This window comes from Euprymna scolopes, chromosome 32 (assembly GCF_053919585.1).
Source record: "Euprymna scolopes isolate OS-2025 chromosome 32, ASM5391958v1, whole genome shotgun sequence".
NCBI classification, from domain to species: Eukaryota; Metazoa; Mollusca; class Cephalopoda; order Sepiida; family Sepiolidae; genus Euprymna; species Euprymna scolopes.
In genome coordinates this window covers 98,974,094-99,032,363 of record NC_136513.1, presented here as the reverse complement: position 1 = coordinate 99,032,363, position 58,270 = coordinate 98,974,094, and the positions used below count along the sequence as shown (strand labels likewise).

The following is a 58,270-nucleotide window of genomic DNA, read 5'->3' as shown; positions in this document are numbered from 1 at the left end:
AATTGTCGACAAGCATGTATTTCGCATTGTCCTGCTATATCTAACAGTATTATATAATGCTTAACTGCTATATCTAACATTATAATACACTTGCATGATTAACTTTAAAATGAACACTCAATACCACATGAATTTTAAAATACTATACTGCTATATCTAACAGTATTATACACTTTTATGATTAACTGAAGTTGTTCAAGACACTGTAAAATTAACAATTAATATTACATGAATTGTAAAATACTATACGGCTATAGCTGACAGTATTATACACTTGTATGCTTAACTGAAGTTGTCCAAGACACTGTAAAATGAACACTCAATATCACATGAATTATAAAATACGGGTGTGTACAGTAGTACACATAGATTCGAAAAAGTTGTCAAAAAAACAAATATATAACAAATGTCAAAAATTCGCTCAATATATGTTACCGTGACATAGCTTGACATATATTCGGTGTTTTTTAATAGTATTTTGTCTAGTTTATTATTTATAACACCTTTTCCCGAACTTACCATGTTAAAGAGAGAATCGGCCGCCATCTTGAATTTTCCAATACATCGGTAAACACTGTATGCTTTTCGAGCTGAATAAACATGTTAAATTGAATAAAAACACGAAAATTATATCCAGTTTGGTAGAAAAGTAATTTATCTTGCCTTTGATAACATTTATTTTTTATATATTTGTTTTTTGGCAACTTTTTCGAATCGATGTGTACATTAAAACAAACCCTAAAATACATTTTAAACTGCCGTTGCAATAAATGTAGCTGTAATCCAAATATAACTTGCTCAGTAAATAAGGAAAACTTTAAATAGCAAAAACATATTAATATGATAGTGATACTAAGTTGTTTCAAAGGCCTTTATAGCTCGATTAAAATGCTATTACGGAGGCGAAGTATTGTTTGGGTAGAGGTGAAATGGGACTCGCTCTCAAAAGATCCTATTTATGGTATCAACTGATTTTAATTTGTCATATTGCGGTTGATGATGCTTTTTTTAATTTGAACATTAGATCTGAAGACAACTTTCTTATAGTCTATAGAGAAATAATCTCAGTAATGCACTTCACAGATCGGGCAGGCTCTCAAAACACCCTATTCATGGAAATTGAGCTAGACGCTAGAATAAAAGGTATTTTCCATTGTCAAGATCTCTGATTATCACCATCGATAGTCACAAAGGAAGCTATTTCGTTTCCTGCTTGTTTTTTTCTAACGTTCCAAACATTGTTGTTTCCATTCAGCACATCTTAATTCAGTTCTTGTTTTGTCTAGATTTTCCAGATGTTGCGTACGGAAGCTGTTTTATTTATATTAGCATTGTATTCAAGTTGAGGATAGAGCATCCTACCGGATACCAGTCATTCACTTGCTAACTCAGATATTTCAACAAAAAAATTTTTTTAAGATAATGAACCTTACTTTAAGTAAAATTGTTTTAGTCTTTCTTGCACTTGGTTTACTGGGTATATTAGCCAGGTAGGTTTTTAAATCATTATTCATGACTTCCGTTGCTCCTACTATTACTCGAAAATGATTAGAGTAATGATGTTTAGAATACAATTTTGATAGGATTTATTTGCCAGGTAGTGAACAAGCATACATATATATATATATATATATATATATATATATATATATATATATATATATATATATATATACATATATATATATATATATATATATATATACTAGCAAAAGTGCCCGTCGTTGACTGAGTTCAAGAACAGCCTACAGAAAATGGACTCTGATTTATAAAAGTATGATAGATTATGAAAAGGAACGGTTGTAAAGAGATAGCTTCGAATTTGGGGGTATCAAAACCAAAGCAAAATATGATGAAAGTAAAAATAAAATAGATAAACCCCAAAATTTATTATATTATAACTGTTCACACTGAAACACATATCACAATTCTGTGGATCTATATTAAAGACCTTGTTAAACTTTGTGACATATTTTCATTTAATGGAGTCCAGGCGCGAACGAACACCCCACAATTTTATTATACCATATTTCTTCAAACTGAAACATAATTGTCAAAGTATACTTACTCAGATAGATATGAAAAGTCCTTATTAAAGTTTCTGCCTATTTCATTCTATGGAGGCCAGGCGCGAACGCAGACCCCAAAATTTTATTATACCATCCCTATTTAAGTTGAAACATACTTATCAAAGTATTGTTATGGACATCAATATCAAAAACCTTTGTAAATGTTTTTTTATTTTTTATTTTTTATTTCCATACTTTGTGGATCAGGCGCGAATGCAGACCACACAATTTTTATAGACCACCAGATCAAACATACCTATTCCTGTTTCTCGATACATCTTCTATCATTATATGTGATCAGTTTTCTATAATAGTCAACCATATAGGAGCCTATTCGTGACCAAACACACACACAGAGACGTTCAGCTTTATATTATATATATATATATATATATATATATATATATATATATATATTTATATTTAGTAATGTGATTGATAATTTTAAAATCAAATTATAATTAAATTAAAAATCCGTTTCATAAGAAGGAACAACATCAATTATTTGTACGATCGTTTCGGAAAACAGTGTTTTTTGTGGTAGACATCAAGTTACGGACAATAATTATTACATATAGTTTTTTAATAAACACGGCTTCCTCGTCAGCAAATATTGTGAAGGATTTTTATTAAATGTGAAAGACACCATAAATAAACCCAGCATTAAAAGTAAGGCTGATGTATCTGGAAAAATGAAAATAAAGGTATGGATTTAAACTTGATAAGAAGATTAATATGGGTTAGAGATGGAAATAAATAGAGTAAAATATAAATTTGGTTTTAAGTACTATATTATACATACATACATACACAAATATATACATGCATATATATGAAAAGTAGACACATATATGTATATACATAGAGATACAGATAAATACATAACACATAGGTACAAATATTTACCTTTTAATTTTTCGCCTTTTGAACTCAGGAACTATGGTTAAAGTACTCATATAGATGTTCGCTATAGCTTCTCAGCTTATGAAATGATAAATTTTAAGAAGAACGCCCGTCAATAATTTATTTCCGTTAGCATACTTTTGATTTAAAGACGCCACGATTTATAATTCGAAAGAAATTTTAGGTTAATGTTATTTGTATAATTGAATAATGCAAGGGTGATAATTAGTCATATTTTCTTTAATTAAAGGATGTAAGGGGGATAATTAGTCTAACTTAATTTATTACAGAATAATAAAAAAATCGTAATCTATTTTTACTAATAAGTAATTTTTAATGATTTAAGGTGGTTTATATTTATTAAAGTTAAACAAACGTTTATGACTGCATGTGAAGATTAGTTCCTGTCTTGAATTTAATAGGGTGGTTGCATTTTTTATATCTTCATATTTTAAAATTTTTAGGGTCTCTTTTGTACATAGTGCACAGAATTTATCTCCTGGTTTATATGGTTTGCAAGATTCAATTATTCGCCATTTACAGTTGAAAGAAATATTGCTATTTTTGAGTTGCCAAATATAGTTGGATAGAGTAGTTTGGTTTGACAGAGAGTTATTTTTAAAAGACTATTTTTGTGTTGAGATTCTATGTTTTATTAGGCCAGATGTGGAACCAAAATATATTGCCTCTTGCTTATTGTGATTATTTTCCGTTAGGTCTGGTGCTGGATTATTATATGGTGGGTTGGTTTGTAATTGATCGGTAGATTGGTTTAAGTTGGTGTCATTATTTAATCTGGTAGTTGAGTTATGGCTGTTAATAGATTCATGTAGATTTGGGTGTTTTGATACTGTGCAGCTATAGATTACATTTTTAATTTTACAGGAGCCTTGTAGGGGACATTTATTTTTTCTTCTACAGTTACAGTCTGATATATTTTGTATAGCTGTATTTTGTAGCTTATTAATTTTCTTACTATTAGATTACATTTAGGGTGGTTTGATTCATTGTGGACATATAGTAGAGATATGTTAGGTTTATGATAGGGTTCAAAGGTAGAATTCTGAAGATTTAAGGTTATGTCTAAGAAATTAACAATTTTTTTATTAGGGTCGATTTTTATACTAAGTCCATAATTTTTAAAAAAATTATGTACAGCTTTAATTGCTTTTTCGTAATTATTATTTGTAGAGTTAGTTACGAAAAGTGCATCATCATACTCTATTTATTTCTATCTCTAACCCATATTAATCTTCTTATTAAGTTTAAATCCATACCTTTATTTTAATTTTTTCGAGATACATCTGCCTTACTTTTAATTCTAGGTTTATTTATGGTGTCTTTCACATTTAATAAAAACCCTTCACAATATTTGCTGACGAGGTAGCCGTGTTTATTAAAAAACTATATGTAATATTTATTGTCCGTAACTTGATGTTTACCACGATAAAAACACTGTTTTCAGAAACGATCGTACAAATAATTGATTTTGTTGTTGTTCCTTCTTATGAAACGGATTTTTAATTAAATTATAATTTGATTTTTAAATTATCAATCACATTACTAAATATTAAATTAGCTCTAGGATATTTACCTATCGAGCTTAATATATATCTAAATTACAACGAACACTTTTTCTCCCTTGTATTTTAATTTAACTAGTAATTTCACTATTACATTAAAATACACTCTGCTCATTAGACTATTGTTCTAATCTCCTTAAAATTATATATATATATATATATGTGTGTGTGTGTGTGTGTGTGTGTGTGCGTGTGTGTATGTATATAACATATTTATATAATTTTACTTAGAATTAGTCATTGGATTCTACCGTGGTGTCTAAAGTATTTAGACAGGCAAAGGGTTTCATATCCATTAACTTATTTTCGGTGGTTGTCATTTCTTTATTAGGGTTGTTTATTATTATTTACTACATTATACACTCCCGTACATATATATATATATATATATATATATATATATATATATATACATATATACATATATATATGTGTATGTGCGTGTGTGTGTGTGAATAAAAATTCAATACAAAAAATATACAAATGTTTTTTTTTCTGTATTTATATACTAAGTGTTGAAGTGTAGGAATACAAAAAGTCTTTTGGAAAAAACAAGAACGTTTCTTTCAAAAGCACACATTTTCGACCGATCCTTTGATCTTCTTCAATGTAAATGATGGAAACATTAGTGTAGGGCGGGCGGGGCTAGCAGCACGAGGGACACAGATATAGTCAATAAAGTTAAGATTGATTTGAATATGACCCTTCCAACATTTTTGACCTGGAATGGTCAGCAACTTGTGTGGTCTCTATTCAAAACCAAATCTTTCATAAAACTTTGAATTGGACAACCACGTACCCCACGAACCTCCTCGCATACATGCATATACATCCGCACACTATCTCTCTCTCTCTCTCTCTCTCTCTCTCTATATATATATATATATATATATATATATATATATATATATATATATGTATATATATATATATATATAAATTATAGAAGAATATAAATTATTGAAGAATAGAAAGCCAATCAAATGAGGTATACTTTTTTTAAACAGTTACTTTAAATTTAGTTTTAATTCGCAGTTTTGGGATAAATTACAAATGCGGACTTTCTTTTTGTCGCCTGTATATATATATATTTATATATATATATATATATATATATATATATATATATATATTCGTGTGTGTGTGTGTGTGTAATGCAAACTTTGTTTCTGTCGATATATATAAGACCCATACGTAATTGTAATTTATAGCTCTGCCATAGTCGCAATTTCGCAATATGTGCATTAACAGTATTATTTTCTTACACTATTTTGGGTGTATAGCAAGAACAATAAGTTGTAATAAGCAGGCTCGAACCCGTACCGCGAAGGAGGAAAAGAACGTGAAAAAAGTATGTCTTTGCCGTTGCGTTCTTGGTTCGGAACACACCATAACAGATTGTAGAAATTACCTACAAAATAATTGCAAGAAATAGGTATTTGGGAAACCGACGGATAATGGAAAATACTCCGAAATTAGTGTTACAAGAAAAGAGTCATTTTCTTGTGAGTAAGAAGTTCGAACTTTGTAAGCAAGGTTCAGAAATAGATTCAGAAAGGCATTTGGCATTGTTCAATTTCACATAAAATAGTTTAGAGATGTTGTTGGAAAAGGAATTTTAATTGTTCAATCCTTTTTGTGGAAACTGAATTAAAATAAGGTCAGAGAAAGTAAAGAACAATGCAATTTAAATATGTTTAAAAATAGGTTAGGTCGAAAAATAGATTAGTGAGAATTCTTTGTCTGCAAAAATGGTTTGGAAACATGTCCGAACCACATATGTTTAAGCCACGTGAGTTTCCACCTGAGTGGGTCACCCTGAGAGCCATACATGACGTAATAGCAGACAAGCAGATTCTCAATATAGTTTGCTAGTTTTAGTGAGATTAGGGGGGAGAGAGGGAGACTGAGTCCAGAGTCGAGTCCGGATCGAATTAAAAGCGAACGGGAAAGTTTTAACATGCAGAAACAACTTGGAATTCCTGAATGTGATCACCATTTTGACCGGTCAAATAGAATAAAAGATCTCATTTTTTTTTTGTAACTGCCGTCTTCGTGTCGTCTTTCTATCAAATTAAAGGTTAATGTGAAATCATTGTTTTCACTCATCTTTATAATGAACTTTGTGTATAACTCATCGAAGTAATGTGTCCCTCTCTCTATCTAAGTAATGTGTCCCCCCTCTATTTAAGTAATGACTGTCCCCCTCGGCTTTTAAAAATAATCAACTTCTCTCCACTCTAATATATGTTAAGAGAAGGAACATCCACAGAACTATAAAAGGTATAAATGTCTTCTCTCTTCTCTCTCCCTCTGTAATATCTGTATAAATGTATCTTCTCTCTTCGTCTCTTTCTCTGTAATATGGTTTCCTATGCAACAGTAGTATTTTATCTCATTGTAGAAAATACGCTTGAACATTAATAAAATAAACAGACAAAAAATGCCATGAAATATTTTTCTCTTCCAAAAATTCTCCTTAAAAACTTGATAAAACTTGCGGAGGTGGATTGCCTCTTTTTGAATGCATTTCCTTTTTACATCATCACATTTTTATACGATAAATGTTTTCTATTATAATGTTTCCTTCTGACGTTTAAAAATTTCATTATTTCGGCGATGTTCCTAAGTTTCCGATGTATTCTGGCGTAATATTCACAAAAAAAAACAGGTCATAATCTGCATAAATACCAATCATTTTTACTATTGGATCAATAAAGTGCTGATACTGAAACTTGATTTGTGACTGACGAGATGTGAAAGAAATATGTTGGGATTATTAAAATCGATTAATGTTATGGACCAAGTCCGAGTTCTCATGCGGCGATTGATTTTTTAACATTATAACATTTTAACATATAAAAATAAGAAACAGAGAGAGTGAGAGAGAGAGGGGGGATTGGTAACGTATGTTCTGTGTGACGCTAGGAGCATGGAGGGAGAAAGGAGAAAATTATCGTTTTTACTGGAAATCCTTACGATGAGCAATACAATATTGGCGCACAGTTAGACACACTCGTTTGAAAATAATAGAATAGAGAGAGACTAGCGAATTATCACTTTTTTTACAAACGCGTCCCCAAATATCAAGGTCTGGAGGTCATTCGAGAATAAGGGTTAATTAGTGTACACAAGTCAATGGGAAAATGTAGTAATCGCTAATAATCGAAATTGGTAACTAGGATTACTTAAGGGGTGGTTCATTATGTACTTGTTTACTGTGGACTTGAAGCAAACCATATTGTCGTCAGTTGGAAAGTATGAAAACGGGACGGAGTTTCACGGGGTGCAGTTGTTCCAGGAATCTATGTTAAGGTTTATGCATAGAAAAATAGTGGGGAAAATTATTGCAAGTGGTTTAAACTAAACGAGTGTTTTTTTGTAAAAGTTAGGCCAAGTGGAAGCCATAGACTAAAGCTCAGACGAGCATTTGCCATGAAAATAACGATAAACCAGAGACAAGCTCGCAACGCCTCTTACCAATGCCTGTGGAAAAGAGTTTGCAGCGGATAGAAAAAGGCAATTGTTTTACAAGAATCAAGTTTTTTTTTTATTAGTTTGGCAACATCACGCACAGATATGTAGCATAGCGTGTTATCAGAAACAGGAGAAAATACGTTGATTTGCGGCCCTGATCGCACAGGGTAGAATTATCGTAAAAGTTTTTGTCAAAGAGTTTTTATTTGTCCGATAATGACGAGATTACCTCAGGTCATTGATAATGGTTGGGATAGAGCCAACACTTATATTCTTGCACCTATTTATTATTTTCCAAAACTGGTGGGGACCAAACCGCTGCTAAGCTACTTTGGTCTTCACAGACTGAGCCTACAACTCTATCGCGTTCTTTATTACGCTTTTGCAATGGTTGCTGGCAGTCTTAAAGGCAGCTTTAGTTACAGTACAACTATTTTGGGAAGAATGATATAGAGAAAATATGTTTTAATTCGTACGTAATTTGCTTTCGTTTTGTCAGCAAGAGTTGGGTCGAAGTTTTGAGTAATTCAAATTTTCTGCCTAGTATCACTGAGGGTTGAAACTCATCCTTCAGGAAATCGTCCCCTAGAATTGCGTATTATTCGGCCTTATGTCTGCTGTGAATATTATTCGGTCTTATGTCTGCTGTGAATAAAAATATAAGTGCAATCCCACTGTTTACATCAGGCAAAGTTGGAGGCTCAGTCACCGGCCTTAAATAGAATTAATTACAAACTAGGGAAAGTCTTTTGTAAAAAAGGGAATGAAGAAACAGAGATATAATTGTTTTTCGTAAATTTGTAATTTACATATTTCAGTTTGCGTTTCTAATTATCCATTTATTTGGTCGAATTTTTGTGTAAAAAGGAAAAGCATTTTTTTTAAATGTGTGCAGTGGAAGGTGAGATCTCGTGATATTCTACGAGACTACACCTTATATATTCATGGCTGCCATCTTTAATCTCTCTCTCTCTCTGATCCCATCTGAAGGTAAGTCGTAGAACCACATAATGCACATACATGCGCTGTACCGTTAAAACGAGCAACCTTTTGTATTCCAGAATTGATTTTTCTAAATAGTCGATACCATTCTCAGTGTCCTTCTAAAACACGTCCGTGGCAGAGGTTGCTTTCTTAGAGCCCCACCCCCGTCAATACCTGCAACAGAGATGAAAATTTGAAGTTATGAATGCATAAGTTCAGCCATCATAACAATACAATGTGCAATTCCCTCTGATCCATTTGAGCGGAATAAAAATAGGAGGCATTACTTTTGAAACGCTCTCATAATAACTGTTTAAGAATCTAAGTTCTGCAGAAGTATATGTAGCTATTGTGTTTATGCTTACTAGTTAGGAAGAAAGTTTTTTTTTTTTAAATTGTGTCCCAATAATATTGACTCTAGAAGTATTCGTTTCTTCCTCTTATTGTTTCTTGTTTGTGTTGACCACATAATGCACATACACGCGGGCGCTTTCTTCTTTGATTATTACATTCAACTCTACAAAAGTATTGAAAAATGCTAAACGACGTAAAAATAGAAGACAAGAGAAAACATACTATTTCAAAGTACGTGAGTTTTTGTAGAGGCTGATATCATAAAAATATAAATAAAGGACGAAAAAAATTAACGAACGAAGGCAGCATTTGTGTTTCGAATAATAAATAAGATTTATTTATGGAAACAACTTAAATCAGTAAAATTGTGACTTAATTCTAAATAATAAATCCGGGATGTTTTTTTTTCGTGTATTTACTTTCTGTTAGCCTAACTGCTATAAATGTTATAGTAAGTGCAACTGTTTCCGAAAATCACTGGCAAATAAATTTACCATCAATTCCATATTTCTCATTAAATAGTAGTCGTACTGCTCCAAGATTAACAAAATATGACGTTAAACAATATGAGTACAGGAGGAGGAATAAATAAGAATCGTTTAATTCATGTAGTCATATTCTGTACAAGCCGATTTTGTAAATCCCATTCACCTTGACATTTAATATACGGTATAGGTCCGAGCCAAGTACACTTTCCAGAAAGCATATGCATATGAGCATATCTCCATTTGCAAAAGAGTTCATGGCTATATTGGCCGATTTGGTCCTGCAAAACAAGAAAAAAATTATTATTGAAAAATATTTTAAAACTTTCAATATAACTCATAATTTGAGAAAACAATGAGAAGTAACTTAATATTGAATTAAATAATTAACATTAAATACATGAGGAATAATTATTATATTGTATTTACTACTGTTTTATATAAGTAATAATTAGTTAATTATAGTAGTTGAGTTAATAAAAAGTGTTGCTGAGAAATGCAGTATTTACTAATGATAATACAAATTATTACATAGTTTCTAATAATGATTTTTAAGACGTGTACATGTTTATGTATATATATATCTATATATATGCATATATCTATATTTATCCACCTATCTCTCTCTTTCTCTCTCTCTCTCTCTCTCTCTCTATATATATATATATATATATATATATATATATATATATATATATATATATATATATAAACTAGCAGACCGTTTTGCGTTTCCGATCGTAAAAAAAGCTTAAATATTATATTTTAATTCACATAGACTTCGTATTTATTATTATAGAGATAATTTTCGACTGATTATTATATTGTACTAAATATATAGTAGTGATTCCAAAGATAAATTTGGTGCCATTTATCTGCAGTAGTACAAAAACGAAATTCGGCACTTGCCATTTTTTAAACCGCAAATTTAAGCTAAATTGAATGTAATTGTTTAAACAACCTATACTTTATTTGGTCTGCCTTTTATTTTTCTATAATTTGTCATGTTCATATTTGACTTTTAATTGAAGTATCTTAGTGCTCATATCAATTTAAATGAATAAATTCAAATAGAGAAGGCAAACAGAATCTCTGCAGCAACAAATGAGCTTTAACTCAGATTTAAATATGCACCTTTAAGGAACCAAAGCATCTCTAGCCGTAATTGTTGTTATTTCAGGTTATACAGCATGTAAGCTTGTTAAAAGTTCTCTCTTTCTGCAGTTAAACACAGATTAAAGAACTTAAATTTCCGAGGCAAGACGCAAGTCAATAGTTTCCGTAAAGAGAAAGCACCGTCTCGTTTTCGTCAGATGCACTGAAGATCATGACTCTTCATATTGTTCGAAACAACTTTTAGCGACAAAAGCAAGTTGTATAAGCTAAGCAGTGATAGTAATCAGTACGTCTATCGAAAAAAGTACGAAGAATTTAATCAAGTCTCAAAGGTGATGGGGGTTAACTTTTGGTTTGTAATTTTATTAGTGTCAATAATCCCGGGCCTGTCGTTTGTTTTTAAGGTCGGACGGAATTAGGATGATTATCCGATCTACATGCAAGATAATTCTCACATTCACATAGCTGGCAATGCAAAAAGATTCCTTGAAGAGCATGATTTTCCCTGATAGACCTGAAGAGGATGGGGAGGTTATATCGACCGGAACGTTGTGAAACTCGCACTCAAGAGGAGAACAGTAGTCTGAAGAATCCACATACTACTAATAAACAATCCTCATCTAAAAACACCAGAAACGTCATATCATATTGAATCGTATTTTACAATCGGGTAAAACCAACAAGCCTCGTAGTATGTCTAGTAACGCAATATTTCTGTTGCGCTTAGCAAAAATGAACAGTAATTTTATGAGAAAAAGTAAATTATGGAAGTATTTCCTTTAATATTGTTTTTATAATGTTTTAATTAAATGTATTACAAAAGAGAATAAACCAGAGCCTATAGGGAGATTGGATTCTTTATTTAAATCACTATCTTATTTTTTTATATCATTTTCTTGTTGATAAATTGAATGTTTATTTTGATTTATTGAAATGGAATGATGTTTTCTTTATTAATTTTATTTTTTTATTTCGGTCTATTATTCTCATCTTTATTAGTTGTTGTTTTCATCTTTATTGGTTATTGTTTTTTTTCACAGCGTTACAGCCAACTAAGATGAGCATTATATATATTAATTTTATTTTTTTATTTCGGAATATTATTAAACCTCAAAAATGAATTCCAATTAAGGAATAATATATATACCAATCGGTACGGAACTGGCTATGGAAGATCAGATAATGAATAAACGTGGATTTTTAAGATCAAAAGAATCCAACCTTGATCGCCCGTTCGGGGCCCCTGGCGCAGTTGATAGAGACGTTCCAGATGGAAATTGTCTGAAGATAGCGGTTTCAATCCCACCCAAAGCGTGCCAGAGGTTTACTTGGCCAAAACATGGTAAGACGACAACAACTACGGATGGCAGTGATTGTTGAAGATGCAGTTAGGAAATTTGAAGTTCCTATCAGTCGCGGTTACCACCTGAGGAAGGCGAGATGAATAGTTGGCCGAAACGTCGTGAAAAAAACAACAACAAATAAAGATGAAAACAAGAACTAATAAAGATGAGAATAATAGTCCGAAAATTAAATTAATATATATAATGCTCATCTCAAAAATGAATTCCAGATGTTTTCTTTTGTCAAAAATATTCAAATTCCGGCGTTTCTGAAAATGGCTTTATTTAAAAAAAAATGTCATTCATTTTAGATTTAAAACAAAAATTGATGTGTGTTATTAGTATATAGTTCACTGCCTCATTTTGTCTGTCTGTCTGTCTGTCTGTCTCTCTCTCTCTCTCTCTCTCTCTCTCTCTCTATATATATATATATATATATATATATATATATAGTGAATGAATAAATACGATAGTTGAGCTCAATATTTATGCGTACGGTAAGGCAAAAATGTAATTTTCTTAGTTAATTCAAAATAGATACTTATTTCATATAATTTAAATAGATGAAATTAATCGTGATTTTCTATCGTTATTCGAATTGAAATTGGTTAATTGTTGCTTGATATTTAACAACTTGTCATCTATTTTTGACTTGAACATACAACACAACGAACATGTGTGTATTCATCAGTATGTATGCAATTTTTACAAAAGAATTCCATATTAAATACTTACAAGACAATGACAACCACGTTCGTAATATTCTGAGAGACTAGTTCTCTGGACATCATTCACGACAGAGTACGGCAATATTCCGTTACACGACTCAGTATATAGCGTTCCATTTTTACTGTCGCCTGTAAAATATTGAGATTTTGTTAGTACATACATATTTGATACAGACTTGTAAGTGCGTACCTTTCAATGGTGTCTTTGTTATTATTACATCAAAAATCTTATCACATAAGATAGTAATATATTTGTTAGTCTCTTTTTTTGTTAGTGAAATTAATTAATATATATGCTGTATATTTTTTTTTTAATAATGAATAGAAACTACGCATTTGTTAATTTATAGCTCGGAAATTGGTTAGTGTATTAATTTATTAGTGTATAGCTTTCAAAGTGTTGATTAAATGAATCACTTTAAAATATTTTATTGTATAGCTTTGTTAGTGTAAACTTTTCTTCATCACTTGAATTATTTAGAAAGTAATTTGCTTACTGCCTTAAAAATACTTACAAATATTGACATGGAAAATGTACGACTCGATTTTGTGTCTATCCATCACAAATTATGAGATCAATAAACGAATCCAGATGAATCTTAAACCAAATAGTTTTATTGTTACTAACAAAATATTTTGGCATTTGTGAGTGCATCCATTTGTGAGTGCATCCATTTGTTAGTGCATGAATTTTTCAGTTCATTATATTAAAGTTAGTAAGTACATAATATTTGAATTTGTTAATATAAGCGCAGCTGGATAATAGATCTGAGTCGCTTTTTACAGTAAGTGTCAATTTATAAGTCGAAGTGATTATTCTAAACTCCTAGTAGGTCCCAAGGGTTTGAACTCCTCCCAGCTAAATATCATATCGTTATACAAGTTTATATATATATATATATATATATATATATATATATATATATATATACATATATATATATATGTATATGTATATATATATGTGTGTGTGTGTTTGTGTGTGTGTGTATATATATATATATATATATATATATATATATATATATAGTTATTTCCAACTATAACGTTATTTGGGTTTTCGATATCTTGATTTTCTGTGTTCTTCTCTTCAAGATATATTCCTCATTTCGTACTTGAGGATCCATTCCAAGTGTAACCACCATCGTATCTTTTAAGCAATTAAAACAATCTGGCGGTCATTTCAAGTAAGGAAACACCTTTCGACGACACAATTTTCTTCCGCTAAATATGACTTAGTCATTGTTGACTTGCTGGAAGACAACAAAATGTCGGCAAATGTCAAAAGAAAGTCAGATGTACGAGTATTCTTGAATACGGGTAAAAGTAAGAAGTGTATTATTTTGTTGGAATTATTTCAAGATGTGTAATTCGTATATCTTTACCTTCACGCTTCCACTACTATTTAGAAATGATTATTAGTTAATGATTATCTATTTTGCTACATGTCTGCGCAGAAAATTATCGTATTAAAATTTTTGATAGCTTAAAGATATTATTTTTGTCAATAATTTGAAAACGATTAAACAGTACGATGTTCAACAATAAGATAATCCATTCTGAATTATTTAGGATTAAGATTAAGAAAAGCCAAAACTAACTGAAATAAAGAAATCCTTACAAAAGGTATTTTATTTTATCTTTATATTATACGAAATACTTCTACGTTGTCAAAAATGCGATTTTACCAGTCAGGAAATGTATATATGTTTCACTTATGTTATTCCAAAAATTATTTATTTGAAAATCGAACCAATAAATAAATTATATGTTTTAAATTACTCAAAAACGTTTTATATGCAATATTTAATTTATTTGCCGAATATTTCCCCGTTTTAATATAGTTGTTGTTCCACGACGTTTACGCAAACTATTGCCCTCGCCTTCGTCAAAGAGTTTACGTTGGTGTTCGTGGCGCAAGAGATAGATACATTAAATATCTACAATTACAGTTAAGCAAGGTTTTAATCCTACCCAAAGTTGGCAAGAGGATTAGTTAGCCCAACAGGTGATGAGACGACGACAACTATGGAATGCAGTAATTACTGAAGATACACTGAAGGGACTCTCATCCGGAAGCGGTTAATAGTTGGCTAAAACGTCGTAAAACAGCAAGTATAAAGATAAGGAAAATTGTTGTGGTGGCAACCACTTATTTGCATATGCGAATAACATAACACTATAAATGGCAAGCCTAGGTTGGCCTTGGTGTGTCTTACTCAAATGCCACCAGAAGTGACGCCGAAGAGCGTACATGTCCTCCCACCAAGACTCTCTGACTCGACACCGTCATTTGTACATATTGTAAATATACATTTTCTTTAATACACTTATTATTGCGTTATCTTGTTGTTTGCGTCTTCATTGTATTTCCTTACTAATTATTGTTCAACCTTGCAACCACAACAGTTGGCGACGAAATATGAAGCGTCAAATATAACAGTTTGACGAAGAACTATTTAAAAAAAAAAGTACAACGCAAAGGTTGACCATTTTTTTAAGGAATGCAAAGTGTTGACGAGCAAACGGATTTTACGCTTAAGAGAAGTTTCAACTCAAGTGAAAAAAAAACTCTAACGTGGCAAAAGCGACAATTTACGCCTTTTTCTGGGAATCCGACTTGCAAACGAATGTAAAAGTGAATTTTTGTTTGTCGCTACACGACAAATCTTACTAAAGGACCAACTTGCAAACGAAAAGCGAACTTTGTTCTGTCGCAAAAACGACAGGTCAGACCCGTATTACGAAAAGCAAGGAAGTAACCTACGAAAAAAGTTCACCAGTTAATTCTAATTACTGTATTACTGTTCTCCGTAAACAAAACAACAACTAAAGGACTTTTTAATTAATGTTTTGGTTGACGTCGGTACTAAAAGGAAATACCACAGCTAAAACTAAAATTCAAGGAAAGGATTTCTTTTCTTGAAGTTGTCACTGAATAACGGATAATACAGTAAAACGTCACGGGAAAAAAAGGGTAATCTCAATTTAAGAGGTATTTTAATTACTAAAATACTAGAGAAAAAAACGCAAAGAACTAAATGTACTGCATACATTTATTCAATTGTGACTCGATTAAAAAACAAAACAAAAAAAAAACAAATTTTTTTTTTGTGGGGAAAGAGTTACTTATTAGTAAGTGGCTAAAAACGGAAAGTCAATTCCATTTCGTGATTCCAGATAAACCTGTTTTATTTTTTTTTTGCAGCGTGACTCCCAAAAAGAATATATTATTGCAAGCAGCGATATTATTATTGAAAACAGGAGCTTACAGCAATTTGCTTTTTTGTTGTAACCCAAACCGGTGTATATTGTACATGGTACAATATTTTTTTTTAACTACACACTAAAAAAAAACAAAAAAAAACATGGAAGACTTATCAAAAATGTTCATGCAATTTTTACAAGCACAGGCTGAGCGGGATGAACGCAGACAAGCTACACAAAACGAGTTTTTGCAAGCACAAATACAGGCACAGGCTGACCGCGAGGAAAAGAGAGAGTGATAGATTATTGAAATGGCAGCAGGAACAAGAAGAAAAGCAGAAAATGTCACAATTAAAGCAGAAAAAACTGCAATTGGAACAGGAAGAAAGGCATAAGAAACTGCAATTGGAACAGGAAGAAAGGCATAAGAAACTACAATTGGAATATGAAGAAAGACAAGATGAACGTTTTGCTAAAACACTGGAACTACTAAAGAGTAATCGAGAAAATGTCGACAGTGTTAATTTCTCCCATACAACTATTTTTAATAGAATGGACACATTTCATTATGTGCCTGAGGAAGAGAAGAATTTTGAAGCATACTATACAAGATACGAGGATGTTTTTCAACTGGACTGATAAAATTGGCCAAATAGTCAGAAAGTGAGCCTCTTACTCAGAAAATTGGGTACATCAGAACACAGCAAATTCGTAGATTACATATTACCTAAAAAAAAACTGCGGAATTAGAGTTCATGGAAGCTGTAAAATTACTAAAAGAATTATTTAATCCAAATATATCTCTTTTTCATAAAAGATGGCTGTGCATGAATCTAAGAAAGATGGACAACCAAGATTATTTGACATACGCATCAGTTGTCAATAAAAACTGCGATAATTTTAAGCTTGCAGAACTAACGGTAGAAGATTTTAAATGTCTAATCTTCGCTCAAGGGTTAGTTTCCACGAAAAATGCAGAAATACGCAGACGAGTGTTGTCTAAGCTGGAATCTGAGCAAGATTTAACCCTCCAGAAACTAGCAGAGGACTGTGAAAGGGCCATTACACTAAAAAAAGAATTAAAAAAATATAGAAGAATCCGGAGTGGCATATGTAAGAAAAGTTAGAAAACCATACGCACCAACCAAGAACTTTACAAAGAAAAGCAATGGAACGGGATATTCCAAAGATAATAACCATAAATATAGTACAGAATATAACAAGCCTCTTCCTAGATATAACTGTAAGAGATGTGCAGAAAAGCATTGGGAATCAGATTGTCCTTATAAGAAGAAAAAATGCTACATTTGTAAGAAGGTGGGACACAAAAGCGATTGCTGCAGATATAAAGATTACACCAGAAAGAGAGTACAGCAAACAAAATCAAATACAAAATTAGACAAAGATCGGCGAAAATACGTAAAAGTGGAAATATTTAAAACATCAATAAAGTTACAACTCGACTCCGGCTCCGATGTTTCTATAATAAACCTGAATACGTGGAAAAAGTTGGGAAAACCGGCCATGATGAAAACTAGTAAAGCAGCCCGGACGGTAACTGGTGGTGGTATAAAATTTGAAGGAGAAGTTGTCCTCCCGATAAAATTGAAAGGGATTTCGAAGAAAGTAAAAATATTCGTACTAAAAAATAGTGAAAATCTGTTTGGAATAGATTTAATTGAGAAATTCGGACTATGGGATAAGCCAATCAATACATTCTGTAAAAAATTAGAATGTTCTTCTCCAACAACAGTAAATATAAAAGACGATTTAAAAGAATTATTTCCTGAGGCATTCACGACTAACTTAGGTCGCTACAATAAATTCAAGGCCTCGTTTGAACTTAAAGAAAATGCCAGCCCAATTTTTAGAAAAAAGCGAAATGTTCCGTTCGCTGGGTCGGAAAAGATTGATAAAGAATTAAATAGATTGGAACAGACGGGAATTCAATCAAAAATAGAACACAGTGAGTGGGCAGCCCCACCGTATACGTAAAGAAAAAGAATGACGAAGTTAGAGTGTGCGCAGACTTTTCGACCGGGGTCAACTCCCTATTATAAGATCACCATTACCCCCTACCAAGCCCAGAGGAAATATTCACGAAGTTGAATGGGGGTAATATCTTCTCCAAGATAGACTTGAGCGACGCGTATTTACAAATACCGGTCGAGGAGAATTGCTCAAAAATACTATGCATCAATACGCATAAGGGATTATACAAATACAACCGATTGCCTTTTGGCATCAAAGTAGCGCCTGCCATCTTTCAGCAAGCGATGGACACCATGCTAAGTGGTATTGAGTGCGCATGTGCATACTTGGACGACATTGTTGTCAGGAGCAAATCCCTAGAAGAACATAAGGAACATTTGAAACAAGTATTTACTCGAATACAAGAATTCGGCTTTAAAGTAAAAGAAAGTAAATGTGACTTTTGTATGGGCGAAATTAAGTATCTTGGACACATAATAAACAAACATGGATGACGTCCAGACCCAGACAGATCTGCGGCAATAAAAAATATGCCAGCACCCGATAATGTAACAACCTTGCAGAGTTTCTTAGGACTCGCAAATTATTACCAATCTTTTATTGAAGGAATGCATAACTTGCGAGCCCCCTTAAATAATCTGCTTAAAAAGGATACACCGTGGAACTGGACGCAAGAATGTCAAACCGCTTTTGACAAAATAAAAGGCACCTAAATCAGATAAAAAAACGTCATATCCAAGATGATGATGATACGACAACAGTCGAAGAGGAGGATACCATAGATATCATATACGAATCTTTTAATTTTGAACCGCCTCAAAATGTACCTGAACCCCGAAGATCAGGTAGGAAAAGAAAAGTGAATGAACCATTAATGGTAAACCCAAAAAGAAAAAGATATTGAAATCTGTGTGACTTCAAATCTTGGGAGGGGGGTGTTGTGGTGGCAACCACTTATTTGCATATGCGAATAACATAACACTATAAATGGCAAGCCTAGGTTGGCCTTGGTGTGTCTTACTCAAATGCCACCAGAAGTGACGCCGAAGAGCGTACATGTCCTCCCACCAAGACTCTCTGACTCGACACCGTCATTTGTACATATTGTAAATATACCTTTTCTTTAATACACTTATTATTGCGTTATCTTGTTGTTTGCGTCTTCATTGTATTTCCTTACTAATTATTGTTCAACCTTGCAACCACAACAAAAATAATCAACAAATAAATAAATAAAATATGCAAAATACTCATCTACATAAAGTTTTAATAATGAAATAATATATACCTTTTATACGGCGAAAATATAACTAAAACAAACAATGAACCTCTTGCAATTTACATTTGATTTAACCAATCAAAAATGGTTTATATGGCTTCGATAAATGGTGTGTAATATTAATGATATGTAACCCCCCCCCACAAAAATTAATTCAGATGTAACAATCTTTTCTGATAAGAAAAAACCCCAACAGAAATATCAATCAGGACGAGATTCACTTCAATATCCAGTTATTTTTTATATGTTATTTGTTATTTACCGAAAATGACGTATTTTTATATGTTAGTTGTTATTTACCAAAAATGACGTATTCTTGTGTGTTATTTAAGTGTGCATTGTCAGCGTCCAGTATTACGAGATCATCTGCCAGTTTATTCAACTTCTTAATATTTCCCTGAAAAAAAAAAAGAAACCGTTCTAACAGGGGGCAAAAACGTGTGTTCTATGTTTAAAACGCTAATGTCTATTAAGATACGGATTTTCCTAGGTTGTACATTTTTATGTTCATAGATAAACTGGTCCATAATATTCGGATTTTCCTAGGTTGTACATTTTTATGTTCATAGATAAGCTGCTCCATAATATTCAAACGCTTGTCTAAGTTGCATGAGAAATATATCTATATATATTCAAGCAGTGAGCAAAAAAACGACCATAATATTAGTGCCTTTCTCAGTGTTAGATAGCGTTTGGGCTTGAGGTCTAACTAGCGAGGGTTCCTGGCGTTGCTCGGGTGTGAAGAGGATTTATGGTAAGGATATTGATAAACGGAGCCCTGAAAAATCATTCTAAACCCCATATGAAATGAGAATCGCAGCGAACACCCGTGCAAGCGCAAATAAAATAAATAAAAATTGATCAATGGAGCCCTAAAAAGAAAAACAATTGACCAACCCCCGTAACAAAAATGAAAATAGCTGCAAGTACCCGTATGAGCGCAAAAACGTATTAGGAAGGCAGGCTCGAACCTGTAACGCTTAGAGGAAAAAGAGGGTTTTAAAGAATGTAATGGCTTAGTCACTTAGACCACGCGAATTGTTACGTAACAAGTGCTCGAAATAACATGTTTTTGCGTACGTCGATGTCGCGCGGAGTAAATAACTTTGCACAAATGTCGACGAAAACGGTTCACTTGATCGTGAACAAATGAATATTTTTGGCCAATTTTTGGATATTTGTCGTCCAGATTACTACGCTTTGAAATGACATATATTTAGCCAGAGTGAGTCGCGTGTGTTAAAAGTTTAAGCGAGACATACAAACATGCATACATACATACACAAAAACTAATAGACAGGTGAGATTTATATCATAGATATCGTAAGCAGTAAATCTTTATGTCCATAAATAAATTGGGTGGTTGAATCATTTACAACACGCAAATAAAAAATACTGAACTTTAAAACTAAACTGCTAAATATCAAATGAAACGCACATTAAAGTGCAATCCTAAGAGGATGAATTTAAATTTTAAAATTGTTTACATAAATTCGAAGTTTCTCTATCAGAAGCATTTATGTACAACTAGCGGGGTTATCTGGTGTTGCGCGGTGTTTGGAGGTGTGTATGTAGGAGAGGGTGACCCTGTTTTAATATTATTAAAAAACACGATGTTAAAAATTGGAAAAACCAAAACAAAGTAAGGCAGCGAACAAACGTTAAAAAAGAGGGGAAATGTGTAAACGAGGAAAAAAAAAGTTTAGGTGGAAAGACAGGCTCGAACACGAAGCATCGAGGCTTAGGCGGAAAAAATGCCCTCCACGTTACCCCTACGCCAAAGAGACATACACTTAAACCGGATAAAATTAAACCTTTAAAAAACCTTGCAGGTGGTTGAAACTAACGTGAACGTTTTCTAGGTCAAAATTGGCGTCATTGTCGTAGTAGCAGGATGAGAGATAATGAAGGAACGATTTTTTCGGTACCCTTTGTCGGACGAAGGTTGGATCTTTAAAATGATACATATCTGGCGAAAATTCGTGGCCCGTGTCGAAAGGTGTTGCGATACATACAAACACAAATACAAACATTTTCGCTTTCAGATATATACTAGCGGGGGTACTCGGCGTTGCCCGGGTGTTTGGAGGTGTGTGTGTAAGGAGGGGGGTAAAATAAAAAAGTTTTGATAGGTAAGTATGAGGATCGAACCCGAACCCTTGAGGCAAAGTTCAAAATTAAAGTGTGAAAAAAAAACGTGCGATGTTAACCAGTGGACCACAGCGAAATGCTAACAGAAAGACGTTTGAATTTATTTACTTATTTAGAATTGGTAGGTGCACGTTTTAATGAGGTCAACTTTGACTCCAGGGTAGTATTTATTTACTGCAGGAACGCTTTGTTTAATTTGATTTTCCTGAAATGTTGTGGGGGAAACCAGCTCCCGCTATAAAGGGGTTTATCCAAATTGAATAGCAATTGTCTGATATAAGGCAAATATTTCAACATTAACCAAAGCTGATTGCTTTCGGACATTTCCGGCGATAAAAATACCACCAGAATTAGTGTCGCTTTTATCATATGAAAAAGCATAATCCACATGCGGCGAGCGAAAAGTGTTGAATATTTATCTTTTCGAAGTCGAGCAAATTCAATAAACAGGCCACCTCCGTTGTTAACTCGTAAATATTATGATTTACATGTGATACAAAAAGTTTTTTAAAGTTGTAAGCCGACCGACCGCTTCTCGGAAAAAAAACTTTTACAGACATACACAAAAAGCGCACATACATACACCCATTTTCGCTTTTATATATATCGATAGATTATGTATAAATGAGAAATGTTACTATTTGCTAAAATGCGTGATTTGAATATGCCGTTGGGTTTATTAGATCATGTATAGCTCCTGTGTTTATAATTATAGATATCTTAATTGAAAAGGAACAAACAACGCTACTTCATAAATGAAATATATAATGGACATCGTAGTTACGTTTTACGAAGTACTAATATTATAAAGTTACGATTTTGTATTGGGGATTGCTTAAAAATACAGCATAGAAATGTAAGAGCTTACATTGTTAATCGTCCCAAAACAAACAAAATTCCTATTTGCACTTAATCAACAACAAAACAAAAATAACAATTTTTACACTTTATCAGAAACAGCGTTGATGGAATATTCGAACAAAAGTACAAAGTTTGTAGGATTTGAAAGTTAAGAAACTTACCTTATATATTTTATGAATTTCAATATAGTATGCTTTTCTTACCCTTTTGTGGATATTAGCACGTAAAACTGTAAAAATAAATTAGAAGAATTTTAATGATAAAAATGTTTGTTCGTCTCTTTTTTCTTTAAATCATCAATATAATAAGACACTTAGGCAATTTTATCAGCCGGGGGGTTTCGGGCAGAAAGATTAAGGTAGCTATATATATATATATATATATATATATATATATATATATATATATATATATATATATACTACAAATACCTGTTAACCGGTCCGGCTTACCCTCTGGAAGCATGGCAGAGATTCATAAGAAAATCGTTAAAAAAAAACTCGAAAACAAATGAAACAACGGTTGGAGTTGATGGCCAATTCCGTTCCTGTAAAATAGCGGACACTGGCCCCGGTAACCTTAATTTAATAATTGGGATTCTACTCTCGAGCATGGTATTCCAGTCAAAGCTAGTGGATACAACTGTCCGTTATGTCAGAAGTGTTGGTTACCGGTTTGGGTTGATAGCCTGCAGGTACTGCCAGGTTTTAAAACAAGTATTTTTACAAGGTCGCCACATCTTATCAAGGCCCAGAAGCCACTCGGAGATAAGGGTTATTGCGTGTACAGTACGTTTGCATTGGAGATTTGATAAAGTGTCTTACTTAATGGGCGTGTTCATCAGGGAGTTTTTTATGTTGGACTTGTAGAAATCCAGGTTTTAATCAGGTGAGAAACAGGCAAATGGCACAGTGTTCCACAGGCGTGCACTTCTTAGAAAGAAGATTTTTTCATGAGATCTACCTTTTGGTTTTGGCACAGACAAATAGTGGGGAAAAGTTTTGACAGTGGTTTTAGCTAGACGCGTGTTTATCGTGAAAGATTGGCGAGGGGGGACTACAGATTGGAGCCCAGACGAGCACTTTCCATGGAAGTAACGATGAAACAAAGGTTCGCAACATATCTCATTGTGAGAGAGGTTGCAGGGAACAGAAAAGGGCATCTCCCACAAAGCACGGAAGCCTATTTCGTATTCTGTCAAGGTAGAATAGGCTGTTTTAGCAGCTCCTGCCCATATGTAGCAGAAGTACTCTATCCTTGGACGTACTTAGTTTTTATATAGATAGAGAATTTCATCAGCGGCGAGATATCTTCTGGAGCAGTAGAAGGATCCTATCATTTTCCCAGCGACCTTGGCCACAGACTTTATGTATGTGTTCCATTTCAGGTCATGAGTAAAGGTCGAGCCCAGAAGCTTATTAAAACATGGAGCTTTACCTATACGAGAGCTATCCATTTTAATTGATGCCAGATGAGGTTAAGCGTTGATGATGTAAAGATAGGAGCTTGGTTTTAGATGCATTAAAAGTAACCAGCCACCTATTCCTCCACTGTACCACGCGCTCGAGATCACAAGAGAGATAATCGGAGAGAACTTTGGCATAGATGGTCGTGTCATCAGCATAGATGTCAACGAATGATTTAAGTATATATACTGGGAGATCATTGCTGTAGATCAGGAGGAGAGGTGGGCCCAGTATGGACCCCTCAGGGAATCCAGCATTAATACTGCGGTCTTCTGATTTCTGCCCATTAACCACTACTCTGATGAGCCTCTCAGAGAGAAATGATTTAATAATTGAGAAAACATTTTCAGTAATACTGTAGCTGAAAATATTGTGAAGTGAAGGCCCTTGTGCCATACCTTATCGAAGGCCTTTGATATGTCAAGAGCAATTGCCCTAGAAATGAAGCCTTCATCAAGAGATTCTATAATTCTATGAGATATAAGCGTTAGCACATCTGCTGTAGAATTGGCTTAACGAAAATCATATTGCATGCAACTAAGAATGTTATTTCTACTAAGGTGGTTGTCTACTTTTCTATTTAATATGCGTCCCAGCAACTTACTCATGACACACAGGAGACTTATTTGTCTGTACTGAATGGGAGATGACTTATTACCTGAATTCTTAAATACAGGACATACTGATGAGGATTGTCAGGGTCTTGAGAAGCACTTCTCCTTAAGTCAATGCTTAAAGAGTTTTGTAAGTATTGGGGCAAGTTCGTATTGAAGCTTTTTCAGCACTATAATTGAAATGTCGTCAGGCCAGCTGTTTTACTCGAATCAAGGTTCTTGATTAGATTGGAGACCTAACGCACATATATTTGTATGTTGCATAGCGTGTTGTCTGTTATAGGAGAAAATACGGGGGCGGGGATGATGGCCTTCGTCACATAGGGTAGAATTAGCTGCAACGTTTTTGGCAAATAGTTTGGCCTTGTATGATGCTGACGAGATGACCTCAGGTCCATTGATGAGGGTTTCGTCTGTTCAGGAACCTGCTTGCTATTTGCCAAAACTGATGGAAACAAAAGCTCTGCTCAGCTACTTTGGAGTAAACGGACTGAGCATATAGCTATCTTGCATTTTTTATTACTCTTTTACAGTGGTTGCTAACATTCCTGAAAGCAGCTTTAGTCTCAGTGCATTCATTACGTTGGTAGCTATGACAAAAGTGATTTCTGTGCGCGAGGGCAGCAGGATATTATGCAGAGAATCATGACTGGCTGGCAGGTTTTTGTTGGAAATTTCTGGATGTTATTAATCGGTCTATAATTAACCAATGGAGGACACATCCTTTTTAAACATGGAATGCAGCGGTGGATTAATGTAAGGAAGCTATCCCAGTAAGCCGTAGAGTATCTATATACAGTGCGGTGGAGATGTACGTCTGAAGACTTATTGCATTTCGTTTTTATCTTAACTGATACAACCAAGTGGTCGAAAGATCCCAGAAGAGACAGAACGGAACATGAACATAGCTCATGGGAAGTTATGATAAAGAAGTCTATAATGCTAGCTTACTGACCGGAAGTATTGGACACACGGGTGGGTTCATGAACAATTTAGGTGAGGTCATAGGCAATGGCGATATTATGACAGAACCTCCCCTCATCATCTGTCTTGTTCGAGTGTGTCAGCCATTCCACATTGTGGACATTGAAGTCACCACAAATGTGGATGTAAGCCGATGGATTAGCAGATACGATGTGGTCTATTTTCTCAGATATGCTATTAAAGATAGTAACTCCGCTGTTTTGGGGGCGATAGAAGGTAAATATAAATGCAGTGGTGTAAGCAAGTGCAACCCGGAAGCACATATAAATTAAATTAGGGTCTTCACTGGAGATATCCCTACCAAACGGAAAGACATCTTTAATGTAGGCACATATTCCATGCTTATGGCGATCTTGGGGGTCAAATTTAGATGTTAAGTTAGAGTATCCTTTAATTATGAACACGCCTAGGGAAGTGGTCGGCCTATGCCAGTTTCACTTAAGAGAAATATGTCCGGTTTTGTCTCCTGTAATTGTGTTTCAACCTCTGGAAGGTTGGACCGTAGACTCCTGATGTTGGAAAAGGAGACATGGTAGTAGGGGTCTACGTTGGAGGATGGGGTCTATGTTTATTCTTGTTTTTTTCCGGAGATATTTCATGTTGAGGATTTGGGATTTGTGGAACAGGTCGACAGACTTGGTTAGAGCAGGACAGAGAGGGAAAGCAGGAGAGAAAAACATAGGATTTTTTTGTAGCGCATGATAAGGTAAGGCCGTAACAATTACCCACTAGTATGGCATCGAGAGGCCCCATCAGAAACTACTGCATGGTCCAAAATCCATTCACCAGATGGCAATACAGCAGCCCCGGTACTTTGCACCTGCTGATAGGACAGCCTTCTTAGTGGTTAATCCAAGGTGCTAGTCCTTGATTATCAGGCGAATATCATCAGCCCAAATGAAACGTTTACCTCCAACACGGCCACAAGGATAGACATAGAAACGTTTACCTCCAGCATGGTAACAAGGATAGACATAGAAACAGAAGATTTCCGACAACTCAGGCTACTGTTCACGAAGTACTGCCGTCCTGGAAAGCAGTTTTTCTTCACCCTTAGTCAGAAAAATTCACTCATTGGAAATGGGGACTGAGGGACAAATAAGGAGAAGCGAGAGTAACGAGAGCTGCAGATAACGAACCCACAATGCGTTGTCTACTCTCCATGAAAAAAAAGGTTCAAAGGACTTATTAATATTTACTTAGTATAAATCTGTAGATCTAATTTGAAATTAAAGATAATTGAAGATAAATTCCCCTCCCATATATACGAATGAAATGAAAATGGAATATATTACCGTAATTCCCATTTAAAGGTATTAAACTTTTTTCTTCTTATCTAATAGACACCTCCAACATAAGAGCAATTTAGCACTAAAATAATTAAAAAATATATGTGGGGTGGTATCATGTGTGGAGATATTCATGAAACTTATTTATTCTTATCTAGGAGACACCTCCAGGGTATTTGAATGCTTTCCATTCATTGGTTTTTGCTTTCGGGGTTCGGTGCCTCTGGCATACAGGGTGTGAAAGTGTCGCGGTGGGAGGGATTATTTCGTTTATATTTATAGAGAAAGTAAGCAGTAATCCTAAAAAAATAATCTTGGGGGTATATTCCAGGTAATTTAGCATTTAACGGCTGACTGAAATAAGTGTATCAGACAAAATAAAGTAAACTAAAGAAATTATAATAAGGACAATTTAGCACCAAAATAATTTTTAAATACCGGTGAGGAGTTATCACGTGTTAATGTAAAGATAGAAGCTTGGTTTTAGATGCATTAAAGTAACCAGCTATTCTTTTCCCCATTGTACCACGTGCTCCAGATCAGAGGAGAGAGAATCGGAGAGAACTTAGTCGTTTACGGTCTTAGATGTGCTACCATACATGGTAGAACCATCAGCATAAATGGCTACAAATGATGTAAGGATGTGATTTGGAAGATCATTAATGTAAATCAGGAAGAGAGTTGGGCCCCGGATGGAACCCTGAGGGACTCTAGCATTAGTACTGTGAGCTTCTAAATTTCTGCCCATCAACTACTACTCTCATGAACCTATCAGAGAGAAATGATTTTATAATTGAGAAGACATTTCCCACTATACCATAGCTGGAGATCTTGTGAAGTAAACTTTTATGCCATACCCTCTCAAAGGCTTTTGATATGTTAAGAGTAATCGTCCTAGAAAAGTTGCCTCCGTCGAGAGATTCGCTAATCCTATGAGATGGTGCTAAATTGTCCTTATTATAATTTCTTTATTTTACTTTATTTTCTCCGATATATTTATGAGATATAACTGTAAGCGCATCTCCTGTAGAGCTAGCAGAACGGAAACCATATTGTGTGTCGTTAGGAAGGTTATTTTTTCTGAGGTGGGTGATTACTTCTCTATTTAACACTGATGAGATTTTCCAGGGTGACGGGAAACAATTCTCCTTAAGACAACGTTTAAACAGTTCTGTAAGTATGACCGCTAGTCCTGGTTGAAGTTTTTTGAGTACTATAAGGAAATCCCCCCTCGCCAATCTTTCACGAAAACACCCGTCTAGCTGAATCCACTGTGAAAAATTTCCCCCACTCTATATCTGTGCCTAAATCAAAACGCGGATTCCATGAACAAAGCTTCTTTCTTAGAACTGCACGCCTGTGGAACTCTGTTCCGTCTGCCTGCTTCCCTCCGGACTACAACTTGGATGTCTTCAAGTCCAATGTAAACAAATTCCTAATGAACCGCCCCCTTAAGTAAACACTTCAGCAAATCTCCTCACTAACTTAATGTACTTGCAATAACCCTTATCCCTGAGTGGCTTCCGGGCCTTGATAAGTGGTGATCACTGTGTAAAAAAAAATTTAAAAAAAAAACAAATAACAACATATGCCTGTTTACACTTCATGGTAGTTCCGTATGCGCAAGGAAAGAATGAGCAATGTGTGATTTAATAATTCTCAAATCTTTTGTTAGTTAAAGATTATGGGGTCCACTCGTTAATATAATAATTTGGAGCGATTACGAAGACTTTACGATTCGATATATGTTTTTAGCAGAATTACATCATGTTATGAAGTTGATTTAATTTTTATATGTTTATGCTATTATCAAATTGAAAAAGACGTTATGTATATTTTTACAGCCTCAGTTATTAATTTGTTAGGTGAAAGTATGCAATAGTTGCATCCCAACCACACATTATTAATGGGCTTCTTAATTATCAAATGATAATTTCAGTGCGCTTCAGTAAATACATAAGACCAAAATTTATAATTAAAAACAAATACGTGAACATTAATTATCAAACCGCGGCATGTATATTTCATGGAACTGTTGTCGATCAGAATGATAAAAATTAGTTAATGAGCAAAATTAAAATTAAAATAGGCAAAAATTAATCATTAAGTCAGCTACTTGTATGTTGTTTATTTTTAGGGCAACATCCATAAATAAGAAGGAAAGATGGATGTGGTAGTAAATGTATGTTTGTGAATATTTAAATCTTAACATAAAAGCTAACCATCATTTAAAAAAGCGATGGACGACTCGTCTGTTGTTTTAATATGTTTAAGATTAATCGTCTATACACCGAATACCTATTTGTCTTAGCGAAGCCATATTGTAATATTGTGTAGTATTCGTATAGAATGATCTAAATCCGAAATCAACTTTCTCTAAGGAGGACTTTATTAATTTTTAATTCGACTACAGGGAAGATAATGTGTATATATGAGCCAGTGTTGAGACTGTGGAACGTGTAGACTTCCTCCTGGTGTTGTTTGGTGGCTGTAGTAAATGCATATATTTAGAAGGAAAAATACGTTCCTCTTTCTTTCATCATGTTGCGAGTTTGATGGTGTTGCTTCTAGAGTGTAATGTAGTATTTATTATCATGAGTGCATGTGTCTTCAATAGTGTTCGAAGCTACATATGATAGCTCTAATTTTATCCTTTTAAGTGCTACGCATGTTGTTTTCTGTGTATTATATTTTATTTTAATAGAATATTTATAATCCATATCCATGTTCGAGTCTGCTTTAGTGACTTTCCAGGGCCACAATCGATACATATGAATTTATATGGATGAGGTCATACATTAATTGGCCTTAGATTAAAATCAATATAAAATAAAAATATACAAATATAAAAATAAAATATAAATAAAACAGGGCCAAAATTAATTAAGAACAAATAGGAAAATGAGCAATAAATACGTATTTCCATGACGATATTTCATGACATTGATTGATTATATGAGGAACGTAGACAAAAAAATGTATGACCATTTCGAAACTGAACAGAACTGATGGAATTCGACGTTCTCTATAGAGCAATGTATAATTAAAAGGATTCAAGAGTATTCTAATGATTTACAAATATTTACAAAGATTTTACTAGAACTTGATTCTTCACACATTTTTTACTTTATTTATTTTACTTGAACTTATAATTTAGTTTTAATTTTTTAATCTTTTTTAAACATTGATATTTCTTATTTTCTTTACTTTCTTATTTCTGTATTTGCATTTCTCTTTTCATATCTGATTCTTCACACATTTTTTACTTTAATCTTTTATTTATTTTACTTGACCTTATTATTTATTTTTGATTTTTTAATTATTTTAAAAATTGATATGTCTTATTTTCTTTACTTTCTTATTAATCATGAATTTCTGTATTTGCATTTCTCTTTTCATATCTTTTTTCTAATGTATCTATTACATGTACTTATCTATTTTTTTCTCAACTCTATTCTCATATTCCTATACACTTAATCTTACTTCTATCCTCCTAGCGATATTTTTTTTTTCATTTTTGAATAGTTTTATTCTTGTAATTTATAATCATATTTAATATATTTTAATACATATTCCCTTCACTTATTTCTTATATAAATTCCATTAGTTTTTATCGATATTTATGGTTTTGTAGAAAGGATGATAACAAAATTTCTGATAATTGTTTCAATTTTTATATGTTTAAATTTGCAAAAAATCACCAAGTGTCTTTAATTTTTGTCCAACTACTATATATATATATATATATATATATATATATATATATATATATATATATATATACTAAATGTACCCTGCCACGCGTTGCTATTGTTCAAATTGGCGCAATGGAAAAAATTCCAAAATGAGAAAAAGCATGTTTCTTATAGGTTTAATTTTCCATTTCGTATGGGTACACAGTTTTTCTTGTTCCAATTTCTTAGCTGATATAGAGATTTTCTGGTTTGTTGACTCTTGAATACGCAACATAAGTTGTCCATGTGAAAAAAACAGTCAGTGTGTAACTGTAAGCCCCGCAATTGTAAAGATTGTTCCCTGTTTTTTGTTGATGGTTATTGCAAGCTACAATAAAATTGGAAACTGCAATTTCCTAATTTACTGACTGTGAGAATAGAAGTAATTTGGAAATTACTGCTACCTTAAACAGCACCAGAAGTAACTGGTAAAACCTTTCTAATTAAATTGATTTTGACAGCCATTCGGTAACAAAATGACATAGCCTTAGCCCTTGCTAATTATTTATTCTACTTTGAAACATTCAATTTTCAAACATCTCATGTTCGACATCTCCAAAACATTCAATATGGGGAATATATTGCAGAAATGTAATGATGCATCCGGTGGAATGATAGGAATACATGGAATGAAGATATATTCATCTGTGAAAGGTCCTGTTAAGATTGTTGTTTCTATGATATTGTTTGTTAATTTTTTTTACTGCAAACAATGTGCCATTGCAAAGCTTCGATTAGTTTATAGTTCACAACATGATAATTAGTACGCCAAATTTCAGTTGCAATACCTGCGGTGGCATCGCTGGCAAATGTAGCTGTTAGATAATTAACCACTTTATCTGATTTTTCAACAGTGTATATGGATTTGTATTTAACTACCTCATTTGGAATTTTACATTGAATAATATCGTTAAGTTCATGGACGTCTTTTTATTGAACTGCAAGAATAGCTAGTTCACTCAGTCAAGTGTAATTCTTATAATTTGAATATCTGAAAAACCTTTTAAACTAACTCTTCTTTTGATGTAATAAAATTACAGATGTTAAAAGTCAAAGAATTTTGCCCTTATAACTGATCAGCTGGCACTTTTCCGTACACAATTTCCCACAAGTGATACAAAGATTTCTGTGCGGACCGAACAGTCTGCAACTGGACATGCATATTTTGAGTTAAGTTTAATGTCTTCTCATGGCAAAAAAGTAAAGTATTTGAGGCAAGCATTTATTTCATCTGCTGGTGTTGATTGAAGAATAACAGGTAACATTTTTGTGAAATCTCCTGCAAGCAATATTACTGCATTCCCAAATGGTCTGTCATTGCCACGCAAATCTTGAAAGGATCGACCAAGAGACTCGCGTAATTTTTTAAATACCATTGTGCATTTATCTTAAACAATAAGTTTGCATTTCTGCAATATTTTTCCCCATATTGAATGTTTTGGAGATGTCGAACATGAGATTTTTTAAAAATTGAATGTTTCAAAGTAGAATAAATAATTCTTCTACTTGACAGCAAGGTCGCAGGTATTCCTCATGCAGCAAGGGCTAAGGCTATGTCATTTTGTTACCGAATGGCTGCCAAAATCAATTTTATTATAAATGTTTTACCAGTTACTTCTTGTGATGTTCAAGGTAGCAGTAATTTCCAAATTACTTCTATTCTCACAGTCAGTAAATTAGGTGACTAAAATAGGATTTATCCATGTTTTTACAATGCTTTATTCACTGTAATTAATAAAGGAGTCTAAAATAGGATGAGGGATTAAAGATGGACAAATAGAGAGGAAGATATATAGATAGAAAAGAGAAAGTGAGAAGAAAATAGAGAAAGAGAAGGAGATAGAGGGAGATAAAAGGATTGATAGATAGACAGAGAGAGGGGGAGAGTTAGAAACAGAGAGGGGTGAGATAGAGGAGATATAGAGGGAGTTAGAGAGAGAAATGGACTCAAAGAGAGATGGAGAGGGTGATATAGAGAGAAAGATAGATTGAAAGAGGGAAAGGAAGAGATGGATAGAGAGAGATATTAAGAGAGGAAGAGATAGGGGAGAGAAACAGAAGGTGACCTACACTTCACCGTTTTTTCCTCGTAAAGTAGAGAAAAAATCTTTCAAGACTGAGGCAATTTTAATTGTTTGTTACTATCCAGAGTACACTTTTTTTCGGGAGCTAGATTTTCCACACATTAGAAACCGACCGGGTTATCTGTACTTTCACCTAACAAATTAATAAAAGAAAAAGATATTGCAAAATTTGAATTTAACGTGAAAATACTATTTTTAAAAATAGCACGATAACATAAGTGCATAAGTTCCTCTTTAGGTACTCCTTCGGCGTTGAGTTCCATGGCGACCAGCATAATCATTTAATGGTCGCTCCCTTAGCCCCCCCCCTTGTGAAGGCTAATGCATGCGCACGTAACTTTTTTATTTACTGACGTTGGCTTAGTAACTAAACGATTTATTGATAATTTCGTAACCCTTAAACGCATGCCGGAAGATTTAAATTGGTTCATTATTGTTGTAAAGAAAAAAAAACGTTTCATCCAACACAAAACCAAAAACACATATTAATGATAAATGATGTATTATTCTATTCATTGAAATTTACTAATTTTTAAATAAAAAAAGTAAAAAAGTTAATAAAAAAACAGTTGCTTATGTGCGCATTCAAAAATATTTGTAAAAGTGAGAAATTATTTTAATCATTTAAAAAACTTGGTATATTTTTAGATTAGGTCCATCTTTTAATCACCCCCAACCTCCTAATCTTAAGAACAGTTTCCGGAATAAACACCATTTTTGGATGGTGTGTGTGAAAAACTATTTGCAAAATTTAACTGATATTTGTTGTCAGCATACCCACCCCAAAATTATTTTTTTAAAAAAGAAGGGGTTCATGCCCGTTGCAGAGAAGTAGATTTATTTATCAATAAAAGTTGTAGAGAAGTAGATTTATTTATCAATAAAAGTCGTCATTTAAAAAAGAAAATCGTGGAGGTGGACCTAAATGTAAATATTTACCCAAAAAAGTATCCACTCATGTAAATTAAAAATGCCTTTAAAAGTGAAAAATTATCAATATATGGTTTAGTTATTTTTTTAATATTCATGAAAAGAGTTAAGCAAACGTAAGTAAATACATGAATTACAAATGTTTGTAAAAGTGAGAAATTATCAATAAATGTTTAGTAACTTTTTCTTTTAATATTCATAAAGAGTAAAACTTTTTTTCCAATATTCATGAAAAGAGTTAAGCCAACGTAAATAAATAAATGTTTGTAAAAGTGACAAATGCAGGTTTAGTTACTTTTTTATCCAAGAAAAGAGTTAAGCCAACGTAAATAAAAGTGCGAAAGGCAACGTAAGTAAATAAAGTATGTTACGTGCGCATGCGTTAGCTTTGTCTAAGGGGAGCTAAGGGATCGACCACTAAATAGTTCTGCTGGTCGCCATGGAACTCAACGCCCAATGAGTATCCCGCTTTATTTTAAATATTTTATTTATCAAAACTGTTTGAATAAATCAACAATGAGTAACATTTTTGTAGAAAATGTAATATTTTTGTCAAATAAATAAATTTCAAGCTATTTTTGCAATTAATGATAAATAGCAACTTCATTAATTTTACGACTCGCCCCAGCATATTATAAACACCCTAACCTCCACATGTTAAAACGGCTTTCGGAATGAACACCCCCAACCTCCACATGTCAAGAACGGCTTTCGAGGTTTGTGGAAGGGCGTGTGTAATTTGAAAGCCGTTTTTAACATGGGGAGGTTAGAGTGTTTATAACACGCTGAGGCATATTTTAAAAATGAAACAGTTTAGAAAAAGTTTAAACGGCCTTTTTTATATAAACAATGCCGTGAAAGAAACTAAACAATTAAAACGTAATGTTTCATGAGTGAAAAGCCTTTAGATAAATAAAGGAATTTAAAATTAAAAAATTGGTAAGACACGTAAATGAATTTAAAGTTAAAAATATGGGATTTTTGTGCTAATGCAGAGAGTGATCCGCGCTATTTTTTAAATCGTATTTCCACGTTTAAATAAAGTTTTATTATATGGTTTCTATTCACTTGTAAGATTAAAGTACAGAATATGTACAAAACACCCTCCCTTCCCCATGTTAAGAATGACTTTTTAAATAATAACGTTATTATTTCAGCACGGATCACTCTCTGTATGAGTACCTTTTTTTTACTTATCTTGTAATTCGAGAGTAGTTGAAACGGTAGTTACCGGTAATAAAACCGGACAGTTTCGTAGAAACCACTTACGAAAAATATTTTTATTTTAATTAATATTTTTATAATTCGCAATGTTTAATTATTTTAATTACATGCAAACATTCCATTACTTTACAGATAGATTTTCTGAAAATTTCAATTAAATTCGTAATGTAGAAATATGGTTGTATCGATTTTGAACGAAAACAAAAATTACATTTTAATATATAGATATATTTCTCAGCGTTGCGGGAGGAGCATTATGACACTAAAAATTATCAGATGTGTATTCAATCCTCTAATTTCATATTATATGTGTGAATTCTTTGTTGTTATTTTTAGCTGCACATATTCCTTTATATCAGAAATAAAATTAATTACATACACATATATGTATATATATATGCATATATATATGCATATATATATATATATATATATATATACATATATATATTTCAAATATAAAGATTGGGTTAGCATTTTGAAAAATTGCTAAAAATTCAGTCATTATTCTCTTAACAATATAGAACTTTTTTCTTGCATTGTCTTTTTTCATTGATTTAAACACGTTTTGTGTCCCAATAATTACATGGTGTCTCAAAAAAAGCTGACAGATTTTAAATTGATTAACTTTTTCAATATTTTTGTTATGCTTATCAATTTTGTACATGTTGGTAGATGATCCAGTACGTGATGTTTTTAGATATAGGTGCAAATCATAATCTACTTATTCTAATTTTATTTACACAACTTAATCTAGGTTATGTTTTTCACAAGGTCTAATTTTAGTTATGAAAAATTATGTTATTCAAATGCCCATCATTTTCATTTTCACACTCTTGTGCTCTCTGCAGGGCATTGTCCAGCACATCACTTAATGTTTCAGGGCTTAATGCCATAATTCCTCTTCTATATTGTTTTTAAAGGAATTTAATGTGGCGGGTTTGTTTACATATACCCGCTCTTTGATGTAACCTCGAAGGAAGAAATCTGCACATATGAGATCTAGCAAGCGGAGCAGCGAATTTATCTCACAGCCACGAGAAATGATTCGGTTGCGCAATATGTCCTGCTGCAGATTTAATGTTTCTCGTGTATGCGTATGCGCCGTTGCACCGTCCTGCTGGAACAACATTGATCGAGAAACCCCAATTTGGCTTGATCTCATTTCTACTGATTTGGATGGATTCTCGGCCACACTTGTTGCTAATCTCTGACGATTCTCATCATTTCTTGTCGTACGGGCTCTACCAGATTTAGGGAGGTCACGTACAGACCCTTGCTAATGAAATCGAGCCACCATAGTTTTTATTGCATTGAGATAAGGGGAATTGCTTATGTTGAAGTTTCGTCGAAATTCTCTGTAAGTTTTTGATATTGACCAATTTAATCGAAAATACGACTCTACGATAAATATCCGCTCCTCGGTAGTGTAACGACTCAGGGTGACCTTGAAAAGGTGACTTTAGAGGATCTGAAAAAATAAAAGAAAAATATGAAAAATTAATAAAGTAAAGCATTTTTTTAACCATTAGCTTCTTTTGAAACAGCCTGTATTTAAAGTACGCGTGATTCTCTGTTTTCAGCGTCAATGTATCTGCACACACGACAAACATGAATATGAAATATACAGGAGCATAAATATAAGTATCATAAAATAGTAATATTTATATATAATATTAGTAATATTATTTATAGGAGAATAGTAATAATATAGGCTATATTTTACTTATGCATTATATAAATGTGTAATAGAGAGCAATAATGTTTCTATTGAATTATAGCCGTGATAATCATATTAGTATATTATTTGCCATGCAAGTACATTACCTTCAATTCATTTAATTTACTAGCATTTATTCACGTATGCGCATTCCTGAAACATTTTATAAACAGCTAAAAATCCGATGACTTCCCCCCAGGTACCAATTGTTAAAAGTTTAACTTTTAACAGCCTTTTCACGGTAGGACAAATATTTTTTCTATAGGACAACTATTCAAACCTTTCCACACATCTGAATACTCTATTTCAAATCTGTAGATCAATAATTCATTAATATATGAAATAGCGTCCTCCCACATATGCTTACTTTTAATCAGGATCTTAAGCAAGGATATCCAAATGGAATTTGGAATAGAAACGTGCGCACTACTAGCTAAAAGAAAGGGAAAACTGAAAACGACAGAAGGCATGGAACTACCCAAGCAAATGGAGATGAGGGCAATAGGTGAACAAATAAATAAATACTTGAGGATTCTGGAATACAACACAATCAAAGCAACAGAAACTAAATAGAAGATTGGAAGGGATACCTCAGGAGAACAAGAAAATTCATGGAAACGAAATTATAAAAGATATAAATACATGGGCAATTTCATTAGTATAATAGTTTGGACCATGTATAGCCTGGACAAAAGAAAAACTGAGACAGCTCGATCAGAAGACCCGGAAACACATGACCATGCATTATGCACTCCACCCAAAGGACGATATTGGCAGACTATGTGAAAAGAAGAGAGGGGGGATGACTGATCGTCATAGAAGACTGTGTAAATGACACAAAAATGAACTAAAAAAATACTGCAAAATACTGAAAGGATAATTGTGTTCGTTATAACTCTACTTTCAATCGAGTCGTGGTTTGTTTCGTTCACCACACTCTTTTCTTTTACCTCTTCTTTTACACACGTCCATTCGCTTTAGTGACTAAAGATCGTCTGTCCTCCCGCTTTCCTTTCCTCGTTATTTCTGGAACCAGGGTACGAGATTCTCCGAAATTCCCCGAGATTCCACGAGACTGTTTTCCACATAAACGCATGCGGGCGCCATCTTTATTCTCAATTTGTGCTTTGCATGCACAAACGCGCAACCGCTTTAACGGTAAGCCACTTCTTTCTCCACACTGCCCCCGATCTCATGATCACAGAGACGGCAGGGGGTGGCGATCGCCGCCGTCGGGTGCTTCTGCGAAGGGGGACGTTCGCTCTCATCCACCGCCTGATGGTCGGGGAAGGCTTCATCTCCGTTGATGCTACTGCTATCAGAGTCACTGCTTGATAGCGATGGTGGAAACCAAAGCGATGGCCCACTCGTCTCAGAGTCAGAGTCACTCTCATCGTCCACTGGAGGTGGTACATGTGTCGCCGGCTGTAGGTCCCTAACGTGACGGGGTACGCTATCAACCTGGACACACTGCTGACTCACCACATCGGTCACTGTGCCCCGTTTATATTTGTCACTACATCGGTTTCCTGGCGGCTTCACCCAGACAGCATCCCCTTTGGCATATCGATTCCGTTCTAGCTCAGTGGCCACAGTTGTATCGGGGTGGATTCCTTTTTCTCGGACACGGTACTGATAGATTGCGTTTGCAGGCGCCGTTCCTGGAGAGACGCCATCCTTTGGCATGAGATTATACCAGCTTCTGCGATGGTGCACTGCTTCCTGGCTACAATTGTTTTGATGCTGCGATGGCTTCTCTCAGCTATACCATTGCCAGAAGGCACATAAGCGCATCTAAGCCGCAACCACACACCTCATTCTTGTAAGAACTGCCTCATCTTATGGCTGCAAAAGGCTGGGTCGTTGTCCGTCAGCACTTCATCGGGCGCACCTCTTTCACAGAACACGGATGAACGCTGGCGAATAATGTTGCAAGAGTCCTGGCGCCCGAGGAGTCTCCAGACTGCGAAACGTGTAGGTCCACAATCGATGAGGTTAAGTAAGTGGTTGCCACCGTAGTGTGTGATGTCCATGCCTACTCTCTGCCACTTACCACTCACTCCCAACTCCCCTTTCTTCCATCGTGCTTGGGCTGGGTCGATGGATTGGTAGGCCTCGCAACTTTCAACCACTCTTTTCGGATATCTTTTTTTTCTACTCCTGGATCAATCATCTTGACAGAGTACAGTGTCCGCTTGATGCCAGGATGTCCACACTGTCGATGAATGTCCATGATGCGCGCTGTATCCACATTACACACAACTGCTGCACATGTGTTTTGCAGATCATCAGAATCTCTCCGAGCACCAGCCAGAAGCCATCGTTGAGGGACTCTTGTCAGAGCATCTACTCTGTTGAGCGCAGACCTGATCAACACTACGTCCACAGTCAGGTCGTACTCTGTGATGGTGTCGACCAAGGTTGCAAGCCGTCTTCGAATTAACATCTCACTCGATGCTCGTGTCGTCAGCCGGTCTCTTCCACTTAATGCATCGGTTATCCACCGATGAATGCATGCCGAGTCAGTCATGATATCTAGAACCTTGGCTTGCCATTGAAGCGCCAAGTTAACGTCCTTAAATGTGGAATCAAGTTCGGCCAGGTTTATGTGCCTCGAATCATTCTCTGGCCGAAGCCAACAGGCATCTTCAATAATGGAATCATTAACTGCCAGGGCAACTCCATGGGCCAGTGAACTAGCATCCACCCAGACCGTGAACTCATTCCCGCTGACGAACCACTTTCCCTGGACACAGTCTCTGTCTGCATGCTCCTTATGGTGACATCGTGTACTGCATCGTCCCATCCCGACGACACGGCTGTTGCACGTCTTTTTATGGCTGCCACGGCAACCCTGAGCCAACCGCACACCAAGCCTTTGTCTGACATTCCTCCAAAAAGGACCGATAGCTTTTTTAGCTCAACCAGATACACATAACCCGTTTCCCCGGGATGTAATTTTCGGGCCATGAATTCCTTCCATACAGTAACTGGATCTAACGCAAATGCTGTAAAAAGGGCGCGCTTGATGCAGGCAAAATATGTTTTCTTCTCATCAGCCAACTGCTGGTATACTGCATATGCTCCCCCAGTGAGGCCCATTGGGACCACGCATTCCATACGCTTCACCCCACTGAGCTGACATATTTATTCTGCTTTTTCCACCCATTCCTGCACTGAGTGATCAGTGCTACTGCCATCAAACAGGGGAATTAGCTTGGGGTCAAATCCTGACGTCGTGCCGAAATAGCTTGTGTTCGTTACAACTCTACTTTCAACCAAGTCGTTGTTTGTTTCGTTCACCACACTCTTTTCTTCTACCTCTTTTTTTACACACGTCCGTTCGCTTTAGTGACTAAAAATCGTCTGTCCTCCCGCTTTCTTTCCTTCGTTATTTATGGAATCAGGGTACGAGATTCTCCGAGATTCCCCGAGATTCCACGAGACTGTTTTCCACATAAACGCATGCAGGCGCCATCTTTATTCTCAATTTGTGCTTTGCATGCACAAACGCACAGCCGCTTTAACGGTAAGCCACTTCTTTCTCCACAATAATTATGGCCGCAAGAGACATGGGAAAAATCAACAAAACAGAAAACAAAGGCAAAGGAGAAAACGAGAAAACAAAAATGGAATGAGAAACATCTACATGGAAGATTCATAAGAATGAAAACACTTTCACCTAGATGCAAACCGGGAAACTGAATCGTTAATAGCTGCAGCACAAGATAACTCGATAAGACCCAACCATATCAAAGCAAAGATCGATAAAACACAAGGAAACAGCAAATGCAGATTCTTTGGACAAAGAGACGAAATGATAAACTGTATAGTAAGTGAATGTAGCAAACTGGCCCAAAAGGAATACAAAAACAGACACGGCCAAGAGGGCAATATACCGGGAATTATGCAAACAACTGCGTTTTGAACGCACAGACAAAAGGTACTTGAAAACGAGAACTACACAATTCTATTGGACATTGAGATACATACAGATAAACCAATCTAGGCATGAAGACCGTATGTCGCAAGGATTAAGAAGAAAAGAAAATCCTGTCAAATCGTATGCTTTGATGTCCCAGCTGACCACAGGGTTGGTATGAAGTAAAAGGAGAACGAAGTAAATACAGAGACTTGCCAGAAAGTTGGAAGTGATTTGGATTATGAAAAAAATCAAAATAATACCGATTATAGTAGGAGCACTAGGAACAATCCCGGAAAACTTTGAAAACAGAATGGGAGAAATTAGAATCAGAAGAATTCTGCTAAGATCCAACGACTAACGATAATGAAAACAGCTGAAACATTAAGGAACGCGGAGATTAATACACATAAACTACATGCGTGAGCCAGACAAATGTTGCAGAGGCGTGAAGCTGCATCTCTACACGTTATACATCCTTATCACCATCCCCTCCCATCTCTCTACCACCGCCCCCTAAAAAAGCGTGATACTATATAGCCAAGAAGGATCAGGGAGGATGGAAAGCCGGAGGAGAGAGCGATGACTAGACCTCTGCTGAACAAGCCTGAAGAAAACTGGGACATTGAGGAGGCTTAATGCTACTCAAATTCCAGTGTAGACCAGAGAAAAATCAATGGGAAAATGGTTATGAAATTTGGAATGAAATCAAACTGGCATAATAGTAGTTTTTTTGTGACCCAACATATCAAGAGTACATCTCGTCTTATTTGAAACTTCAGCTTGGTAGACGTATAAGTTATTTTCTGATGAGTGTCAAAATCCGAAAGTTATCTTCTTTTTTGTTTTTATATGGAGGTTACCACTTATCAAGGCCCAGAAGTCACGCGGGGATAAGGGTTATTGTGTGTACAGTAATCAATGGGATAGTATCGTCGTAATAGTTAGTATTGGAGATTTGATAAGATGTCATTACTTAAGGGGGCGGTTCATCAGGAATTTGTTTGTGTTGGACTTGAAGACATCCAAGTAGAAATCGGGAGGAAACAGGCAAGCGGCAGAGAGTTCCACAGCTTTTTTCATGGAATCTACGTTTTGATTTAGGCACAGATAAAGAGTGGAGAAAATTATTGACAGTGGTTTCGGCTAGTCGAGTGTTTTTCGTGAAAGATTGGCGAGGGGTGACCAGAGAATGGAGCTCAGACGAGTACTTTCCATGGAAATAACGATAAAACCAAGATAGGCTCGCAACGTCTCTTTTGTGGGAGAGACGTCGCAGGGAAGAGAAAAGGAACGACTTTCTAATTCTATTATTAAAAAAAAATCTAATGAAAGATCGGCGGGGTTGTCTCTCAGCTTTACCCCAATCCTAAGTCCAGGTAGCAATAAATAAAGATATATTTACTTACCAAAGTTGTTCAGGCAATATTGCTTCTGTATATTTTCGTAGAAACAGTAAAAACTATAAGCTCCCATTATGAATGTCTCAAGTATGAAGAAACGTAAAAAAATGCCAGTAAACATTATTTCGTCAAGATGGAGGAGCAATAAATTTTAACGAATGACAAGAAAATGAATGAGAAATGCAAGACTGAAGAAAGTCTTATGTTCTGCTTCTAATTTACGTATACATAAGCAAAACATCCATTGCTTATGACAAAATGACGAATAGATCTGCTTTCTCTTAATTCTGCTTCAAATTCAGAGAAGTGGGTGGGGAGGATACATCGGTCATCAAATTGGTTGAAATTCATTGCGATAATTGATTTATATGAATGAATGTCACGATTCTTATTTGACGTTTTTTGGTTGATAAATTAGTACGAATTATAAACGTCTAAAATATAAATTAGTACAAATTATAAACGTCTAAAATATAAATTAGTACGAATTATAAACGTCTAAAATCGAAATGTTTACGTATATGGTATACTAGCAGAGAGACCCGATGCTGCCAGGTATCGAAAGATGATCAACGAAGTTTTAACAATCCTATATTTTTATTGTCATCGATATCGGAAAAAGCGCTAATTTTTCAATCAGCTGGATCGATTGTTGGGACTGCTCGGTGTGCAGCATCAGAAATCTTTCATGACTAAGGGCACAATACACTGTAGAAATCCTACTTTCGATTAAATAAAACCATGTTTATAAACTTGAAGTAATGTTTAAAATACAAAAGTCAAGAATCATGGTTCAATTATGCTCTCTAAATAAAATTCATTGAGAACTCACCTCTGCAATATAAAAGTACCTTTTGTTGATTTAATATGACATGTCTTTCTGCTTGTGCGATAACACAATTTGAATCCAAGTGTAAAATGAAAAGTCAAGTATCATATCTAAGTTATGCATTGAACAGAAGCACCCATCTCCAACGCCTCCCTGTCACAGCAAATAATCTACCTTTCAAATGCACCGTGGATGTTAGCCCGTGTAAAGTGTTTACTTCAGCGTAAATCACCTGTTCCTTTTTTCATCAGACTATTTCAATTATCGATTACCGATAGTTATCAAAGACATTCTGATAGAAAACATATCTAAGAAGATTACTAGGTACATACAGTACATTTGTTTGAAATTTAAAAAAATCGGTCCAGCCGTTTTTCTATCAGTAAGGAACTAACACACACACAGAAACAAATTTCTTTATATAATAGTAGAGAGGCAATATTGAAGAGATGGTCGTTATCTTGTGTAAATAACAAATACTAATGCAATTCCGAATTGTTGATATGTGTCATGTTAATTGATCGGACTATTATTCTCATCTTGGGTGTTTTAGCACAACGTTTCGGTCGGTGCAACCTGCGGCCTTATTCGGGTGTTAAACATGCTTCTTTTTCTCCAATACGGAAGAGAGGATTGGCTCTGTTTTACAAGAATTCGAACTATCGGTTTGAGGGTGGTCCGGTAGATCATAAAGAAGGTGCAATCTTCAAGGGTAACTGAGATATTTTTAAAGGCTTTTCTAGGACTCAAACCCACGGTTCGATTTCTTGTAATGCAGAGCCCTCTTTTCCTAAGCAGAGAAAAAAACATGTTTTCAACACCTGAAGGATGTCGCTTGTGTTATGCTGTTTAATCAGACTATTATTCTTCTCTCGGGTGTTATTAGCACAACGTTTCGATCGCTGCAACCTGCGACATCCTTTGATTGATTGACAACTATCGACATCAGCGTTGGGGTTCGCAGTTGTACCATCACGCGGAATAGGTTGGATGATTCGCCATTACTGCTATTCACCAACTGGTTCGTATTAAGGGCAGGTCGGATATCCTTCACATGGCGTGTGGTACCATCGACAAACACGGCTTGCTCACTGATGATGCCAGTGATTCGCCCTCTTTCAAAGCTGTTGTTGCATCTATTATTGGGAGGCTTCACCCAGACAGTGTCCCCTAACTCATACGGCCCTTGGGTTTCCTGCCGATCAGGCAGTCGTGCGTCAATATCCTTGATGCGCACTCGATAGCAATGGATCGCGTTCGTGGCTGCGCTTGCAACAGTCATGCCATCCCTTGGAGTTTCATTATATCTATATATATGCAGAATTCCCGGTCATTGTCTGTGAGGATCTCTTCCGGTGGCCCCTTTCATAAAATATGGACTCCAATTCACGGATGACACTGGAGGAATCCTGTCTTATTAACGGGCGCCAGATTGCGAACCTTGTCGGTCCACAATTGATCAGGGTGAGGAAGTGCTGGCAGCCGTGGTGGGTTATGTCCATACCCAGTCGGCTCCAAGTCGTGCCTACTCCCAGCTAACTTTTCCGCCATCTAACCGGATCGGGACCGATTGACTGGCATATTTGGGATTCCTTGACTACCGCTTTCACTGCACTTTTGGAGACCGACGGATTGGATAACTGCGCAAAAAGACATGTCCGTCTCACTCCGTGGTGTCCACTTATGTGGTGTATCTTCCTGATTTCATCCGCCACCTCAATAGATGCGGCACATAATGGGACTGTCTCGATTTTCTTCTTCAAGGTGTATCTTCTTTGTGGCACCGGAATGAGTCTATCAGCAAGGTTGCAATTTTAAGTGACCAATACCACATCCACCGAGAGGTTGCACTCTGTTACGAGCTTTTTTACAGTCTCCAACCCCCGTATGATCAGCATCTTTCTGGTTGACTTAGTGCGCACCCTTGTCTTGCCTGTCAGTGTATCTGATATCCAGTTGTACACACATAGTGAATCTGTGTGTATGCGTAATTTTTCTGACTTTCCACTTGGGTGGCAGGTTGATAGCGTTTATCACCACATCGAGCTCTGCAAGCAGCGTCATTCGCCCGTCGCATCCAGCAGGCGTCCTCAATCGCATCCCAATTCTTCTCCAACAACACTTCAATTGCCAAAGAGCTCATATCCGCATTCACGTTCAGTTTGTCTCCTTTGCCGGGGTTATCCTGCTTTCCCCTTACGATGGTCTCCTTCAGCATGCAAACCAATAGACGTCGGCTGTTTTACCATCCCATCCTTTGGTGACTGCGCTTGCCCTTCTTTTTATGATGTCTGTTGCCACAGGAGTTCATCCACACACTTGTTTTACACACAGGGAGAATACTGCTCGCACAAGTTTTACACACAGGGAGAATACTGCACGCACAAGTTTTACACACAGGGAGAATACTGCTCGCCTCGTGAAGACATCGGGCACTTCAGGAACTGCAGTTTCGCACTTCCATTTCAAAGTCCCTCACTCCTGTCGAACGTTCAGGCCTAAGACACGGATGCCATTCTCCAAACTTTCCGGGTCCCTGCACAACAAACCAATCTCAGCCAGTTTGGACCTTACACGTGATGATGACACAATGTCCTCTTCACATATATGCCATCAAGGTACGCCAATGTTTCATCTTTTATTGTTTCTTCCTGTGAAAACACAGAGTTAATGATGGTATTCATTATTTGGCTTGCCACGTTCAGCCCCAAGCCTAATCTGGTAAGGCAGTACCGCCTGCCCGCAATCACCACCGTCTGAAATGGCCATATTGTTTTACTGATTCGTACTTTCAGATATGCTTTTCTTAGATCCAGCAGGGACACATTGGAATCCTGTTGGCGCCACTCTCGTAACTTTCTGGCAGAAACGTCAGCATCTGCCGTGAACGCATCAATATACGCGTTCAATTTTCGGTGGTCCATCAATGGCCTCACCTTTGCTTTGTTGTGCTGAGCGACCGCCATCAGTTTCTCATAGGCGTAGGGACTTAAGCAGTCATCCTTGATCCAATCACGAAGTTCCTCTTCGTATGCAGGCCTCATTTGGTAGGGCACATGGCTGGTTCCTGGTTTTCCGACCACTTCATCGAGGCTGCCCAAGCCTTCTGCTGCTGGTCAAATTCGACAATAAAGTCTGACTGATCAATCGTCAAAGCAGCGCAAACTGGAACCTTCTCCCACAACTATACCCCTCCGTCTGCGTTATGTGAGCACCACATAGGGCTCTGATGGCATCATAGCCTAGAAACAGATAAAAGCTCAGCGGTTTCTCGAGTACTACCAACGCTTCGACGTTAGCCGAGTTTCCAGTTGCTCTCATGTGTCGATGTCGATTTGTAAGACTTTGTAGAGTCGCTAAACCTCTGAGTAGGATTTGTTGAGGGTGCTTGCCATTTTCCAGCGTAAAAATTGTTTTGGCAGCCTACAATTTTTCATTTGAACCAGGTGGTCCACCCAACGCATGTGGGATCTGATTATAAGGGTCCCAACACTAGAGCAACATGCTATCACAGGTGCTTCAATATCGCGTACTTGTTCTTGCCACTTGATGTTTAACATACGTCTCAAGCATTTTTGGTGAAATAAATACAACAGTGTGGTTAGCACACAAGTATTGTAAACACAGATCTTATTTTTTCAGTGATGCCACGATCAGACAAAATTCTATTCTCCAACCTTCCAAAAGCTACAGATGCCTTCTGAATTCGTCTGCGGATTTCAGTGTCGAGATAGCCATCCCTCCACAGAGAACTACCTTGGTAGACAAATGAATCAACTACTCCTAGTTTTGCACCACAGACCATGATGTTGGGCTCCACATATTACTGGCCCGGGTAGGATAAAACATTACTTTTGTTTTAAACAGACTGATCCCTAGACCAAAGGCAGTGCTGTGGTCAGCAAAGCTATCCATTATATGCTGCATATTAGTCTCAGTGTGCGACAAAAAAAGTATCGTCGGCATACAATAACTCCTTGTCTAAAGCATGATGCAGCTTGGTTCTAGCATTAAATCTTCAAAGATTGAAGATGCGTTCTGTAGTTTGAAACTTTACCATGGCATGTGCAAGTAAAGCAGTATATATATAGAGAGAAATGAGTATGGGGCATGAATATCACCTTATTTGACACCATTGTCAACTAGGATTTCATCAGACAATTTTCCGTTAAACGAGATTCGAGCTTTCGTATTCCTGTGGTGTTCCTTGAATATTTTACAAATGGTTGGAGAACACCCTACTTGCTCTGAGATCAAACAGAGAGCATCCCTGTTGACGGAGTCAAATAATTTGTTTAGATCCATAAACACTTGAGACAGCGGTATATGTTGTTCAATGCATTTCTCCTGGACTTGCCGGGATGTAAAATCATAGCCATAGTCCTTCTGCCAGACCTTAAGCGACGTACATACGAAGCACTGGGTAAGGCAGAAGAAGGGAACAAGGTAGCCCTAGATATATTTAAGACTTTTGATAGTCTTCTCAAAAAAAAAATCCTATGGTAATATTTGATGAATACTTAACATAATTAAATCCTTCTAAAATGAGAGAAGAATCTAGATTTTCCTCGATAGGCGTACATCCATACAACATGATATAAATGCAGGTGTACCTCAGATATCGATCCTTGGTCCTTTATTATTTCTGGCATTCGTAAATGGCTTACCTGATGAAATTGTATCTGAGATGGGTATATTTGCCGATGAAACCAAGCTCTATAGCAGGCATGTGTGGAAAACAAATGAGCACATATCTAAGGCAATGGAAAAATACTCGAACAAGACTTTCAGTCTGTAGTTGAATGGGAACAAAAACGGATGGTAACGTTCAAAGCTGCCAAGACAAAGCTCGTTTCCTTTAATAATTCCATGAAATCTTACCAACCACCAATAGCTATGGCCAAAGATACATTATCTGAAGTACTTCTCTCAAACCCCTCGGGTTTACGTTCACAGGGAACATGAGTTGGAGAAATACATTAAGCTCATTGTCAAGGCTGCTGCAAAAAAGTGGGCTCTCTCGACCGTGCAAGAAAGTTACTTATGTCTGAAAGTATCCTGTACCTCTACATTTTGCGCGTGATCGGTTTCTTCAATCTTTTCCAGGTTAATAAAGAACAAATCTGATCGAGGGTCCAAATGTAACTTTACTATCTTATTGAGAATGTTGGCAGCGACGTATTTCCGCCAGTTCTTCTCCGCTTTCCTGTCGGATCTTCTTTGCCGGACCCTGTTGTTTTTAGTTCCTTTTGCAATGTGTCGCTTTGTAGCCGTTCCTGCTACACTCATTGCGCATTTTGATTTAATTAAAAGAATCTAACGAACGAATGTTGTCCGTCACAACGTTTACTGCTTTGGTTATGGCTGGTTTTTCATCTCATTTGTTTTGTTCCAGTGAGTAATCATTTGGTAGGAAACTAGTCATACGCACGCATGACACGGCTGGTTCCTCGATGGAGCATTGACTACATGTTGGCAAACCTTGACCAAATTCTCGAGCATGAGCTATTGTTCACTTACAAGTCTAGATAGGACTCGTCGTGACAACTCTGCGTTTTTTTGTTTTTTTTTTGCTGAGACAAGGCCCTGTGTGTAGTGAAACATTTGAAATCATCCGTTAATGTTTTAGCTATTCGAACATCACCCTATATTTGCTTTGATAACAATAGACGCGAAGGTGAGATAGTACTCGTCGTCGCGTGTTGGCAGCTTTAAGCTCTTCCATCTCATTAAAAAGCGTCGGGTGCACAGTTCAGATAAAAGACTGTCCAGCTCGCTCTTCTTCATAGGTAAAATATATTCAACAAACTTACTGTGTTTTCTGGTCCCTAGTTTCCGTAGAAGTAGGCAGACCGGTTTGGCATTTGTCAATTTCTGGCAGTAAACGGAGAATAAGTCCTTGTACCTCCTATAAAAGTGTCAACCGTCATATCCTCCTCGGGTAAGTAGTCAAACATATCGATGGAATCCTCCATTGTGTTTTGGGAAAGTGCAGTGATGTTCTCACTATATTGGTAGATTAATAGTTGTTATGAATCAAAGGAAAATTATTATCATGATTAATTGAATAGTTTTGCACTACGAAGCAGTGTCTATCCAGAAATATAAATGTCAACGTAATTAAATTTAAAAATTGTAAGATAATCAACATTATAATATTTGACATATAGACATTTGTCATTTGTTTCTTATATGTACTGTAATTACATTGAGTTCCTAAGATGCTTATTAGAATATAAAGAAGTGAAATGTAAGAAGAATCATATTTTCACAGAAATATATATATATATATATATATATGTGTGTGTGTGTGTGTGTGTGTGTGTGTGTATGTGTGTATATGTGCGTGCATGTGTGTGTATTTGTGTGTATAGATGTGCTGTGAGTTTGAATCTCTAAAATGGAAAGGTTTTATTTGTTTAAGTTACACTCTGCGGAGAAAAGCGGTTGCGATGAATAGAAATAAATGCACACACACAATATGTTGTTTATTGATTACTCATTCCTGAAAACATAGCACATTTTTTCGCAAGCATATGGAATCATAGGTTCCACATTTCTAGAGAGAAAACACAATGATTTGGGAAACAAATTTAACAGATTTTTTTATAATAAAAATATAGATTACAAAACTGGGATTTTATGTTATCATAAATTTTATTAAAATTTAACCGGCTTATATACTCGTCACACCACGGGTTTACAATAATTATTTCAGTGTTTTATTTTTCTCCTAAATAATGACGATTTTATTGAATTGGCGTGTATCCATCTGAAGACGGTCGTGCAATGATTCGGTCGAAAAAATGATCTTAAGAAATAATAAAATGCTGCTAAACCGTAATAACTTTTATGCAAGAAATTGCATGTTGTACCTGATCGAAATATGTATCCATTATTCCAACAATGCCAAGTTTTCGATGAAGCACTAATCAATTATTATTATGATGATGGGTCTAGGCGTGCCCACACGATCGCCATTCTTTTTTGACATTCATTAAATTCAGTGCCGTTATTCCAACGACAAGCACGTTTTTTTCTACCTTGTAATCATAATGCCAGTGACACATCTTCCTCTTCGTAAACCGGGTAAATGAGTTCTGCAAAATGAGTTGAAATGTTTCTGAATTTTTATTAAAATAACGATTTATTATTCGTATTATTTGGATTCATCAAACTTCTGTTTATTTCTTGAGTGTGATTTTCACAACGGTTCACTCGATGTAACGTTAGGCGTATTTTTTGGAATTTAGAAATGTTTCTGTCGAACTCGGGAATTTGGACGGCATTTTGAACAGAACCCTTTATATACTTCACATGGGTAGCATGTTCTTTTCCCTTCGATCATAACTGGAAAGAGGTCCTAATAATTTGCAATGGTATTTTTGCAATGGTATTTTTGAGAATTGAACCTTCACCCTACAGAATAATATAACTGTTACACCTGATTTTTCCAAATACTCTAAGTCTAATCACTGCATCACAAGTCCTTGCAATTCCGTTCAAATCCCCAAGTTCGACAAGATAAATATGAAAACCGTCGGAAATTCGAAGTTTTCCGATGAATCCAGATAATACGATTACATAAATATTATTAAAATATTTCAGGATCTTATCTCAAAAGTGTTTATCATACATTTATAATCTGAGAGTAGAACGTTGTATAGTTGTGTAGATGATTAGATGTTCTGCTAGAATTTCATCTGATATATAATACACACATATACAAACACACATACATATTCATATATACTTAAGGAAAGGAAAACATTGTAGTGGAATCCGAATTTCCACCCCAGCAGTAATTGTAACTGTTTACATAAAGATTGCGTAAGTACAAATACAAATGTGTGCAGGTATATAAATGATTGATATTTTAAAATTGAAGTGTTCTTTGGTAAAAAACCAATTCAAACATTTAAGTTGAGCCTTCTTTGAACAATTAAAATGACCTGATTCCGGTCGTTTTATACACTCTAACTTAATGATATATATATGGTGCCTGATTTGGTATTTATAAGTACTTACATTTCCTTAATTCTTGTATAAATTCTCTGTGGAATTTAGAGAGATTGGCTTTGGTATTAAAAGAGGTCATGTTGGGTATATTCTTGAGGTGTGACTAAACGAAGTATTCCAGTGGCTTTAGGTCAGAGAAGGAAAGGGGCCAGTGAGAAAAGGATAAAAAGTCGCAGAACTCTTCCTAAAAGCATGTCTGTGTCTATTTGGACTAATTGGCCGGTGCCGAGTCACACCAAGGGTCTGCAACCCTAGGGTCTGCCAAGCATTCACCTGGTTGCACCCTCCTCATCCCATCCAGATATACTAAAATGTGATGGGGCATGAAACCATATAAACCACCATAAACTAGCAGGAAACATTGTTTTTATCACTGTGGGAACTGCACAGTTATCCGGAAATTTATTTTGAGGGTGCTGGCAAAACTCCCATTGTCATAACTTTGTTCGGTAGAGATCATGTGTTGTACATCGCCGCATCTCCGATCTCGCTCGTTGAATATTGTGTAATATCATGTCACTCGAGCAATGTAGATCGTGTGAATTAGCACTACGCTTAATTTTCCCTAAATTTCCCAGTAAATGACGGTGGCTTAATGGTTAAATTTCTCGATAGCTGACACAAGGATGGTTTTGTTGCGGAGTTCGAATCCTTCGAATCGCTGCAATCATTACTCCTTTTACTGATGATTGCGAAAGCATGAAACACTAGAGTCTGTAGCAATAGAAAATAATCTATTATATGAATATCAGTCATTTGTGTGTTTGTGTTTATATGTCCGCTAAAAAATATCAGCCGCATCGTACAGGCACAAACTCGGTATCGTTAGAAAATACGATCTTTCTAACATATAATATAGAAAAATTGGAAGAAAAATCGGCAATTTTTCCGTCTAGAAATCATGTTTTGCTTGAAACGTTGCTTTCAACAAGGTTTGCAAATGGCGCCTGTGCCAAGAACCGGTTAGTACTTTCGTTTCTTGCGACATGATGTCCGTCTTCTCGTGGTCCCATCGAAGGCAAGTTCGCTTTACTGTTCGGTCCCAGTACGTGGTATTTTATTTTCTACTTTTTTCCAAATTTAGCTTTCAGTTTTGCTTCTGGCGTATGGAATTCAAATCCAAGCGAACTGTAACAAAAATGTGTGTAAGGAAAGTCCTTTTAAAAAAAAAGAATTACTGCGCCCTCTGTAGATGTATAAGGAAAAATTCAAGATGGCGCCCGACTCTCTCTTTAACACGGTAAGTTCAGGAAAAGATGTTATAAATGTTGCAGCAATTCAATAACCATTATACACCGGTTCTGCACGGAATCCAACTGGCAAGGTGCCTAGACGGACGCGAACGGTTACTCAGACAGGACTCAACAACGGTAAAATATCCTCACACGGCACGAGAAGCAACAGCCACACGATTCCCTGGCCAACTCAATCGTCGCTCTCCGACGTCTTTTTCATCACCCGCTTTTATCGTCGTTCTAGGCCGGCTAAATTTGCATATTGCGAGAATTCGTGAGACTTTGCGAGACCTCATACTTTACAAAAGACGGCGGCCGCCATCTTGGTCTTTCTTTTCTATTTTTGGTCAGTAACGCTGAGCTGATCTCGAGGTAAGTCTTTTCCCCTCGTCCGTCTCTCCCACGTACCCACACAACACGCAAACACGCGGGCGCTTATCTCCTGGATGCACGTTACACGAACAACGCCCCCCTCCTATAGGCCGTTATAACAATTTATAATATTCAAGCAGATTTTACGACGGGTAACGCCCTCCCTCCCGCTGTCAAAATGTTTTCGACTGGGTAACGCCGCCGCCCTGCACTAGGCGTTATTTATTATTTATAAATCTAAATTTGTGAGCACGCGAGTCTATTGTGTGTGTTCTATCGATTCGATCATTCTTTTAAGTCTAACGGAAAAAGCGCATAAATGTTCACTCTGTTATATAGATACCTTTTATAGTGTAGTAGCTGGATATAAAATAAATCTATATATAATTACGATAGCGTGTGTGTTATTTATTTTGTGTGGCATGCTTACATCCGCGCGACTCTCTTATGAACATTAATTTCTTGAATTAAAAAATTTTACAAAAAATAATTCATAAGTTTTTTAGTTATCTAATTTTTTTCTAAATAATTTTACCTAAAACTAGTCAACAGTTTTTGTTTCTGTTTCTATTATAGATGAAGGAACTCAAGTTTTACATATACACACACATACACATACACACACATATATATATATATGTGTATGTGTATGTGTGTCTATGTATGTGTGTGTGCGTGTGTGTATACTTCAGAATAAATTAATTCAATCCATCTACTGGAATGGAAATACAGTGATTATTGGTCTTACAAAATATTATTGGCTGTAATATTTTATAAAGACAATCCCAGCTAAATAAAAATTGCTCAATATACTAGATAGAGCAAATAAATCAAAATTTAGTCATTTAAATTTTTTGACGTGAAATGGTTAAGTTTCAAATCTAGAATTTTTATTATATGCAAGACAAATAATACATTTCAATAAGTATATCTCCTTAACCTATTGGTTTTCGATGTCTACCCAGCTCCCCAGAGGAAAATATATTAGGTAGTATTATAATGATTTATACCTAATTTGCTAAAAACAATAACAGAAAATCATAATTAAAAGTTGTTAAAGCATTGAGCAAGGGACATTATATATTAGTTCAAAATGAACAAAAATATTTAATGTCATATTCAAATTGTATGGTAAATTTTGAAGTAATCCAAAATATTCAAAATACAAATTGGATCCCTTTATATCGCTGCTACCAAAGACTTTCATTAATGAATTTACCATACATTTTGAGTTTGAAATTCAATAGCCTTTTCATTAAAAATTCTAGATTAGAATTTTTACCATTTCACGTAATAAATTTAAATTCCTAAATTTTGATACAATTATAATATATATATATATATATATACATACATATATACATACATATACATATATATATATATATATATATATATATATATAGTTCATAAGTTTCGATTCAAGCAGATGCACCCAATTAACTCTATAATAATATATACAAAATCTGCAAGACTTAAGATAAATAGTTTTGCAGTTTTAACAAAAGAGCTACAATAACATCAGAGCGTGTCCTTTTACACTGAACATCTACAGAATGCAAACATCAATATATTACATACAAATGAGTCCGCTCTGAAATTTCCACAGGTCTTGCTAGTAATGTATAAATTAAATTATAAATTAAATCGCCGCATACACTTGGCATTGCTAGATTGAAACATATTGGCGGGTCGCGGTGATATTAACATATTTATTAATATATACCAAATATCCAAACTTGTTAGGACTTATCTGAAAGTGGATAACGTATTCCATTTATGGATGCATACGGCATATTCATCTTTGTATATAAAAAATAAAACGGAAAAGCTTCCATAGCTTAAAGGGGAAATAACTCTTATGGCTCAAATAAATAAACTTTTTAATAATAAACTTTTTAAAAACAATTCGTGTCAACTAATAATAATATTAAATAAAATAAATATAACTTTTATTAAAATGAATATTTTAAAAAAATCAATTTTTAATATATATTGCTAAATATATCTATTTAAAAATCTATTACTCACAACCGTTATATACATGGAGCTAATTATTAAAAGAGACTTTCTCTTATGGAATATGCAAATGAGGTTGCTTCGTGAATGCAAATTTCCTCTAAATAAATAGCATACATAGAAATAGCGTTGGAATAAAATATATGAAAACCCGTGTTCAGTGTAAACAATAAACATTAATTGAATAAACTTTGAATTATATTTCTTAATATAACAAAAAGTTAATTCTTTTAGATAAAAAAAAATAATTGTTAATGTAGGTTTCCTTTAATATAACTTATTTCTAAAAGAGTGTTCTCGTGTACATATAAATCTAATTGTTCAGAAACGGACAATAATACAAACATACGAATATATTACAATAGACAGATAAGTACTCACCGTACATAAACAAGTATCCTTGTAGTGATTTCTCAAACCACTTTTAATAAAATCCGTCGTGCTACTGACCTTTCGATTTCCATTACACAATTTTGTATACATGTTTCCGTTTTCGTTATAAGCTGAAAAACCGTTTCACATATTCGTCAATCCCTAAATCGTGTTACCGTGGTCACACAGAAAACTAAATGCTATAATTAGAACTACATTGGAAATGACAAGTACGATTTCAGAGTTAACTTGTTCCTTTTCATGCATGAAGAGGGCAACTGTTGTATCGGGAATTAGATTTGCTAAGGAAAAGATAAATCTTTTTTCATTAACTAAAACTTAAAAATAAAAATAAATATATTTTCATTAACTAAAACTTATTCCTAGATGGACATGCAAATTCGGTAAGCAGTAAATATATCTCATTGGAGAAGACCGGATAATACAACAACCGAACAAGTATTTTCCAAAAGTCACAAATCTACGCCAATAAGTAACGATTAAATTAGCTAATAATCACATTAGTGTAAGTCAAGTAACAAAAGAAATAATGAAAAATACACTTTTATTGTGACAGAATAAAAATTTAACCTTAACAATATTTTGCAAAATCAGTTAAATTCACTCAGAATTTGAATAATATATGATGTTTTATTACATAAAACAGGATATTTTATTAAAGTAATCAATATGTCTCCTTGCCTGTTAGATAGACAGTTACGTCAAATAAACTAGTTAGCATAACGTTTTACCAAGTCATATATCTTTTTATTACTCAGTTATTTTAACAAGATTATTTTGGGAGAACACTAGTTAATCTAATCCTTTGCTTAATCCACGACCCCTATTTTCTCTTAACGGCTCAGCATCTCTTCAAATCATTCAATTTCGGTTGTCATCTGATCCAACTGGCCAGAGGCATTATCCGTGCCCTAAAATTATTCGGATATCAGCATTATACAATTATTGAATATTTCCTATTTCGTGCAACAATAATATACTTCATCATTAAGCCACGGCAACCCTGCTATCAAAATCACTGTTTATTCACTTACTACTACTCGAATTTCAGTTATCCTTTAAGCTTATCTGTTTGCAAACTGAATTCTCCGAACAATTTTAAAAATCTGTTTATATAATCTCTCATGTCTACGTAATGTTTCAAGTGTAAGAAATTTTATTCGTTTTCCGCATTCTCTTGATAAATTCAGAATATCTACAGAAAATTTAATTGCTATTTACATTCTCCATCTCTATAACCAACGATGTGAGCATCCCAAATGTTTAGTAGGCACTTATCTTACCACCATAATGCAAGCTGCTGCATCTCATCGTCCTTAAGAGTTACAGTTTTAAAGAATAGTTTCTTTCATGTTGACATAACGATCACCGAATTTAAGCAATATTGAGCCTTGCCAGTACGAGATGGTTGACTATTTTGGAAGGCAAGCCGCTGTATATATCGCGAGGTAAAATACCAGGTTGAAGAACTTGCACGGTATATCATTGAAGGTGTATTGGACTCTTTAAAGCCGTGGTGGGAACCCCATTTAGTGATGGCGTAACGATAAAAGTACCCTTGATAGCCATGGCGAAGCATTAAGTACTCAGCTGCCGAAAAGATTTGAATAACACTACAAAACCGTGTAGTGAGTTCAATCTTGACTGCGGCCGCGCTTGATGGGACAGATGGAATACTGTTCTCATCTTGAGTGTGATTTCTACAAAGTATCAATCGATATAACATCCGGCCTTCTTCAGGTGTATTTTGGAAAATTCGAGAATGTTTCTGTCGAGCTCGGGTATCGGAATGTCGAGCGGAACCCTTTATTTACTTCAGAGGGGTAGCATGCTTTTGTTCCGTCAGCCATGACTGGATAGATGTCCTAAGTATTTAGCAATTCGATTTTTCAGTCGCCCACAGTGTAGATTGTCCGCAAGGACCCGTGGCGCAGTGGTTTGAGTACTTAGAAAAATCAGTTGTAAAAAGGTGATAGTTTCCTAAAGGTTGAAATGCTATGTCAGAGAAATCATTTTCTTTGAAACCTAAAATACAAAACATTTTAACAATAGCCAACAAATCGGTAAATCCATGCATAAAAGACACTTTTATCAAATAAGAAAGCGTCTTTTACGTTATTATAATAATAAATATCCTTGATAGTCCTGGCGAAGCATAAAGTATTAAGCTACCGACAAGATTTGAATTACGCTACAAACTCGTGTAGTGAGTTGAGTCTCGGCTGTGACCGCGCTGGACGGGACGGATGGACTACTGCTCTCATCTTGAGTGTGATTTTTACTTTAAGAGGACGAACCGTTCATTAAGACGATATATGGCACTTTCGAAATCAAACAATCTGAAATCACTGTATAATTCTGTCAAGTTGGAAAGAGAACGATGTTCATGAAGCATCGATCTAAAAAGGAGGTACATTTTGAGTAAAGTGAATAATCTGTTCATTCATATTGGATAATTTAAACCCTGAGATATGATTAATATGCAATATATTCTTTCTAGATGAACCTGTAGTTTGCGTCTTTCTTGATAACACGTTTCGAGAATAGACACATATTTCAAGATCAAAACCTTTCCAACGATAAGTGTTAGATAGAATAGATTCTTCCATCTTTGTCAGCACAATCGCTCAGGCAATGGAATAAATAAAAGACAAAGAAAGTGATGGGAGATTTACGTAGCTGCTATATTTGAACTCGTAGGCACTAGTCTTAATCACGACTGTTATGCATGTTGACAATGACAATGAAGTTTGCTTGATCAATTAAAATAATAACGATTTGCGTTCTATCCAGTTTTACCCATCGTGTCGTATTTCGACATTAATTTCGTATATGGTTGCCATGAAGAAAATGTTATGTTCATTAAAAAAGAAAAATGATTTGGTTTGGGAAATTTTACCGAAAATAAAGTACTGTCTTCCACTTCTGAAGTTGTGGTATGTGTGCATTTTCAGAACTGTCAATTTGTCGGCAGTTAAATTCCATTGTAAAAAATTCTGAAACAGAAGAAAAGATATTTGCTTGAGAGACAAAAATATATCGACTCTTTAACTGTCTTATTGTATAGAAAATATACAAAATTTTATCTACGAATAAAAACACGTAAATAATAACGAAAATCGAAAACTGAATCGTATTTTTATTTTAATTTCAACTAAAAGCAATATCTTCTGTATTGTCATGTTGAAATGAGATACATAGATTGAAACTTGAATTAAGCAAAACAGAATTTAAAACGTGAAGGAGGCAAGGAAGATTAAAATAAATATCAAAGAAAAATTAGATAACTAATCAAGTAAGGATCACATGTAGACATATCATTTTAGGTACTAATTATTTTGAGGAATTTATTCTATGAAACTTTTAGAAATGCATAGATTTGTATAATTCTGTAAAATTCCTTAATTAGTAAACGGTACGCTAAACTTCATTGTTACTGTAATACTGCCTTCAGTTATTTCCCCGGCTGCATGCATTGCGAACTATTTTTTTTTAGTATTT

The 58,270-nt window shown here is 35.1% G+C and overlaps 1 protein-coding gene across 1 annotated transcript; it reads right to left on the bottom strand.

Moving 5' to 3' along the window:
- Positions 1-9,678: 9,678 nt before the first annotated feature.
- LOC145256517 (uncharacterized) lies at positions 9,679-42,240 on the bottom strand. The gene is made up of 5 exons (XM_080115505.1): positions 41,909-42,240; positions 22,694-22,761; positions 19,821-19,917; positions 13,050-13,171; positions 9,679-10,136 (listed from the first exon to the last, which is right to left on the bottom strand). Exons 1-5 carry the CDS (start codon positions 42,021-42,023, stop codon positions 9,975-9,977), a joined length of 564 nt encoding a protein of 187 aa, XP_079971631.1. The 5' UTR covers positions 42,024-42,240; the 3' UTR covers positions 9,679-9,974.
- Between the last annotated feature and the right edge of the window lie 16,030 nt (positions 42,241-58,270).

Bases quoted from the DNA above. Each gene is read 5' to 3' on its own strand.
- LOC145256517 (XM_080115505.1), bottom strand. From the start codon at position 42,023: ATGTTTACTGGCATTTTTTTACGTTTCTTCATACTTGAGACATTCATA. The intron at 19,918-22,693 runs GTAAGTTTCTTA...TTTTTTTTTCAG, and splicing joins AAATTCATAAAATATATAAG to GGAAATATTAAGAAGTTGAA. The intron at 10,137-13,049 runs GTAAGTATTTAA...CTTGTTTTGCAG, and splicing joins AACGTGGTTGTCATTGTCTT to GACCAAATCGGCCAATATAG.